Genomic DNA, 72,089 nt, shown 5'->3' with positions numbered 1-72,089 from the left:
GCATACGTATAAGTAGAGTTATAGCTTTTTGAAGCAATACAAAATCAGTGCAAATTAATACAGTGAAACATTAGAATTGCGATCAATAGCAAAACGTTCTAGTGACAATCGGTCACTTGCAGGTCGAGTTGCACGGTGCACATGTAGGGAAAAGTTGATGTGGATCCCAAGACCAAGCAACAAAAGTCTGTTCAATTTTACCTGGCCCGTGGAGCTCGGGTGTAGAGTTGTCCTGGCTGTCCCTGGTGATGAATGGGGTCGCAGGAGAGCTGCTTTTACCACTGAAACTGCGCTGTGGGGGAAAAATTGGCAAAAACACAATAACTGACTTTGGTCGAAGGTGAGATGGAGTTCCCTCTAGGTGCAGCGTCCAGCGAAGGTGTTGGGTGCCGGATTGACGACCAATAAGACTTGGCAGCGCTAAGTGGAGCAGAAAGTTAATTCGATGTCTGGTGGTCCTGGGGAATGCAGTAGCTGCCTGTAACTTTGTGGATGGCAGGACTACAGTTCCTACAATGCACTAGACCATCTGGATTTGGGAGATCCCTCAAAGAGCCAGATGGCCTGAAATTCTTTGGATCTGGAGCATTATTTTACCTGCAGCTTGCAGGGGATGCATGCCACTAGGTCCAGGGGAGTCTAAGGGTGCACAGGTGTCCCTCTGTCTGGTGCAAGTGAGATATAGTCTAGGACAAGTCTTGATAAGGTAGATTCTGGAGCATTGTCACAGGTGCAGGTTATCCCTCTTTTATTTGTGCAAGTCTTGTTGTCGCAGGCACAGGTCTCTTCTTCTGGCCTTTTTGATGGAAATGGTTCAGAACTGAGGTTCTGATGTCAGGGTTGCCCCTTAAATACTAGATTTAAGGGAGTTAGGGGTGTAGGAGCCAGTTGTCAATGGGCTTCTAGTCCCTACAGCTAGTCCACGCCTGAGATGACCTTATCCAGGGGTATGGGTTACCTTTTCTACCCAGAAACCTCTATTCTGCCACTTTTAAAAATGTCAGAACCCATCTTCCAGCTTTACAGACTGAGCTGCCTACCCTGGAGTTGTGGCTTCCCTTCAGGGGTGTACACCTCCTTGACTATCCAATTTCCTTCCCAGGTGCAAATGTGCCTATGGCAAGGGGAGGGTTGTTTCCTCCTCCGGGAGTCAGCCTTGAAGCATATCAGAGATAGTGCAGCCTTTGAAGCTCACCGCATTGATGTGTCCATTCACTAGCTGGCCTGGGATGGAGGAGATGTGACCTTCTTCCTGTTCACTCCCTTATTTCTAACTCTGGAGGTGATCACACTGCCTAGCAGGAGGTTAGAATCCTGTCTTGGTTGCAGCACGCATGGAAAGCATACTATTGCCAACCAGAGCATAGAGAAGCTGGGGAAACTAGGTGGGACACCTCTAAGATAGCCAACTGAGTGCATGCCACATCACCCTCGACACAAGTTGTGGGTCACAGGTGAGAAGGCACATTGTTTGACACCACACATGACATATTTAGGAGGTATTATAATGGAGCTGCCAACCTTGGGTTTGCCCAGGTGGTAGCCCGCGTTATCCTATGGACCGTCTATCACTTAGTGTCCTTTAATGGTCAAAGCCTGTATAGTATCATATAAGTTTGCACTTACATGTCTACACCCCTTAGAGAGGCTTTAGGAAGCCTCTCTAAGGGGTGACTGGCCTATACATATATTGCCACACATGGTGAGGGTAAATTCAAGTTGAAGCAGTTTGCAGTGCACCTGCAGTCTGCAATGGCAGGCCTGCTGTCAGTAGTATTTTATGTCACAGAGGGTGGTGATGGAGCAGGGTTTTCTCTAAATAAAACCTGCTCGGATCGAACCCTTCTGTATGACAAATACTAATCAAGAAACATGTGAAACTAACAATATTAAGACTAAAAGGGGAAAATGAAAACTGTGCAAGCGCGTGCTGGGATATCAGGGTAGGCTGCAAAGCAGATGCACACAACTAGTGTAGAAAATAAGACAAAAGTCGAGAGTTTATTTTTCAATAATGAATAGAAAATAAATGTGCAGCACGTAGAGAAAGAGAGAATACATAAAAATGTTCAAAGTCTGTTTGGAAATAGAGTTTTATAAAGTGAAAATTAATGCATGTGTTTCTTTATCCTTGGAGCATAGTCTGCAGCCTTGCAGAAAAGGCCCGAGAGACATTTTAGAGTTAACATGGGATGTTTTAAAATGTTGAAAGGGAAAATTGAATGCTGTAAGCCATTCCTCGGGTGCCACTGATGATGGTCAAGATTATGTGGAGGAAGCAATGAAAACAACAAAAGCAGAACTGTTAGATTTGGGGGTCACTAGTTGGCACGAGTAGTTACTTGTGACAAATAGGGACCCTTGCCTCTAGTCAGGATAAGGGGACTACACTCCTAAAACAACCCCTGCTCACCCCCTTGGTAGCTTGGCATGAGCAGAATGGCTTATCTCAGAGGCAGTGTGTTAAGCATTTATGACCACATACAGTAACCCAGTGACAACACTACAGATGGACACCACACAAGGTTTTATATAAAAAAGGTATACTTTATAGAGAGTTACCACAAGACCATAAAAAAAAAACAATACTGTTAGTTTAAGATGGTAGATTTAGCTTACTTTAGTTCAGTTCTTAGGATGCGACACTTTGCGTCAATGTACCTTAGGTTGCGTTACGCTTCCACGACAAGAAATGACACAGCGAGGGAAATGCGTCAAAGTTCAGGTGCAAAGAAATAAAGACGTAAAGATCTTCCAGATGCGGCACGCTTTTCGGGGATGCGAGAAGTTCTCGGTTCGATGTGTGGACTGCAGCGGCGACACCCTTGTTCCGCGATGCGACGGCAGCAGATCCACTTGCGACACTCTTCTCCCACGATGCGTGAAGCTTTTGCATGACAACTACAGCAGCGGAATCCACGATGCAATAGCAGCAGCTCCAATGGCGGCGCGCTTCTCGGGATGTGAGGCGCTTTTCTTCAATGCGGTGCAGTGCGACAGTTTCAGCGGCGACACCCTCCCTTAGAGTTGCGACGGCAGGCACAGTGATAGTGAGACGCTCCGACCTCGTTGCGAGATTCTTCTCTTGATGCGGTGCAATGCGACAGCTACAGCGGCGACGCCCTCCTTCAGAGTTGCGACGGCGACACACTTCCTCTTCATTGCGGCACGCTCCTCTCCGATGCGGTACAGTGCAACAGTTTCAGCTGCAACACCCACCTTCCCAATATTTATACCCCAAAATCCTTTGTTCTCTGTGGGGAGAGGGGCCTTTAACCAGTCTAAAACCAGTTCTGAAGAACTCTGTTTATCAGACTTCTCCTTTCCTTTCACAATGCAGGGCAGGCACATCAGACGCCCCACAGGAGGTGGAGCAAGCATTGTGGAAGGCAAGTACAGTCCTGGAGCACTTTGTTTACAGAACTCCTTCTCTTCTTACAGTATGCAGGGCATTGACATCCGCCGCTCCCCAGGAAGTGGAGCCAACATTGTGGAAGGCAAGCACAGCCCTATTCAAGGTTCAGGTGCAATTCCTCCCTCCCATCTAGATGCAGATCTCTCTATTCACCATTGGGCTGACTCATCCTGTCTCTTGGAATCCCCCAGCCCTGTCACTCACAAAACCAGACAAAGGAATACACAACCTAGCAGAGGCAGGTTTCAATGGTTAGACAAGCAAATACCTACTTTCTAAAAGTGGTATTTGCAAACACAGAATGTTAAAACCAGCTTCACTAAAAGATGTATTTTATCATTATGAGTTCAGGCATACTAAACTCGAATTTCTACCAAGTTCTATGAGACAGTAAGGATTATAAACATGTAACAATAATCTAACAGACCATTCTGGCCTATGGAGAACAGATAGCCTTGCCATAGTGAAAAACAAAAATGGCTGTAATTCGCTAGTAGGACATGCCACACACATCAGGGCTTGTCCTACCTTATACTTACAATGCACCCTGCCCCTGGGCCTACCATAGGGGTGACTGATATGAAGAAAAGGGAAGGTTTAGGGACTGGCAAGTGGGTACACTTGCCCAGTCAGCATGACAGTACCAGACAACACACAGGCCCTGTAATGGCAGACCTTAGACACATTTTACAAGGCTGCTTCTGTGGGTGGCACGACCAGTGATGCAGGCCCATCAGCAGCATTTGAATTTACAAGCCCTGGGCACACTCAGTGCACTGTACTAGGGTCTGACAAGTAAACCAAATAGCCAAACATGGAACCACTGATTAATACACCAATTTACAATAGGGAGCACTTGCACTGTGGCACTGGACAGCAGTGGCACAGTGCCCAAAGCATCTAACACCAGCAAAAACAAATGAGGCAACAAGCAAAAATGGAAGGGAGACCCACACCAATGGTAAAAACAACAGGTGATGGACAGAATACAGAACAATGTCATACATGCAGCCCAGTACAGAAATCTGGGCCTAAATCCATCGTTTTATTGCACTCCACACCACCCCAGTTCAGTCATGGCCATATGCAAATCAGCCTTGACCCTGTGCCTTTTGGGAGCAGTCCAGCCTGAACTGGCAAGCCATGTCTTTCCTGGACCGGAATCAAGCATCCTAGGACCGGTTTCTGGCTATCAGCCGTCTTCAGCCAGGATAGCTTGGCTCCAGTGGTGTGAAGAGCATGGGACTCACGCCTGAGCATACCCATTCCATTCAGGGTGACAAATGCAAAAACAACAGTAGATGGACAGAATGCAGAACAATGTCATACATTCACCCCAGTACAGAGATCTGGGCCTAAATCGATAGTTTTTTTGCACTCCACACCACCCCAGTTCAGACATGGCCATATGCAAATCAGCCTTGACCCTGTGCCTCTTGGGAACAGTCCAGCCCAAACTGCCAAGCCATGTCTTTCCTGGACCGGAATCAAGCATCCTAGGACCGGTTTCTGGCTATCAGCCGTCTAGCCAGGATAGCTTGACTCCAGTGGTGTGGAGAGCATGGGACTCACGTCTGAGCATACCCATCCCACTCAGGGTGACAAATGCAAAAACAACAGTAGATGGACAGAATTCAGAACAATGTCATACATTCACCCCAGTAGAGAGATCTTGGCCTACATCCATCGTTTTTTTGCACTCCACACCACCCCAGTTCAGACATGGCCATATGCAAATCATCCTTGACCCTGTGCCTCATGGGAACAGTCCAGCCCAAACTGCTAAGCCATGTCTTTCCTGGATGGGAATAAAGCATCCTAGGACCGGATTCTGGCTATCAGCCGTCTTCAGGCAGGATAGGTTGACTCCAGTGGTGTGGAGAGCATGAGACTCACGTCTGAGCATACCCATCCCACTCGGGGTGACAAATGCAAAAATAACAGTTGATGGACAGAATGCAGAACAATATCATACATTCACCCCAGTACAGAGATCTGGGCCTAAATACATCATTTTTTTGCACTACACACCACCCCAGTTCAGGCATGGCCATATGCAAATCAGCCTTTACCCTATGCCTCATCGGAACAGTCCAGCCCGAACTGCCAAGCCATGTCTTTCCTGGACCGTAATCAAGCATCCTAGGACCAGTTTCTGGCTATCAGCCGTCTTCAGCCAGGATAGGTTGACTCCAGTGGTGTTGAGAGCATGGGACTCACGTCTGAGCATACCCATCCCACTCGGGGTGACAAATGCAAAAACAACAGTTGATGGACAGAATGCAGAACAATGTCAAACATTCACCCCAGTACAGCGATCTGGGCCTAACTGCATCATTTTTTTGCACTCCACACCACCCCACTTCAGAGATGGCCATATGTAGATCAGCCTTGACCCTGTGCCTCATGGGAACAGTCCAGCCCGAACTGTCAAGCCATGTTTTTCCTGGACCAGAATCAAGCATCCTAGGACCGGTTTCTGGCTATCAGCCGTCTTCAGCCAGGATAGCTTGACTCCAGTGGTGTGGAGAGCATGGGACTCACGTCTGAGCATACCCATCCCACTCGGGGTGACAAATGCAAAAACAACAGTTGATGGACAGAATTCAGAACAATGTCATACATTCACCCCAGTACAGAGATCTGGGCCTAAATTCATAATTTTTTTCACTCCACACCACCCCAGTTCAGACATGGCCATATGCAAATCAGCCTTGACCTTGTGCCTCATGGGAACAGTCCAGTCCGAACTGCCAAGCCATGTCTTACCTGGACCGGAATCAAGCATCCTAGGACCGGTTTCTGGCTATCAGCCGTCTTCAGCCAGGATAGCTTGACTCCAGTCGTGTGGAGAGCATGGGACTCATGTCTGAGCATACCCATCCCACTCGGGGTGACAAATGCAAAAACAACAGTTGATGGACAGAATGCAGAACAATGTCATACATTCACCCCAGTACAGAGATCTAGGCCTAAATCCATTGTTTTTTTGCACTCCACACCACCCCAGTTCAGACATGGCCTTATGCAAATCAGCCTCAGACCCTGTGCCTCATGGGAACAGTCTAGACCGAACTGCCAAGCCATGTCTTTCCTGGACCAGAATCAAGCATCCTAGGACCGGTTTCTGGCTATCAGCCGTCTTCAGCCAGGATAGCTTGACTCCAGTCGTGTGGAGAGCATGAGACTCACGTCTGAGCATACCCATCCCACTCAGGGTGACAAATGCAAAAGCAACAGTTGATGGACAGAATGCAGAACAAATTCATACATTCACCATAGTTAAGAGATCTGGGCCTAAATTGATCGATTTTTTGCACTCCACACCACCCCAGTTCAGACATGGCCTTATGCAAATCAGCCTCAGACCCTGTGCCTCATGGGAACAGTCCAGACCGAACTGCCAAGCCATGTCTTTCCTGGACTGGAATCAAGCATCCTAGCACCGGTTTCTGGCTATCAGCCATCTTCAGCCAGGATGGCTTGACTCCAGTGGTGTGGAGAGCATTGGACTCACGTCTGAGCATACCCATCCCACTCGGGGTGACAAATGCAAAAGCAACAGTTGATGGACAGAATCCAGAAAAATTTCATACATTCACCCCAGTACAGAGATCTGAGCCTAAAGTCATAATTTTTTTGCACTCCACACCACCCCAGTTCAGACATGGCCATATGGAAACCAGCCTTGACCCTCTTTGTTGGACATTTGTCTTTTCCCCCCAAAATGTTTGCTTTTGACCCCCTTGTCTAGGATGGCTCCCCCATGGGATTAAACCTGTATAAGCCATGAGTGGTGTGAGACACCTTGTTAACATAGTAATGCTATGTAATGGTGTGAGCACTTGTAAATTTCCCCATTTTAAAAATACACCTGACTGAAATGTCCTATGTTTAAAATGGATGCCATGGCCATGGGTTTTGCCACTGGACTGCCATAGGTCAGCGGTCTAGATATTATTACCCAGCTACCCCTAGCTTTTGGAGGGAAAGCCTGGCACCCAGGGTGCTCAACCCCTCCCAAAGAGCCAGTTTAGGCCAGCTTCGCCAACATTCTAGAAGGTTCTGGCACTGCCTGGGAGGAGGGTATAAGTAAGGGGGAAGTGCCACCAGAGAGTCAGTCAGAGCTGGGACAAGAAAGAGAGGGGACCTGCTGTGAGGTGCTACCGCCACATGGGCCTGTGAGCTGGGCCCTGCACCCCTAGAACCCACCTCTGCTGTCCCCACGGGCCCCTGACAAGGGAGGGCCCCTACCCAGGTCACTGATGCTGTTTGGACCGGGTACCACACCAGCACTGCGTGAAGATACGCCCAGGAGGTGAGGAGTGTACCCCTGAGGCTGACTGTGGAACTGTTCGCCCCCCTGTGAAGTGTGCTGCAATAGCACTGTTCTGGAGAGGTGGATGCCCCAAAGGAAGCTGTGACCCCTTTGGAAGCGCTGGGCTGTGAGGTGCCTATGGTGAAGGGCTGTGGACTGCTGACTGGCGTAAACTGCAGTATTGCCCCCTCAGCGCTGTGAGTCCAAAGACTGTTGCTGCCTGTGGAGCTGCCCGGGGAGGATTGTGCCCCCGAGGGACTGTGGCATGCTAAAGCACTGTGCCCTGCGACTGGTGTGGCCCCCGAAGTGCTGTTGGCCCTGAGAATTCTGTGGGCCAAGGGAGGAGCTGTGCTCCGTGGAAAGCGCCCTTTTTCTGAGAGGAATTTGCCATTTGGTGAGGAGAATAGCGCCATATAAATAATTAATTAAAAGGGAGCCTACCCCTTACTGCCGCTGAGGAGACGGTGGTGCTGCTGGAAGTTTGCGCCTTGCTGTCGCCGATCTTACCGACGCGGACCGGCATTTGAGGGACCCCCCACTGTGGTCGTTATCGTCGCGGCGGCCCCCGGAGCCAGGAGAGGGCCGCCGAAGTGAAGAGAGGGCCGCACTAGGCCCTGAGGCCTTCCTCAACCCCATCACGTGACGGGGGCCCGGCTGAGTCATCAGCCCGCCCCCGCCACAGCCGCGCACGGATTGGCCTGCGCGCCCGTGCCCCTGGAAGGCCGCGCAGGGATTGGCTGCCGGCCGGCGGCCAGAGAAGAGGAGCTGACGCGAAGCCCTGGGCCCCGTGAGGGAGGGGGACCCAGGTGAAGTACCGGTGCGGGGCCCCCGTGGTCGAGCGGGAGCCCAAATTGAGAGCGACCGGAGCGGGAGCCTACCCCGCCGGTCTGTGCCCCTGAGTGAGGGGCCGAATGGATCGGCGGGGCCGATGCACACTGTTGGTGCCAGCCCCGCCTCCCCAAACGAAGCCTGAGGGAGGAGCAGAGTGCCGGTGGGGCTCCCGTGAGGACGAGGGAGCCCGAGTGTGCTGCGGGAGCCATGTGAGGTGGGAGGAAAGCCAGGCAGGCTTCCCCCCACAAGTGCCTAGACACCGCGTGTGTCCCCGGAGGCCTTCCTGAGGCCGTGTTGAAACCCCGGGCCCTTGTGAAAAAAGGAGGCCCGGGTGAGGCGAGTGTGGCCCCCCATAGGCCGTTTTGAACCCCGCGCCCCCGTGAGGAGGAGGGGCCCGGGCGACACCACGGAAAGGGGAGCCCCGAGGCACATTGCCGGTGCCTGCCCCCCTCTGCCTCGAAACTGCTGAGGGCCCCGTTCGAGCGGCATAGGCCTGAGTGAGGCCTTGCGGGCCCCGAGTGACCGGTGCAGGTCTAAGGAGAGCCCCGCGACTTGAGTGCTGTGCGGCAGGGGCCTCTAGGCACATTGTCGGTGCCTGGTCCCCACTGCAGAGGAGACCCCAGAGGACGCCTGCAGACCCTACTGAGCCCCGCACAAGACATTTGTCTTTTCCCCCCAAAATTTTTGCTTTTGACCCCCTTGTCTAGGATGGCTCCCCCATGGGATTAAACGTGTATAGGCCATGAGTGGTGTGAGACACCTTGTTAACATAGTAATGCTATGTAATGGTGTGAGCACTTGTAAATTTCCCCATTTTAAAAATACACCTGACTGAAATGTCCTATGTTTAAAATGGATGCCATGGCCATGAGTTTTGCCACTGGACTGCCATAGGTCAGCGGTCTAGATAATATTACCTAGCTACCCCTAGCTTTTGGAGGGAAAGCCTGGCACCCAGGGTGCTCACCCCCTCCCAAAGAGCCAGTTTAGGCCAGCTTCGCCAACATTCTAGAAGGTTCTGGCACTGCCTGGGAGGAGGGTATAAGTAAGGGGGAAGTGCCACCAGAGAGTCAGTCAGAGCTGGGACAAGAAAGAGAGGGGACCTGCTGTGAGGTGCTACCTCCACATGGGCCTGTGAGCTGGGCCCTGCACCCCTAGAACCCCCCTCTGCTGTCCCCACAGGCCCCTGACAAGGGAGGGCCCCTACCCAGGTCACTGATGCTGTTTGGACCGGGTACCACACCAGCACTGCGTGAAGATGCGCCCAGGAGGTGAGGAGTGTACCCCTGAGGCTGACTGTGGAACTGTTCGCCCCCCTGTGAAGTGTGCTGCAATAGCGCTGTTCTGGGGAGGTGGATGCCCCCAAGGAAGCTGTGGCCCCTTTGGAAGCGCTGAGCTGTGAGGTGCCTATGGTGAAGGGCTGTGGACTGCTGACGGGCGTAAACTGCAGTATTGCCCCCTCAGCGCTGTGAGTCCAAAGACTGTTGCTGCCTGTGGAGCTGCCCGGGGAGAATTGTGCCCCCGAGGGACTGTGGCATGCTAAAGCACTGTGCCCTGCGACTGGTGTGGCCCCCGAAGTGCTGTTGGCCCTGAGAATTGTGTGGGCCAAGGGAGGAGCTGTGCTCCGTGGAAAGCGCCCTTTTTCTGAGAGGAATTTGCCGTTTGGTGAGGAGAATAGCGCCATATAAATAATTAATTAAAAGGGAGCCTACCCCTAACTGCCGCTGAGGAGACGGTGGCGCTGCTGGAAGTTTGCACCTTGCTGTTGCCGATCTTACCGACGCGGACCGGCATTTGAGTGACCCCCCACTGTGGTCGTTATCGTCGCTGCGGCCCCCGGTGCCAGAAGAGGGCCGCCGAAGTGAAGAGACGGCCGCGCTAGGCCCTGAGGCCTTCCTCAACCCCATCACGTGACGGGGGCCCGGCTGCGTCATCAGCCCGCCCCCGCCACCGCCGCGCACGGTTTGGCCTGCGCGCCCGTGCCCCTGGAAGGCCGCGCAGGGATTGGCTGCCGGCCTGCGGCCAGAGAAGAGGAGCTGACGCGAAGCCCTGGGCCCCGTGAGGGAGGGGGACCCAGGTGAAGTACCTGTGCGGGGACCCCGTTGTCGAGCGGGAGCCCCGATTGAGAGCGACCGGAGCGGGAGCCTACCCCGCCGGTCTGTGCCCCTGAGTGAGGGGCCAGTAGGATCGGCGGGTCCGGGGCACACTGTTGGTGACAGCCCCGCCTCCCCAAACGAAGCCGGAGGGAGGAGCAGAGTGCTGGCAGGGCTCCCGTGAGGACGAGGGAGCCCTGAGTGTGCTGCGGGAGCCGTGTGAGGTGGGAGGAAAGCCAGGCAGGCTTCCCCCCATGAGTGCCTAGACACCGCGTGTGTCCCCGGAGGCCTTCCTGAGGCAGTCTTGAAACCCCGGGCCTCTGTGAAAAAAGGAGGCCCGGGTGAGGCGAGTGTGGCCGCCCAGAGGCCGTTTTGAACCCCCGCGCCCCCGTGAGGAGCAGGGGCCCAGGCGACACTGCGGAAAGGGGAGCCTCGAGGCACATTGCCGGTGCCTGCCCCCCTCTGCCTCGAAACTGCTGAGGGCCCCGTTCGAGCGGCATAGGCCTGAGTGAGGCCTTGCGGGCCCCGAGTGACCGGTGCAGGTCTAAGGAGAGCCCCGCGACTTGAGTGCTGTGCGGCAGGGGCCTCGAGGCACATTGTCGGTGCCTGGTCCCCACTGCAGAGGAGACCCCAGAGGACGCCTGCAGAACCTACTGAGCCCCGCACGAGCCATCGAGGGGAGTCCGGTGAATGGGGTCTACGTTTAACTGTGTGGGAGACAGAGAGGGCAACGGGGTACATTGCTGGTGCCCACCCCGGGGACTGTGTTACCCTGTCAGGCGACCCGTCTGGTGGAGGGCACCTGCAACTTGGGCTCGAAGTATTGAACTGCCCTAAATCGCCTGCACCTAACTGTCCTACCAGGCTACTCGGGAGCAAGCTGGTTGCCCTTATTGAATATTTTGGGGTAGACAGCCTCATTCCCCCTCATTGCAAATATGGGTTCCTACTGTATGGGTTGCCCTGAAGTCCCCAGTTATTAAGGAAGCCTGAGGAAGGAAATGTCTAAGGGAACCTAGAAGTATAGGGGTGCCCCTAGGTTTATAATAGAGTAAGCCTTGCTGTTTTATTACAGGTGTTCCTGGTCCAGAAGTATGGCCCCTACCTGATGTTACTACTGGGTGTTCTGCCTAAGATTGGTCTATAGGTTGGCCTGACGTGTCATTCCAGGCCCCTGGTTATATCCGACTGCTTATTTAATACAGGTGTTCCTGTTTGTTGGGATTTATGGTGATGCCCTGAAGTTTTCTTTTACAGGGGTGGGTTGGCGTTAAACTATCAAGGATGAGAGCCTGAGTTGGCCCCGCCATTGTGACCCCAGGTTTATTCAATAACAATGTAAACATTCTTCTTTATTTTCAGCTTTGGACTTACAGACTCAGCCCTTACTTCCCATGTAAATAATCCCCCCTAAATACACTTGGCTCTGGTGCCAGTTGGCGCCGTGTTCTGATACCACTGTTGATGCAATTTTGCCTTGCAGGTTGGAAACACTACTAAACTACTTATTTTTTCCAACTCAAACTGGTGTCCTGCCTCTTTTGTGGTGTGCCTGGTGTGTTGTCTGTGGGTACTGCGTGAGTGCTTCACATGTCCTCCGAAGATTGGCCTGCCCGCTTGGTTCCATGCTACTCCCTTGGAGATTTGGGTAACCCCATTTCTTACACTGTGCCTCATGGGAACAGTCCAGCCCGAACTGCCAAGCCATGTCTTTCCTGGACCGGAATCAAGCTTCCTAGGACCGGTTTCTGTCTATCGGCCGTCTTCAGCCAGGATAGCTTGACTCCAGTCGTGTGGAGAGCATGGGACTCATGTTGGAGCATACCCATCCCACTCGGGGTGACAAATGCAAAAACAACAGTTGATGGACAGAATGCAGAACAATGTCATACATTCACCCTAGTACAGAGATCCAGGCCTAAATCCATTGTTTTTTGCACTCCACACCACCCCAGTTCATAATGGCCATATGCAAATCAGTCTTTACCCTGTGCCTCAAGGGAACAGTCCAGCCCGAACTGCCAAGCTCAAGCATCCTAGAACCGTTTCTGGATATCAGCCGTCTTCAGCCAGGATAGCTTGACTCCAGTGGTGTGAAGAGCATGGGACTCATGTCTGAGGATACCCATCCCACTCGGGGTGACAAATGCAAAAACAACAGTTGATGAACAGAATGCAGGACAATATCATACATTCACCCCAGTACAGAGATCTGGCCCTGGTGCCAGGTCTAACAAGAACTTCCTCCACAAGCGGGTATGAGAAGGTTTTCTTCCACGGTTCAATACTTTTACCTGAATGAGGATTATGTGCAAGTCACGGAAGAAAGATATGGGAGTTCTAGTGCTGAAGGCTGAATGACATATATAGTTCATAACAAAGGTGCATTGAAATTGAAGTCATGACAAAAGTGGTTTGATTCAAACACCCCTTGTTTCAGCCAATAAGATGTTTTTCTCTATCTGGGGTGGATGGACTAGGGGTTGGACTTTTGTGAGTTTAGAGTATAATTATTTGTAGAAAGAGATTGGGTTGAGGCGCATTTTCTGTTTATCCTAAATCTGTGGGCTGGCTGGTGTTCTGCTGATCCTGACCTTTTTAACGTTGCTCCTTAACTCTTATAAAGAGTCTTGTTACTCTCATGGTCAGAGGGTAGGGTTCCTGATTTCTTGAACCTTTGTTAATATGGTATTCAGAATTTGCATAACTGATTTGCAAATGACTTAGTTCCTTATCCTTTCTTCTCTACGCCTATCCACTCACTCATTGCGCTGATATATGAGATGTAAAGCAGCTATTATATTTATTGGATGATTTGTTCTTTTGTGTGGTGACGTATGATTTGAGCTGTATTGTACTTGATGAGTAATCACATTATTTAAACAAAGCATTACAACTCATTATTGAGTTTGTCCTATTAGAGTCATTTATTAGTTATGTGAGATGATTAGTCGTGAGTGACATTTTTGAGATTCGAATATTATTTTGCCAAACCCTGATTAACTTATAAAGATTTCATCACCAAAGAAAGGTATGAACAGTGATAAATGAATTGATAAGTTTGGCTTAAACACACCCAGCGTGGAAAGGACAATAGGGTATTGAATTAGGGTCCAGATGTTAAATTTGAGTGGCACAAACCGTGCTGCAAGCACTGAGGATCCCTTTACTGCCCATGCCCTGGGCACCACTAGTACCAAATACTAGGCAATTATAAGTGGAGTAAAGTCCTTGTCAATTTCGGATTGCAAATGTACGCATAACAGTTTTAGGGAAAGATCAGCAGGCACCAGTGCACTACCAGAGTCAAGGCCATCAGCATTGGAGGCAAAGGTGGGGGTAAGGGGGCACCATACAAAAAGGACACTTTCCTACAGAGTAGAGGTGAGCCACTGATTTTTTCACTTAACCATTCCTCTCTCTTTATGTCTGTGTTATATCAGAAGGACTTGATCCAGAAATTCAGCAATGATGAGGCTCAAGGAACTCTTGCCAGCTCATCGTTTCACTCCTCCTATCAACATCTTTAGAATAAGATCATCTGAGTACATTCCACCTGAATGGTTTCAGCAGCAAGCTCACAAAACTAAGTAAAATAGGATTGTAATTCTGAGTATCCCTGAGATATTTCATGCAAAGCATCCTCAGCAGAAACTTCACAATCTAGTCTCTTAAACATCTTCTTGAAGTTTGATCAAAATTGCCATAATTTTTCAGGAAAGGGTTTTTGGTGACAACCAGCGGACTTACTCAGGCCAAAACTGCCCTTTCGTTGAACCAGATACCTCAACTTGGATCTGTCAGAGGAAAATTGACCAGGCCGATAGGCAAAATAAACCTCCACTTTAACCTTACGGGATCTCCAGAATACTTAGGAGATGGTGAAAGGAAGGCACAAAGGTGGACAGACCTGGAGTGGTTTGCTTGGTGAAGGGCAACATTTGAAGTCCTTAAGTGGGTCCAGTTCCAGGATCAGCAAGTGAAGGGAGCAAGGAAACGAATAAAGGAACACAGCTTTGTTTCTGCATCCTGTAACCAGACTGAAGACCTTATATTACGAAAGAAAAGGAAATAGAATTAAAAACACATGACAAGATCCTTAACCCCTTGCCCGCGGCCGAAATTCCGCTCCTGTGCGGCACATTCCGATCGCAGGCGTGGTCATGACGGCCGGGAACTGTCATCAGCACACGAGCACTGTGTGCCATGACGGCTCCCGGCCGTCATCAGCATGGAAGGGGTTAAAGGATTAGGAACATCATAAAGAAACAAAGGAAGGGACAGCCATGATAGAAAAAGAAAAGATAATTAAAAAATGATCTGCACTAGCTAAAGAGTAACTTGAATAGGCAGCTGCATTTTTTGAGCTAGAGGGTCAAGGAGAGGTAACCAGAAGAGCACGAGCTCTAGAGACGGTAGACCTAGGTGAGTGAGACTCATGGCCCGCTGCTGCTGGCATCTTGCGACATTAAATGACACCCAGTGTTAGACCTGTCAGGCTGGTCTTCCCCCAACTTTTTACTTTCCTTCTCTACTTTTTCTGACCTCATGTTTCCTGGCCATACGACTCTGAGCACTTTAGCGCTGCTAACCAGCGCAAAGGGCAGGTGCTCTTTCTTCTAAATATGGTAATATTGGCTGATACCCATTTGGCATATTAAATTTAGTTATATGTCCCTAAACATGTGAACAACATATGCCCAGGGCTTGCAAATTAAATGCTAGTGAGCCTACACCACTGATTGTGCCATCAACGTAGGTAACCCTTTAAACATGGCTCATGCCCGCCATTGTAGAGCCTGTGGGTACAGTTTAAACTGCCATTGCAAACTGGCAAAATACATCTGTTAATAATTATCGCATACACTTATTTACATCCAATTGTAAAACTATATTAGCTGTTTTAATGCTAACACCCAATGTATGCGTTTATTATGTGCTGTGCCCTACCTTACTATGGTATTCGCATAAACCTGTATGCCTGATTGAAAAACTGAAAACAACCAAAAATCAATGCCACAGTACTTTCAGAATAAGCTAGGATTGTAATTTCCATAATGGCTGTGTCTCAAAAGCTTACCTCAACATCCACTTTCAGAAACCAGAATCTGAAAAATAATTGCCAACCGCATACCTTGTGCCACGAAAATGTTAATGAATCTCTAAACCAGAGCGTCAGTCGATCAGCATTCTGACCACCAAAAACACCGCAAAGTCTTACCTAGATCTACTTCTCCGGGGACTCGGTATCTGTAACAAAATCAAACCAATAGGATATCTTTTAGTCTACGCATACAACTCCCTTGTAACATAAACAATGAAAAACCATAGTGATGACGGATCATAATCGGACCGGAATCATACCTTATGCGTTCAATTAAGCGCCTCTAACCGACTTCGGTGTTCTCCTGTAGAGACCCTGCTGGTGTTGCGGGAGTAATAAAGGCTATGACTTCTAGGTGCTAAACACTGAAAACGGACTACTGTGGAAGTGAAGATCTCTTCCTTACTTTAGGCAGCTGCCATATTATAAATGTTCACAAAATACGGAACCGAGCTAAAAAAGCGGAAACCCAACATAAAAAAAACCTCTCCTACAAAGCATGACCTTGTTAACGCTGCTCATTAGCAGTATATAAGTGACATACTCAAATACCGCAAATGTGTAAAAATATTTCTAATAAAATATTGCTGCGAGACAAGTTTCCTGCACACGTCAGTAAACAATTTGTTGACTACGAGGATGCTTCTTTAAGAGAACCCTTTGTTTGACAAGTCCTTAATGACAACATATACTGCCCTGCACCAATAGTGTACACATATGATATGGGGAACTGTCAGCTAACACTGAATGTATAACAATTAGACAATTCAAAGACTGTGAAAGCTCAACGTGTAAAGTAACCTTTTAAATGCTATATTTGGAAACCTGCGCCAAGGATGTGATCCTACGGCGTACCTGCTGAAGAGATGCTTCTAATCACTAGATATTAGAAATGTGCTGTGTATGTGGAACCTGTGCAGATCGTCTGTTTGTCCTAACTGAAACATGACATATCCAATCTGTCATTTAATCCTTTTGGAATCATCGATTCTAAGGTTTTTATCCAGTATACTTCACTTTGGAGCAGTTTCTTGTAGTTGTCTGTTGTTAACCCAGATCTTTTGACTGTGGGAGAATGTTTGTATTGTCAGCATTTCATTCATCATTTGTTTGCTGTAACACTTTTCGCCTAAAGTGGGATGGGTATGCCCAGACGTGGGTTCCATACCCTGAAACCGGCCCCAGGATAATTGTTTCCGTTCTAGGGAGTACCTTGCCTGGCAGTTCGGTCTGGACTGTTCCAAAGGGGCAGTGGGTCAAGACTGATTTGCATATGGCTGGGTCCAAACTCGGGTGGCGTAGTGGGCAAAAGAACAATGGATTTAAGCCAGATCTTTTGACTGGGGGAGAATGTTTGCATTGTCAGAAATCCATTCATCATTTGTTTTCTGTAACACTTCACACTCTAAGTGGGATTGGTATGCCCAGACGTGGGTCCCTTGCTCACTGTGCCACTGGATTCAAGCTAGCCTGGCTGATGAAGGGTGACATACCCTGAAACCAGTCCCAGGATGCTTGTTTCTGGTCCAGGGAAGACCTGACCTGGCAGTTCGCGGTGAACTGTTTCCATTGGGCGCAGGGTCAAGACTGATTTGCATATGGCTGGGTCCAAACTTGAATGGTATGGTGAGCAAAAACACGATTGATTTAGGCCCAGATCTCTGTACTGGGGTGATTGTATGACAATGTTCTGTATTCTGTTCATCAATTGTTCTTTTTGCACTTTTAGAAAGTTGGCACTTTTTTGCCTCAGCCATTTGGTGCCTGCAGCCTCTCTATGGTCACATGTCTGGGTGTAATTGACAGTTGTGCTTTGTGTATTCTTCCTAGACAACCCCACACAATGGGAACTTAGGTGTGACTGAGTGGGCACTCCCTGGCAGTGTGAAAGGGAGGAGCTGGCCACGGCCTCACTTAAACCTGAATAGGCTGTGTCCTGTCCCCACAGAAAGGGTAGCATACCCCCTGTAGTTAGGATGGAAGCAGGGCAGGGAAGGCAGGGCATCTGTTAACTTCAAAAACATGCCTAGGAGCTCCTCCCCACTTCATAGGCAGAACTGTGTATAAAGGAAGGACCTCAGACACCACAACTTCAGGAAACATCTAGATCCGTGGAGACTCGGCCAGGAAGAAGGACTGCTGTGCAGCTGAAGTACCGTCACTCTGCTGGACTGTACTCTGCTGGACAATTGCTGTGATGATCTGCCACCTGCTGCCCTTTTACCTGGGTGAGAAGGATTGGACCTGCACCTTTTGAACCCAGAGTGGCTAGTTGACTGACCTCAAGATATGAAGCCTCAGGGACATAACAGGGTTATAGCCCCTGTACCCGGACTCTGCCATCTCTGAGTCTACCCTGCCATGTGGTGTAGTCCTGGACCGTAAGAATTGCTGAGTGTGCATCCCAAAGCAGACCCCATGCATCTTCTTGGCTGAGCAGTGCATCCCTGAGCCAAACTGACACATCACTGCTGCTGCATGGGATTGGACCCGTTGCAAAAGACTTGCATCGCCATTGCAATCTATATCTTGGGGCCAACACATCGCATTGCACAATGATTTACTCCGCGCACGTCCTCATACTTCTCATTGACAGTAGCCTCAACGCCTAAACTCCACAATGCATCTTTACTGCTCATTGTAATTGATGCATCGCCCCAGCTGTACTTCTCATTCCCAATACCGGACTTTGCATCATAGCTCCGGTGCATCTCGGAACTGACGCATCGCCTCGGCTGTGCGATGTATTTGCAACGCTGATCCACACAATGCTCTGCAACCAGAATTTAAGGGACTTTGTTCATGGGGCCTAACTGGGTCCCTGTGGACGACACATGCTCCTTTGTGGTTGGCCTGAACTTGTGACTTTCTCCTGGTCCGATTCAAACAGATATCCCCAATAGCACTTTGTGCTTCTTGTTGCTACTTCCCACTATACATAAAAAAAATTGAATAACTCTAGTTGTACTCATTAGATTATTATCGTTTTTGTCTTGTTGTCATTATTAAACCAAGCTCTTATGTTCTAATCTGGTGTGGGATGCTTTTTGTGTCGAGATTTCACTATGTTACTGTTTGAAATGTTGCACAAATACTTTACACATTGCCTCTAAGTTCAGCCTAATTGCTCTCTGTCAAGCTACCAGAGGGTGAGTACAGATTCATTTAGGGATTGCCTATACCTACCCTGACTAGTATTGTGGTTGCTGCTTGACCAGGGCTCTAACCTAGTGAACCAGTAACTTAATTTTTAATGTCCGGACAGTGTGGAGCAATGCAAGATGCTACGGATCTCAGTTGCTCAGATTGCTGAGATACCTTGACAGCAAAAAACAGACGGACAAGAAGGTAAAAGAAGTACTGAATGCAGAAAAGGAGGGCTAGAAACAACACAGACCGCTGCATGTGGGCATCACAAAATCATTGTGATGAATGAGCAAAGGAGTTCTACACAAAAATGTCACATGCAAGAAACTTTCATAAGAGGAATAAAGCATGTTACAGATTGTTACAGATTAAACCCAGAATGGGCTACAAATGTAGCAACTTAGACATCAGCATTTGTCATTTTTCCAGTGTCTACTTGAAAAAGTTAAAATCGTATCCTCATTCGGGTTAACAAAAATAATAATTTGAAGGCATTAGAAGTTTTTTTGTAATATTCCACTCATGGTATGATAGGTGTTTGGAGTAGGAGTGGGTAAAACTGTATAAACTTCCCACACATAGTTAACATCATTTTCATGAAAATGATTTATGTGATGCAAGATTGTGCTTGCTTGTAGACTGTGTGAAAAGTCATGCAAGATACCTTCACAGTGATTTTTTTTTAGAGAATATAAAGTCACGTGGTGAGTAGGGTTAACATAGCACATGCATCCATGAAAGACATCTAGTTTCATAGGTTCCTGTCGGATGTTTTCTGCTTGAGTCTCTCTTAAGCAAAACATACAAATATGCGAACATGGGAAAAAACCTAAATATTCTGTCAAATAAATGCACTCCAATAATTGGTAACTATGCAAACCTGTGGGCCTAGTCTCGATCCAGAATTAGAAAGGAGATATTTATGATGTGAAGAAAGCATGAAAAAGTTATTTTGCTTTAGTGGCGGACAGTTACTAGATCAGTCCAAGCTGAAAATCAAGTTAGCATCTGAAATTACTATGTACCCCATTTCTGGGGAATTCCACCATGTAGGGTTGAGAATCCAGAAATATAGAAATGGCGGCTGGGAAGGCAGCCTGCTGAATCTACAACTAAAGACCCATTACACCTGGAAAGCCCATCCACAACTGTGCTAACCAAGGAGGATGTAATCTCCTCATGCACTGCTCATTAAGTGGGCTACCAGGCAAAACAACAGGACTGGGAGTGTGCTCAGAGGGCTTTACAGAGGAATTTAAGATTCCAAAGCATGGCCTGCGATGAGGAGTGGTGGGTGAGGGGATTGAGATCCTTTTAAAGAATTATGGAGGTGATGAGGTAGAAGCTCAAGATATAACTGGTGAACGAGTGAACGGGAGAATGCAGATCAATTCTTATGTAAAGCAGTAACAAGTTTGATGACTTTGTAGTTAGACATTGTGCCTTAGAAGAGCAAAAAAAAATTACTCTGAATATCACATTTGGTTGCCTGAAGGAGAAAGGTGAAAAATGGTATAGACAAGATTAAATCACCAATGGATTATTCAAAGGTAGATATAATAAGTATAACTTTATTTAGATATAAAATATCTATAAAAGTACAGGTCAGAAGATACCAACAACAGTACAAATTATTAAAATAGCAGCGCATAAAAACAGTAAGTACATTAAAACTTTCGAATTCCATTTGCTGACTTCAGTAACGTTATAAAAAAAGGCAAAATATACACAGCAACTGTAACCACAATGGCATTTGGGCAAAAAAGAAGTTTGAGGACTTAACAGTAGCAGTGTTATGCTGATGGGTACCGTCAAAAAACAACTACTAGCAGCAGGTTGTAGGAAAATTCAGTCACATATAACCAATTATAGCAGCATTTAATAAAAATGCGGTTTAGAATAGACTGTATACCTTTAAAATAGAAACGTTGACCAGCACTGCCCGTTATTGAGTAAAATTACGGTATGCGTAGCGTATAAGAGTTATGAGGCCTATATTTAAAACTGTGTTCTCTGGATTCAGAGCTGCAATTACTGCCTAGCTGCAGGTCCGGGTTCCCAGCCTATTCCACTCGGCTTTCAATTTTTGTCTGCGCTGTAGCGCATTTGCAGGACAAAGACAGACCAAATGCTCTAAAGTCCCAGCCACCTTACCACACCCCCTGCACGTTACATCCTCTTACGTACGACGCCAGTGAGGTAAATCCTTTAGAAATTGCCAGCCACCCAGTCTAAGAGTCAAAAAGGTAAGCTTTAAATACAAGGGATAAGTGCAAGACAGATAGGGGAGTGGAGTGGCCAGCCCATAAGAATTCATTATTGCCCAGGCATGCTTGTGTTTAGCAAAATGAACTTTGTCAGCCATTCGGGACCTCAGTCGGGTACGTTTCTTGATACTGGTTTTAAAAAGGGCCTTACTAGGGTTGAGATCCCATAATTCGCCCACAGATAATTGGTTAACTGCATCCCTGAAAAAACAGCCATATAACCCCCCTGGTCTTTTCTGAGAAATGTCTGACCAGAGTAGTGACTCCAGGGTACCTGGCTCTGCTTGTCTTAGTTCACCCCCTTTTCTGAATCATTTTTGTCCACCATAAGCGTGGAAGGGTATACTCAGATGTGAGTCCCTAGCTCATTGCACCATCAGGATTCAAGCAAGCCGGGCCGAAGACGGCTGAAATGCCAGAAACCGGTCCCCGGTAGTTTGTTTCCTTCCCAGTATAAGAATTGGCTTGGTAGTTTGGTCTGCCCTGTTCCCATGATGCACTGGGCCAGGGTCAGACTCATTTGCATATAGCCAAGTTCTGAGCTGGGATGGTGCAGTGAGCTAAAAAACGGTGATGGATCAAGCCCTGATCTTTGAACTGGGTTAGAGTGGTCTGCCTAATTCAGACACTCTGTTCATCACCACCCCCTTTTCCGAATCATTGTCTTAGTTTGTGGCACAGATTCAAATAGGAGCCAGTATTCAAAAATTCGTAGTTTAAAAGACCCAGTGCTAATCTGATCTGTGCTGCAGAAGCAGATTTAGGCATGTGGAGAGTTTTTTTATAGAATTTGGTCACATGTTGGTTTAGGTTAGTATTAATGGTGGTCTGTCAGCTACGCTCCGTGCACGGAGTGTGCGTAGTGCCGTCGACTCCGCATTTTGCGTAGCGGGTGTAGCCAAGCCTCACTACGCACGCTCCGCAGACGGAGCGTAGCTGGCCGCCACCCGCCTCCCTCCCGCCCTCCCTAAATACTTTAAATCAAAAGTGTAAAATAATTAAAAGGCACTTACCTTGCCCGCCGCTGCCCGCCGCGTCCCCGGTGCTCGCTATCTTCATTCTGCCGTCTTGTGTACTAATGCGCATGCGCGGGCAGCCGCGCATGCGCATTTCTCACGAAAAAATGCGCATGCGCGGCCGACCCGCGCATGCGCATTAGTAAACAAGACGGCAGCAATGAAGATAGCGAGCCACGGGGACGCGGCGGGCAGCGGCGGGCAAGGTAAGTGCCTTTTAATTATTTAACACTTTTAATTTAAAGTATTTAGGGAGGGCGGGAGGGAGGCCTGCGGTGTGTAGTGGGGCTACGCGGAGCGCGGAGGTGGGCGTAGTTTCTCGCCCACTTCACGTAGCTCCGCGAAGCCCCACTACGCCCACTACGCCCAGGGCTAGTTAGCATTGAGTTTTCCTCTAAATATTTCAATGCCATACGACAGAGTTGGCCAATTTTTGCTCGCATGACTTCCAGTAATAGTGATAAACTTGGACCGTATAGTTTTTTTGAGAACCTAGAAAAAGTCATGGCTCATGGCTTTTAGTGATATTTCACTGCGTTGTTTAGCAAAAGAACCCCCGGAGTCAAAATGGACCCCTAAGTATTTGTATGTTTTTCCAAATATAAGGTTCATCTTATTATATAGCCATCCGCCTCCCTGGTAGCGTTTTCTACCGAGGATTACCACTTGGGTTTTCTTTAGGTTTACCTCTAAGGAATTCATAGTGGTGTAGCTGTGTAATTTGTTTAGTAGCCTTTGCAGACCTACCCGGGTGAGACTGAATAGAACCAAGTCGTCTGCATATAGGAGATTACTAATTAACTCGGCACCAATCTTGGGTGGGTGGCTGTTTATTTCCTCAAGAGTGGCTGGTAAATCTGCTATAAACAATTTAAAAAGTAGTGGGGCCAGCACACATCCAGAAGTTTAGCCGGGATCCCCCATTTCTTTACCTTTACCCATAGAGCAGCCCTGGGGACCCGGTCAAAGGCGGCTTTAAAAACTACAAAGCAGCTGAAAACAGTCCTAGATGTAGTAAATGCTTTCTCGATGATTATAGACAGTGTCAATAAGTTGGTCGTGGTGCCCGCTTTTGCAGTAAAGCCTGTCTGGTTCTTTGGAATCAGGTTATTCAGCTCTGCCCAAGATCTCAGTTCCTCCAGTAGAATACATGCATAGTGTTTTGCCTCAATGTCTAAAAGAGAGATTAATCGGTAGTTGTTTGGAGAGGCATGCGACCCTGACTTGTAGATAGGATGGATTATCACACCCTGCCAAGAGTCCGGTATGGTTGAATTGCTTAGTGCACAGTTAAACAGATTGGTTAGGTACCCCGAACAAAGGGTTATATTTGATTTAAATAAGATTTGTGGTAGGCCATTTGGGCCAGGTGCTATATCAGATCTTGCTTTTAGTAGCACTTTGATCACCGTTTCTTCCGGTATCATCAAATCTACCCTCGGAAATTCCGAAGATTCAGTGGGGGTACTCCATCTGTTAATCTGACTTACCATTGTCGCATCGGGAACGCCTATGTCAGTGGAGGTCGTTCCCTCTGTAGCCCTAAAATGGTTGGTCAAGAAAGCAGCCCAGTCCGCTTCTGAAATATTTGCGCTCCCGTAGGTACGTGAACCCGAGTTTTGACGATGGATTAAGGCCAAAGATTTTCTTGAATTGCGGTTTTTGCTCTCCCATAGTAATTGGCACCAAAATTGATCCAAGTGGAGGCATTGGTCTTTTTGTTGAGCCAGCCTAAATGACTTTTGGACTGCTTTATACGTATTCAGGAGCTCAATGTTCTCTGTGAATTTCTTGGATGAGCGCAGTGCTTTGTTTCTCATTTTCTTTAATGCCATAGTTTGAATAGAGATCGAAAACTGAGGGCCTATGTAAGCCTAATGGGAGTGCTGTTTAGACGGAAAAAGGCTTATAAAATTGGAGCAGAAAGTGGGCCATGTTTCGGTGGGGGTGCCACCAAGTCAGGGCAACCTGCTGTAAAGATCACAGATTCCTTCATTACATTTACGGAAATGACTTCGCTCCATCTGAGTCGTTTTAGATTTTCGGTGTAGATTCCTGTGCATGTTGATGAGGCAGTATTGTGATACGTTGGCTTCACATTAAGAGTAACGACTTGTGGGCGATGGTCACTTTGAATTCTGTAATTGCCCAAGTGTTGCAACAGGGCTGCATTGCAAATGGTGTAACCAAGATAAGATTGTTTGCGAACATTTTTCCAGGTCCACTTTGGTGGGGTGTCTTCCAAAGATCTCCCATTCATTACTAAAAAAAACAGCACTATAAAGGTAGAAGAAGTGATTGTACTGGTAAAAGAAAATTGTACCAAAAAAACAAGTTGTGAAGCCACTTTTGGATTTGCACTAGTGCGTCTAGATGTAATTTATAAATTGGGTAGTCTATTGGAGCATAAGAGCTTGTCAGCAAAACGGTGCACATGGAGTGCTCTTTTAGGTGTCTACTGTGTAGTTGATTCTATGAACAGAGACTGAAGCAGAAATTGGAGTTTGAGTACTCACAGTACCACTTTAATAGCTTCCTATCTATGGGCACAGTAAGTAAAAGGGAGGGTGTGGAAGATTACTAAGGCATTTTTAAGAAATGCCATTGAATTTTAGGATGCTTCTATGCCATACTACACAAGGGCTTTGAAATTGTTGGGAACAGAGATGGATAGGTAGTCTAAATCTAGGTGACTACTAGAGAAACGTAAGACAGTGGACAAATTATTATGCAGGTTTCAGGGATAATACAAAATCAGCATGAGGATCATAAAGGCACACATTTAAAGAAATGAGGTATTGGGAATACTAAGGAAGTGCTTTAAAACATCAGGCATCCCACCAAAGAAAGATGGCTGTCATTGTTTGCACTGCGCTGTAGCTACTATTGGAGACATGATAGGCATGGTAGAGAAAGCCATTAAGAGGGTAGGTTGATGGAGGTCAGGTCAGTTGTACGGGGCTATGGGCGATTATAATGAAGCATAAAGGAGTAAACAGCAGTAGTTTACCAGTATCTTACACAGTGTTTTCCAGGGCAACCAAACACAGTCAGTGGCAAACGGGAAACTGTTACTTTAGATGTTTTAGTTGTTAAGTGGTTATGGTGTGCATTCTAGAAATAATGAACATGAAAGACAGCTGGGGTTTTCCTCTGAGTTTGGAGAATTTAAATATTTAGATCAGAGACAGGCTGAGTTGGGTAGGAATGTCCTGGCATGTATCACTAACAGAATTAAATAAAGAATTAACTTGCGACTGTGGTACAAATTATATGGCCCAAGGCAGAAAGTGTTTGGTCCAAGTTTCAGCCAAAATGTCTTGGAGAAGGTGCAGGAGGGCAAACCCATTAACAGGTCATGCAAATGCGAAGAGTGAAATACCACTTTGATGTAAAAGGAATGGAATTGGGTAGAACAAAAAAGATAACAATGAGGAGTTAGAGCCAATAACGCGGGAGGGATGATTTGTTTAGTGGTGGAAGTAGGTGTAGAAGAGTACATTTATTAGTATGAGAGGAGGCAAGAAACTTGAACTACCCATGCCGTGAGGGGAACAGCTGCCTCATACCCCCTAAACATCACCTCATCTTGCTCACCTTGTTCCTTCATCATTGCTGTGAGGGAAACGGTGGGTTGATCTGCAGCAGCACTGCCGTGAGGCGAACTGCCAGGCTGAGAAACATCATCTCCCAGGGGGCAGCGCTCGGTGCCAGCGAAGGGCGTCAGCAGAGGGTGCCAAAGGCCATTAAAGCCAGCAAGGCCCTCCCGCAGTGGGGGAGACACTGCCCATCAAAAACCAAAGAAGGCCGGGCTGGGCCATACCCCTTGGTCTTTCTTTTTCTTGCCATTTTTCCACCACAGTGGTAAGACTAAACAGACTATATATACACCGAAGTGGGTCATGAATTTACTGTCCATTAACTTTCAATATTACCTGTTGGATATTTGTTATCCTGAATTTATCATAAGCATCTTTGTCTTTTAGTAAATTATTTGTTGACGCTTGCATGTTATATTTATCTGGAAATATCTCAATTGAGAACAATTAACGAATATAGGTATCCAGTTGTGCTATTGTTAGGTGCCAGTTATTATATCGATACACAGATTGCACTGCTGGGTACAGGAGTATTCTGCCTTGCAATCCCAACTTAACGTAAGGCTACTGTAAGCCACTATATCAATTACACAATTAATATAATAGCTTAGTAATAAACCATTAAGGTTGTAACGGGGAAAAGGAAAGCAGCCGAAACAATGACAGGGAGGAAAAGATAGCAAGGACGCAAAAACTGGCCAAATCAGCAGGTGAGAACTGCACCTTGGCCGCTATCGATGATCTAATAGAATAAGTGGAAAACATGCTGTCTAGTGGAAAAGATACTAGTTCCAAGGGAAAAGGGAAGATCCCATCTTACTATAGTAGGAGGGAAAAGACGCTTCTGGTAAAACCAAATAGCCCAACTATTATTGTCCACCAAGCACACAACAAAACACTGTCATGATTACCAACTGCATCACCTTTAAAGCTAGGACTGGGTATTGGTATGATGCCCTCTCCTAGTTTGAACATATCTGATAATATAGATAGGAATCAAAGCAATTTGATATGTGGAGAGATCATAAATGTAGAATGCTCGAATAGATATCTACCCCATGTTGACAATTTGGAGGAAGTCAGAGAAGAGCAAACATTAGGGAAGGACGGAATCAACCAGACTAATTTGAGTTTAATTGGGGAACATACAAAGGGAAAGGCACATGATATTCATAAACTTGTGCTGGACCTTCACACAAAACTAAACATAGTCCAAGAAGAGGTTCTGACAATCAAAAGAATGATAGAGGCACTAACAACTCCCTTATATAGTGATTCAGGAGTTGTAATTAATGCACCAGGGGACCAACAACAAATAGGAAAGAAACCCCATTATTCCAATATGGAGAACCAGGTCATTAAATCACCGACTAGAACTACTTTAAATTACTCCCCTAACCCGATATCAAATCAGAGTAAGAACCTGATCCCAAAGCCCCACCCTAAATCTACCATGGAGAAACACGCGATTAATAAGCACGATTACTGGAGACCACCCATGCTAAAATAGCAAATGCAATGCGTAAATCTAAACCTAGAAATTTTACACCCAAATAGGTTATCGCAGGGTGTCCAAGGTTTTGGAAGGGGGCATAGGGGATTCGAGGGGAGAAATGGCGAGAGCAGGCATTTTCCCTTCCAATGAGGAAGGAACATAACATGTAAAATGTGTTTCTCACCAATGTTCCGAGATTGAAACCGGGTGGTAGAGAAGACAGGGATTACCTTGTAAATAAAGCTATACATTGGATTAGGAAGGAAGAACAGTGTCTCGCCATAATAAGATCAGATATAATAAATGCAGAACAGATCCAACAGGATAAGGTAGAATTGGACGATATTAGGTTAACATTTTACTCCAAATCTATTCCTGAGAATTTAATAACTATGAACCTAAGAAATCATTCCCTTTTTAATTCCAAAATCAGCATTAGGCAAAATAAAACTGGCACAGCCAGCTGTAATCTTGCCATACAAACCTCTGGGGGCAAAGTGACCTTGAAGCTATAGAATGACTTTATTATGAGCAGAATCTGTACCTCCAAGGAAGGGGGATCCTGTCCCCAATAGTTCAGGCTGGAGGGGTAACTGATTTTGATGACCAATCAAATGTGGAGTATGATATTAGAATTATGTTCATTGTATATATAAAAATGCATGATTTTTACTAATTAAATATGCATCCCTATACTTTTAAACTCCCAAAAGAATGCTCTTGCAGAGAAAAAGCAGAGGGGCACATGCATCAATATTGCATTTTGCGATTCCTTAATTGCAAAAAATAAGGAATCGCAATTATGGAATTGCAAAATGCAATGCATCAAGAAATCGCAAAAAAAATAGAGATTTCTTAAAATTCCTTAATTGCGATTCTCTAATTGAGAATCACAATTAAGGAATACCTCCCCATCCATTCCTATGGGCCTAGAGGCCCATAGGAATGAATGGGAAGACATTCTTAATTTGCAATTCACCATTAGAATTCACCATGAGAATGCAATTTCAAAGGTGCAGGGGTGTCCAAAGGACATCCTGTTGCACCCCTGAAATCTGCCTATGAGTACATTTTGCACACACACATGCCCCAAGGGCATGTGTGTGTGTAAAATGGAACTTTGAAAAATGCACTTTAGTGCATTTTTCAAAGTTTTCGCAAATTACCATGAAGGTCAACTTCATGGTAATTTGCTCCCCTTATTTGCGAATTCGCACATTTTGAAAGTTTGATGCATTGCATTTAAGGAATCTCAATTTGAGATTCCTTAAATGCAATCGCAATTTAAGAAATCGCAATTTAAGAAATCGCAATTTTGCGATTTCTTAAATTGAGAAATTACAAAAGTGATAATGCATCCCAAAAATTGAAATTGCATTCGCAAACGGCCGAATTTTGTGATTCGCACCATTTGCGCATGCAGTTTCCATTGATGCATGTGCCCCAGACGTCCTTGCCAAATGGAGGCTTTGGGAGGTGGAGTATGACCAGCAAGGTTCATTGGCACTGACACAAGCTGCTCGGCCACCATGAGTGACATAGGTCCAGATGTATCAATATTTAGAATAGCGATTACCTAACCAAAAGTCTCTGTGAATCGCAATTAGGAAATCGCTATCTCTAATGTAAGAAACTCATAGAGTTCCATTTAGCGATTCCTAGTGAGTCTCAACTCGGCCTACCTCATGAATATTAATGAGGGAGGTTGCAATTTGCGACCCTTAAGGAATTGCTAAAATCACTGGGATGGTGGCCTCCTGGGGTCAGCAGACCATCATGTCTGTGAATGCTTCTAAATAAAGCTAATATTTGTTTTTATTGTGATTTTGAAAAAACCTTTAAAACTGCCCATTATTCCTGTAATTCCAACCGGAGTGAGCCGCTTCCTCGTGCAGACTAATTGCACGACCTGAAGCAGTTTTAGGGCTCCCGGTCTGCCTTGTTAACTCTCCCCGAGGCACTCTATCCACGGCCGCCATCTTAGATAGGGGCCTGGACAGCGCTCTAGTGGCTGGGCGATTTCGGCCCATGCCCCATAAAATGAAGCCCTCTTCTCGTCCGCGCAGCGGGTGGGCGCAGCGGGCGCGCCAGAGGCAAGCCCGTCTGGGCCCGTCCGGGCCAGGCCGGGCACAGGGCCACTCACTATGCCCAAATCTGGAGAAAAGCGACTACAATACTCGAGGGATCTTCTCCTTCAATACCGCTCGACCGCATCTACCCTCACCCCCATACCGCTACTTTCTGACGAAACTAGAGGGAAACACCATGCAACTAAACCGGTCATCCTAGCATTATTGAATTGTAGATCTGCATTTTAACATTCCGTAGAAATTAATCAGCTTATCCAGGATATGACATTAGATGTCCTTTTTCTTACGGAAACGTGGCTAACGCCCCATTCCGAAGCCGACATCGTCAACATGCTACCCACAGGCTACCTCATACTATACCAAAATAGAACTAAGGGTAAAGGAGGAGGGTTAGCGATTGTTTATAAAAACACTCTTACCTGCAGGATACAAGATGGAGGAATAGAGGACTGTGAAAATATCCACTTTTCTCTCCAAATAAACCCCAATAAAACCCTTTCGGGATTTCTCATTTATCGTCCTCCCGCTAGCTTAGGAAATTTCGTCAGTTCACTGCTAGAGGCCACTATCTCCACTGGCACATCGACCTCCAGCTTTCTCCTTCTAGGAGACTTAAATCTCCACTTTGAGGATAATAAATATAAAGCTGCCGGAGATATAATTTCGGAATTAAAAGCATTCGACCTCCAACTCAAAAACTTTGAAGCAACTCATGCCAAAGGACATCTTTTAGATCCACTCTTCACCTATCTCCACAATCTAGAAGTCTCTCACCCACACCCCCTCCCATGGTCAGATCATTTCCTTATCCCTTTTATTTGGCAGATCACTCCTGATACCCCCCAGATCCCAATTCCCAGACAACAGGAAAGAATTTGGTCCAAATTATCATTCGAAAATTGGACGCAAAAATTAACCCATTCTGCCCCCTCCGCAGATCCCGACCCAGAAAAAGCAGACAAAAAATTTAACAACTGGCTCACCTCAACTTTAGACCAAGTCGCTCCCAAGAAAAATGCACTTCTTTTAAATCCCCCTGGTATTCCCAAGAACTCAGGATTCTACGAAAAAATTGCAAAGTCCAAGAACGCAAATGGAGAAAAAACTGGGACCCACTTATCAAAGAAGAATATAAAAAATCAATGAATATCTATAAATTGGTCCGAAAGTCAGCACAGGCCTCCTTCTATGAGGAAAAAATTAAATCTGCCTCTAACTCGTCCCGCGAGACCTACAAAATTTTTAAAAACTTATTAAAAATTCCTAACCCCCACCCAGGTACCCTCTGTTGCTAGATGCAATCAAATAGCAACTTTTTTTCAGAATAAAATAACAACCATCCTTCAAACCCTCCCCCCAAATCTGACAAAATCCCCGCAGAAACCTCAGCACTTCCAACGAATGGCCCTATCCTTGACAGTTTTGATCAGATGACCAATGAAGAGTTTCTTAAAACTCTCTCAGGCATGAAAAGTGGCTCTCCTAATGATCCAGCCCCCATGCATATTCTCAAACAAGTGGGACCCACTATCTCACACCTGGCCACCAATCTCATTAACGCCTCCCTCAGCCAAGGAGTGGTCCCCCATAGCTGGAAGCACGCAGTAGTGAAAGCCCTACAGAAAAAAACAGGTCTTGACCCACTTGACTTCTCCAACCTCCGCCCAATCTCCCTATTGCCAGGGTTAAGTAAGATCACAGAGAAGGTTGTCAATCAGCAACTATTGGCTTTCCTAGAAGCCAACAACCTTCTTCGCCCCTCTCAAACTGGGTTCCGTCCTGGGCAGGGGACCGAGACCGCCCTTCTTCAAGTGGTGGAGGAAGCCAGATGCATCTTGGATTCAGGGGGATCGGTGCTACTGATCCTCCTGGATCTAAGCGCTGCATTTGACACGGTTGACCACGAGATCCTGATACAGCGACTGTCTAATTTAGGAATAAGAAACACGGCACTTCGCTGGCTCACATCCTTTCTTAAAGACAGAACCTTTCAGGTCTGTGAAGGTAACGAGCTATCTGACTTCTTCCCCCTCCAGTGTGGGGTCCCTCAGGGCTCTTCATTGAGCCCCACACTATTTAATACTTACATGGCCCCCCTGGAGGAAGTGGTTACCCCATTCGGGATAAAAACCATCACATACGCTGATGACACCCAAATGGTGGTTTCATTTTCGCTAGAAAGTGCCCTAATCAAAAACCTTCATGACTGCCTTGAAGGGATTTATCAGTGGATGTGTGATTCTAGGCTGAAATTGAACGGCTCCAAAACCGAGCTTATGCTACTGGGACCCCAAACATCACCCCTCCCCAGCGCAATGGGGCCATCCTGCCTAGGTACCCTTCCTCAACCTAAGATGGAGCTCAAAAGTCTGGGTTTCTGGCTAGAACAGGACCTTTCACTTAAAACCCAGGCCAAAAAAACAGCAGGTACCTGCGTAGGCCTACTCCGCATAGCCAGGAAAATTCTCCCTCTGCTCCCTGCACCTTCTCAAAAACTCCTAACACAAGGGCTGATATCATCTAGGCTAGATTATGGCAATGCCCTCTTCCTGGCAGCCCCTGAAACAACTTTGAACATCCTGTAGAGATCTCAAAATGCCGCTGCTAGGTTCCTTACAGGCACCCCCCGTAGAACATCAGCCAAACCTGCATTGAAGGCACTTCACTGGCTGCCAATCCGTGAAAGGGTCAAATTTAAGGCCCTATGCATTACGCACAAAGCTCTACAAGACCAGGGCCCCCCGTTGCATAAAATCAGGCTCTTCCCATACAAACCCAACAGGTCTCTGCGTTCCTCCCATGGCAACTTGGCCACAGTACACAAAATTAAGAAAGCCCGTACTGGAGGACGCCGTTTCTCAGTTGCAGCCGCAATACTGTGGAACGCCCTACCAACCCATCTACGCGCGGAAATGAATCACAACAAATTTCGAAGGCTACTCAAAACCCACCTTTTCCCACAATAATCTGCGCTCACCCTTCCCGTTTCTGCTTCCCCCCCTCAGTTGCTAGTACAATCCCAGCGCTGGGACGCCCCCGGGCAGCCATGCGCTCTAGAAATCCCGCTTTCATTTCATTCATTCATTTCATTTCATAAATGCAGCCCGTTTTCCTTAAAGGAAAATGTGATGCGTTTAAAAAAGAAAAATGAAAAGTTTTCTTTTCATTTTTTAAGAGTAGGCAGTGGGCCGTGGAAACACTGCCTGCTTTAAAAAAACATGTTTGCAACCATTCACAAATCTGAAGGTGCCCCTTTGCGAATGGGTTACCACCTACTTGAAGTAGGGAGTAAAATGCAAATGTTTAGCAACCGCATTTCGGTCGCGAATCATTCTGACATACCACTGCAATTCGGTATAAGGAAGAGACGCGCTAAACACACCCCTTCCTAATACCGAATCGGTCTGTATTTGCAATTCCAAATTGCGATTCGGAAACATTACCGAATCGCAATTTAGGAATGATACATACCAAAATGATTTTTTCCGGGCGCAAATGGCCAGATTCCGGAAAAGTGCTTTGTGCATCCAGCCCATAGTTATCATTTCTACCCAGCACCAGGGGAGTGATTTATCTCATGGATGGTGTTCACGTCCCTAACCTACAACTAATTTGTAACTTTGATAGTGGCATAGGGGCTGTCAAGGAGTAATTTTGTAAGAAATGTGTAATGTAGTTGATGTGGAAAGGACACTGGTCGCTGAATATCACAAATACAAGGAAAAGGTACATTAATGCTGTATACTGAGTTGAAATTGCCCAGGGAGTTTAGGCAGAGGATAACGTTCTTTGACAATATTCAGCGATTCGGTGCAGGTGAGATTTAGCCGGTGACAAGTGGCACATCTAGAATTAAAATGACTGGAAGGTCAAGTGCACGCAAAGGGCACTGGCAGTTGTGAAAGGGATGGGGTGGGTCCCCAAGGGTCTAAGAGGGAGGTGTGTCAATTGTTATGGAGACAATAGGAGATGTAGAAAAATAATGTACTAGTTTGAGATTACGATTATTTTTAGTGTGTGTGCCACAGGGGTGGGAATATGATTTATAAGCCTCACCCAGCCTCTTCATTACTGCAGTCTTTTTATGATTTCGCAAGGTCTGTAAGCTTCACCAGATTCCAACTCTTGTGCAGCAGAAATTACATGTATTACAGTTCTACTGAATGTGCTTTCTTGTTAAATGTTAAAATGTCGTATACTTGTAAAGCGCACAGCTGCCCCAGCAAAGGGGCGTCCCGGCGCTGTATACCGCTGGAGAACCCATCCTGGCTTTCCCTGTGAGATGGTCCCTCCTGGGCATCTCCAAGGTGAAGACAAGCATCCCCGGCGCTGATGGGGGCGTTAGTAGAGATTAAGCAAGCTACTGCCCAGAGTTGCTGAGTGGAACCCATGGTTAGAGTAGGCACCGAGGTGAGAATTATCAAGTCCGCTGACCATGGCCCAAGACCCTGCCGTGTCAGAGCTGAGCTCGTCATGAGCATGGAAGGGGTTAAAGCAAAACTTATCATTTAATGTTCATATTTTCCTGTGATAAATCCCCAGCCAAAACAATCACTCTAATCTTAAAATTACAACCTCCTACGGTCGTCGCCCATGTAAAAAAGCACTGGTTTTGTCCACAACAGATGTAAAATCACAAGCGTTCATTATTGTGCTGCAGCTACATGGACTTTACTTAGCTTGTGAATTAAAAAATGAGGTTTCTGGAACCACAAGCTCATTAAAGAGCGCTAATTTAGAACCGATGGCAAATTGTTCAGCAATTTAAGCAAAGAAGACAATGAAGGTTCTCAACTCTGCTACAAAGAGTGACGTACAGGAACTGGTGAAATGAGTAATTACAGCTAATCTCCATTTCAGTTTCTATTAGAACGTCCAATAAAAAGAGGTCAGTTCAGGAGCCAAGGATCACATCCCTGCAAGCACTGCAGGGACCAGAGCCCCCCCACCCCACCCCCCTCGGCTCACGGAAATGTTTCACTTAGTGGAGATCCTCTGTGAATAAGAATTTAGGGCTAGATGAATGTAGACTTTTTGAGGTCACTAACAGCCAGATTCACAGAATCGGGCTGTTTGCGAATGTATAAAGGCATTTCCAAATGTACAAATCCCAAATTATGATTCAGTAACCTGTTACCGAATCGCAATTCAGGTTAGCGAATCAGTATTTGGAAGGGGTGTGTTTGAGGCGCCCCATCCAAACACCAATTCACATTGGTTTTATACAAATGCTTTGCGACTGAAATGCAGTCACAGAACATTCACACTTTAACACCAACTTAAATTGGGTGGTAACCCATTCGCAAATGGGAAGGGGTCCTCGAGCGACCCCTTTCCCCTTTGAGAATGGTGGGAAAATATTTTTTGAGAGTAGGCAGTGGTGCAAGGGAGTAATGCCAACTCTTAAAAAATGAAACTTAAATGTTTTCTTTTTTCTTTTTAAGTGAATCCCATTTTCTTTTATGGAAAACGGATTAAAGAATGCTTTATTTAAAAGCAATCACAGACATGGTGGACTACTGACCCCAGCAGGCCACCATCCCTGTGATAGCAGTGAATAGCAGTAGGTCACGAATTGCGACCTACCTCATTAAGATTCTGAGGTAGGTCTATTTGCGACCCACTACGAATCACTAATCAAACTGAAAAGAGTTTCATACCTTAGGAATAGCGATTTCCTAATTGCAATTCACAAAAAAACACGATTTAGAAATTGCTATTCTAAATTTTCGCACATTTAGCTCCAAGTTAGCTCCTGCACAGAGGTCTGGCATGAGTGCCATGGACCCACGTGTAAGCAAGAAAACGTCAACCCTAAATGATGGTCTGGATTGAAAAACACCATTATTCAGTGTTCAGTGGGCTCTTCAGGCATTAGGGCTCTGGTACCACAGCACCTGCTTCAAAATGATAGCTACACCTCTGGGCACTCAATTGCCTCAGAAGGCTGTTGTTAAGATAGCGAGCCAGTAGTCTTTTCACAAGAGTTTATTGTATGATACAAAGCATCAACAATGTCAGCCTCTCGGCACAACTCTAACTGACTCTCATGGAACTCCCCATCCAGGAGACTATAAGCATTCCTAGCATCTGCTTCTTGCTTACAAATAAAAAGAACCTTTAACACATTTCAATCCACACCACACCTCCCGTCCTCCCCCTTCTACCAGGTTGGAGGGAGCGGTGAAATATTTTGAGGGTTGGATTTCACAGGCAGTGGAACAGCTAGCTCCGTCCGGTTCTGCAAAGCGGATTAGAATCTCTCCATCCAAACCCTGGTCTTCAAAGGAGCTTAAAGAGCAAAAAAGATATTGCAAAAAACTAGGACAGAATTGGAGAGTGGCCTTCTGCCCTCTTGCTAAAATAGCACTTAGAAAGGCCAAGAAAGGATATTACACTTCCATAAACCTAGCCAAGTCAAGTCAAAAAACTTTATTCGGAAACATGTAAATCATGTCCATAAAAGTACACACATACAATACATATTAAAAGAAGAAATACACATAACAATCGCAATCCGCTGAGAATACAGTAAAATACATATAACGTGTCAAATAATGCTCTTTTTAAAAGGTTTCCAATAAATAAGTTACTTTAAAATTAATAACTTAAAAAATCATGCTTTTCCTAGAGCTGATGGCCCTGAGTATATAACTAGCCGTATAAAAACAGATGTCAGGGTGTTGCAAATTAAAAAGTAACTTCATTGCCGCTTTAATACTTCTTGCTCCAAATTTAATAAATAAAGGTTTTAAAAAGAGTTTACGATATTCACCGTAGAGGTTACATACAAGTAGAAAGTGCTCTGTGCTTTGTTCTGAAAAATTGTCGCACCGACATGGACCTATAGGGCGCATCTTAATCTCAGGAAATGCAACCAATAAGTGGACCGTACCCATCCTCATCCTGGTGAGGACAAACCGATGTTGCCCTTTAGTCACCTGGGGGAGGTAGGGGTGTAGGCCCTCAAATTCGTTCAGTTGGTTATAACGTATACAGGTGGAAAGTTTAAGATCATCCGTGGCTCGTCTTTCTGCACAATGATTTAAAAAAGTTAATTTCAGACTCTCTTTAGAGAAATCCGAGGCAGAACAGTGATCTAATGTAACGTTTAATCCAAACACACTAGAAAAGGATTCAGTTATGTATTTAATCCATGGGATTTTGAGAAAATAGTCTAGACGTTGACAATCCTCAATAATAGCCCTATTAAATGAGGTTTCGTCTTTCATCCAGACCGAACGCCATAACATCAAAGGTCTCAACAATAACAGATCATTTAGATGTTGTAGTCCTAATTCTTTGTGAACCAGACTATTAGCAGTGGATGTCGGGAGGCACAATAATTTTTTCAGAAATGTGTTCTCTTCTACCTGTAAGGGTTCTACCCTGGATACCCCCCAAACCCCCGCTCCATAGAGAGCAGCCGAGAGACACCTGGCTTCAAAGATCTTAAGCATTAACTTAGGCCTTCTACTACCTAGTTTACTTGCAAAAGCAAATATTCCATTGGCACTCCTGATCATTTTGTCGCGCACCACCTTGTGCTCGACATCCCAGCGGCCGCTTTTGGAAAAGGTAACCCCCAGGTAGCAGAAGTTTTCCACACACTGCACCACTTGGCCATCAATGTGATACCTATAGGGCTTTTTAGTTTTGACATTACTAGCTCCACACTCCATCACATATGTCTTGCTCTTATTAATGACCAGCTTTCTTTTTTCTATAAAGGCCACAAATTTGTCCATCAAGAGCTGTAGACCCCGAGGAGTCCTGGAGAGCAACACAGCGTCGTCCGCATAGAGCAACACGGGGATTGTACTTGCGTTTACTCTAGGAGCGTCCGCTGGTGCCTTCTTAAGGATCGAGTCTACTTCATTAATAAATAGAGTGAAAAGCAGGGGTGCCAAAACGCACCCTTGTCTAATACCTCTCCTGACCCAGAATTTATCTGTACATTCGCCCGAAGGCCCATACCGGACACTCGAGCTGAGTCTCTCGTACAGGCGGGCCAGAAAATATATAATTTCCCTAGGTGCTCCCATTTCTAGCAGGGTAGTCCATAGTATGGCGTGGTCCACCAGGTCAAAAGCGCTGCTCAGGTCAGCGAAGCAAAGGTAGAGTGACCCATTTTTTGCTCGGGTATATTTCCCAATCAGGAGTTCCAGGTTTAGACATTGTTCAATGCAACCTCTTCCTTTCCTAAACCCGTATTGGCAGTCTGTCATTATCTGATTAGACTCTGCCCACTCTTCTAATCGGACGAGGAGTACACGGCTCATAATCTTGACGGACGAATCCAACAATGAGATTGGCCGGTAGTTTTTGGCGTTTCCTCGGTCCCCTTTCTTGTGAATCGGAACGATTATTGATTCAGACCAAGTGCACGGGATAGTACAGTGAACAGCGGCGTTAAAAACTTTGACCAGTACTGGCCCCCAAATGTCAGGTGCAAATTTGTATACATCAACTGGGACACCATCGGGTCCCTGGGCCTTTCCGCCCTTACTGGCCCTGATACTACTTAGGACCTCCTGTAAGGTGATATCCAGGCTAAGTACTGGCCAAGAGCAATTTATCGGCAACAATACCGTTTTGGGATTAAAAATGCCAGAAAAATGCTGTACCCATGATTCCTTACCTACGTTTGAGGTCAACACTGGGAGTTTGTCATCTTTTAAAAAGGGACTGTTAACTGCTGCCCAAAAAAGAGTACAGTTATTCGAGACAGCCGCTTGATCAAAACGTTCCCAAGCTTCCTCACGTAGTTCAGCTTTCCTTTGCTTAAGAGCTGAATTATAGTCAAATCTAAGTTTAGATATAACTGTTTTATCTCTAGGTTTAATGGTTAATGCATTTTTTAGAGTCTTCAGTGCCACAGTACATGCATTATTGAACCATCCCCTTGCTTTGTTATTAGAATTTCCAGCAACCCTGGTAAACTTATCACTAATAAAAACGTTAATTTTTGAAAAGTGAAAAATACAGGCCTCCATATTTGAATTCTCATCAATTATTGATGTGATGTCATTTAAGCAGCCTGAGATAATGCAATTTGAGGTTACTTCAGCCTTATCCCCGGTCCACCTTATTCTGAATCCATTCGGCCTATGTACCTCAATGTTTGTGATAGGGCTACTATCTGGTGTTATGCAAGCTTCCCAAAACCTAGTTTCAATAACAAGACAGTTATGATCACTAACCATGTGGTCTACAACCTTGACACCAGAACTAAAAATAGCTAGTTCGGAAGACATGCAGATAAAATCAATTACAGTGTTCGCCCCTCTCCCCACAAAAGTTGGCAGGCTATCACCCTTATCGTCCTGCTCAATCTCCATGATCTCCATATCGTGGGCCAATAGGAAAGAGTTCAGGGTTTCTCCATATATGTTGTGTTGGAAATGTGTGGCTGGCTCTCCAACACGGTTCAATGTGCCACACAACTTTTGATTAGAGAGTGGGCAAACAGAAATGTTAAAATCTCCAACGTATATGAACTCAAAAACTGTATTAGAAGCTTTCATCAGTTGTTTGATTGCGACGTCTAATTCTGAGATAACCAGATATCTACTAGCATCAAAAACATTATTATACATATTTATTAACAAGATATTTTTGTCTGCCTCATCAGCTAACCACAGCAGTTGGGAGTTATTGCCCACGGTGATATGCTCCTTCACCCTAATTCGCATTTTCACAGAAATCAGAGTCAGCAAGCCACCTTTGGCCCTCCCAGAGGTAGTTGCTACTGCTGGTAATTCATATGCTACAAAACCATCAAGGCCCTTAAAATTTAAACACCAGGTCTCTTGTAGACAGAGGATATCAAATGTTCTAATAAGTTCTAGCCACCCTAATACTTCAAATTTGGAAACTAGTCCTGCTATATTCCAACTAGCAATGCGGCAAGATGTTGATGTCCCCATAACGGTATTACAAAAAGTACCCACAGATTTAGGCAATATACCATCTATAGAATTTGGGGAATGATTTAAGTCTGCTCCTGCGTACACTTCGGCAATCTCATGACTAACCTCTTGTCAATCGCAGTTATTAAGACCAGACAGGGCATCAAATCTGTTATGTAATAGCAGGCTTGGTACTAGAGGAGTTTAAACCTAGCCAAAAGTCAGCATTATGCAGAATGCAAAGCCCAGTCCCATAATAATGCGAAGGACATTTTATCAATAACGCAAAGCTTTGTGACCCCTAGGGCAGAGGAGATACCACTACCTCCATCGGCCACCTGGTGTGAGAAACTTTCAAGTTTCGTCATTGATAAAATCCAGTTTATATAAGCCAGCTTTGATGTCTCCAACTCTGAACAGGAACTGTTTATTCCACTGATAATGGCCAGCCCTATCCATGATGTTTCTAATTCATCCTTCTCCTTGTCTGAATTTTCTGCTGTTGCTCACTAAAACTCACTGACTATTTTGAAATCACTGAAATCTGGTTCGCCAACTGACCCTTGTCAGGCCACCGCTTGCTGGCCGCTGTGGCAGAAGCTGTTAATCCAGAAGTAAATTCCCTCATCAATCTGTCCATCCAATCTGCAACAGTTCCACCTGAATGGAAGCAGACCAAACTTCTCCCTATGCTTAAAAAACCTTTTCTTGACCCGGCCAACCCTGCCAACTATCGCCCCATTTCCCTCCTACCAGCCGTAGCCACGGAATGCGAAAAGGCGGTCTTTAAGCAGCTGGCCAATTTTGTAGAGACTTCAGGATCATTGCATCCTGCTCAGTCAGGGTTTAGAGCTACATACAGCATGGAGACGGAGCTCGTGGAAATATCAAAAGCCATTAGAGAATGCTTGGATGGGGGCGGGAGAGCATCTCTGATTTTATTGGACCTCTCTGCCACCTGCGACACTGTGCCACACTCACTGTTACTAGCGCGCCTCGTGAACATTGGTGTCATCGGCCCAGCGTGGGACTGGATTAATTCATTTTTGGCAGACAGATCACAACAAGTGTGGCTACCTCCTTTTTCATTAACCCCACAAAAGGTGACTACTGGAGTACCTCAGGGTTCCACCCTGGGCCCCCTCCTTTTTAATGTATATGTCACCCCTCTAGTCTATTTGGCTGCGGAGCTCGGAGCAAAAATCATTGCCTATGCAGATGATACCCAGCTCCTCTTCACTTGAAAGGACTTATATATTTCTCCTACAAGAGCAAAAAACTGTCTAACAGCAGTTTTCAAATGGCTTGCAGCCACCCAAATAAAGTGCAATGAGGACAAGTCCAAAATCCTCTTATTCAGATCCTTTCCCCACAGTTCAGGGAAGCCCTTTGGCCGCCAGAATACCCCCTCCCCAGTTCCACAGGACAGGCAGTTAGGAACTAGGGCATTTGGTTCGAGGACAAACTCAGGTTCTCTACACAAGTAAAGAAACTGGCTGGCCAATGCATTGGCACATTGAAGGCTCTTAGGAAGATTCTTCCTCTATTACCCAGGTCTGCAAAGGAGATGGTCACGCGAGCTTTGATCCTTAGCTGCCTTGACTATGCCAATGCACTTTATATTGGCCTATCAGGATCCCAGCTTAAGAAACTCCAAGTAATACAGAACGCTGTGGCCAGAGCTCTGATGGGTATCCCGGGCAGGTCTAGCTTAAAACATCATTTGTGGGCTTTGCACTGGCGGCCAGTGGCCCAAAGAGTCAGATTTAAGGCTCTCACCAGGGCCCACTCTGCCCTTTATGGATTAGGGCCCCTCTACTCTCTTAGTATACATAAGGATGTCAATCTGGAAATACAGATTGGTAGATATCTCTCCAAGGACCATTTTTATGATCCTCTGAAACCAGCTACTGCCAAGGCTGGGCCAAAAGGCATCCTCACAGAATCAATTTGCTGTTAGCGGTGTTAAAAATAAAGTTAAATGTCTTGAATCTTGGTGTAATTGTACCTGGTAATATGCTTACGAGAGGTATACAACACTGAAAATGTTTTCACCCTCCAACATTGCAATGGTTTCAGAAATGTTGGGAAGTGGTTGGTACTTCACCCACATCCGTTTAGTACGATCCTACAGCTCTACACACATTCTTTTGGACTTTGGGTGCCAACCATACAGTTGATTCACTCTCTTAAACAATCTTCATATCCAGCAACATGTCAAGCTCCTTCTTTAGATGATCAAGCATCATGTTGGGTACACAAGGCTTCCCAGCCTTCTTAAGCACAATGTGGTGTTCAAAATGTTTAAGCAATCCTAACTAATTTTTTAATACCGCTTAGAATTCCTAGTAAAATTTCCCCCTCCCTCACAATTATCAACCAACATGACCTTGTCACATGCATTTTGAAAATTGCGATTTCGAATTATCCCCATATCTCTTTGATGCCACCAACCCATGCAGTTGTCTCCCCTTTTCGGCCACATACTCTTTCCCAATAGTCTCCCTATCCCTGAATCCAATTCTCTTGATGCCATATCCCAGCACATCAATGTGTGATGGCACCATAACTGACGATGTCTGGGGGAAGTAACTCCACATTCTCGTTGGCAAACATGTAACCCCATATCTTATTCCCAATCATAGTAAAGAGGGAACCAGAGTCCGCTAGAACCACAAACTTCTTCCCATTAATATCAAGCTCACACGCAGGCATGATCACCACACATGCATCCACCTCACTATTGCTGTTCTCTACTCCTTCCACAATAATGCTGGCTTGCACCCAACTACTGTTGGTGCATCTTGTTAGTTGCTCCCTCACCAGAGAGTCATTTAGTTCTCCAAATTCACAGGTTCGAGTGAAGGCCTTAAGCCTACTTTCCCATTAGGCTCCTGTGACCTAGTAAAGAATGTGTGTCTTTCTAACACAATGTTTATTTGTGGTTCAAAATATTGTTCCAAATTTTGATTGACTTTTCAAAAACATCAGAGGTTTCTCCCTCTCCATTGGTAGTTTGTCAATGCTCTCAATAATATTGCGACCTTCCATACCTATATTATGCAATAACATTGCTTGCTTCCTGATTGCAAAAGAATTATCCCCACCAATGGATACCAGATAAGAGTCAAAGAGTTTCTTCCATCGTTTCCATGGAAGCATGGGCTCTCCTTTCCCAGAAAGAAAAGCTGGGGCTGAGAGATATTGCTGACAGACATGTTTATGAAAATATATCACTAAATTATTTTACCTTTATTACATTGCCACTGTAATTAAATTGCTGCTGACATGTTGTTTCCATTGTCACTGTAATGTAATTAATGCTGAAACGTTGTTTTATTTGTTGCTCTTTCTTTTCTCTTTTCAAATATTTTAGAAACCCATAATCATCTTCTTTTCAATTCTGATTTTCTTTCCTTTATAATTCAACACATGCGCAAAAATGCATGATGTTCGAATTCAAAATGGTGGTCGCAGGTCATGCACAATGACATAAGAAAATTACAAGAGTCGCGTTGTGCGTCCGTTGCTAATCTCGTACACAGGCTAGTGAGTTGGACTTTGCTTGCTCTAGCTGCTTGATGAGCGATTGAGCGGCATGCCAAATTCCGTTCACTCAAGCTGGCAAGCGCTCACTCCTCCAAATTATGGTGATATAATGATACATTTAATCCTGTCACACACCTGGTGCCAAATCCTTTAACTTGAATGTCTCCTTTAGCTCTTGGTGTGCCAAAACTCACAATTTGTTTTCCATTTCCAGTGACTCCCTTAGGAGTTTCCAGGAAAATCAAAAACAGTAATGCAATCATGCATGAGTCTTCAGAGGAGTTGGTGGTGTGAGCTTGCCCCCAATCAAGTGTCGCTGATTGTCAGTGTTAGTATGGATAGACGGTAGTCTTTTCACAAATGTCTAGTGTATGATATGCATCAGTACCAACAATGTCAGCCTCTCAGAACAGCTCCCAGTTACCAACTGACTCCCTTGGGACTCCCCACCCTGGAGCATGTGAACATTCCTAGCATGCACTGCTTACTTACAAATAAAGGAACCCTTCACACATTTAAAACCTCAACTGCTGTCTTTCCATCCTATTGCCCTTAAACACAAAGGGGCAGATTTATGAAGGCCTTGGGCCGCCGGTGCGTCATTTTTAACATGGGAAAAAGTGACGCACCGGCGGCGCAAGTCCTTCATAAATCTGCCCCAAAATGTCTCCATGGCTTGAATTCTACCGGTGGTAATCTCAGTACATGATACCTCAGTAGGACCAATTCTATCATTCACGTACACCTCTTTGGCCTGATTCTCAAATGTATGGGAAATAATAGGATAAAACATATGATTTACACAGCATCACTCATTACGACAGTGTTTCCCTTATAAGCATGGGTGAGGTGTCTTCTAATCTAAAATATTTCACTGAAGCTATAGGGGATTCCATAACTAGGTGATCCCCGATTAGGAGCCAACATGATCTTATGTGTTACAGCATAATTGTTGCGTGGAATGTGTGTAGGCTGAAGTCTCTCACTAACTTGTCTAGTGTGCAAACGTTCTTCAAATTTGTGTGATACGTTAAGTTACACTTTGCTGGAGTGAGAAGCTGCACGCATCATCTCAGCAGTGGCTTTACCTCTGCACATTATCTATCACCGTTGTGTGGCACTTCCTGATAAAAGAAGACTTTGCATCTTTTCTTTTACTGCACTTTACTCTCCCTCTTGCTTATGATGCTGTGAAAAAGAGATTAACAGAACAAATGACATGTTGCCATACTCTGTTACCTGCTTCTGCTGTGTATGAAATGCTGTTTCTGCATTACACAGAGTCAAGCAGTTTGTAAGGGTCCTGCAGGAGCTGTGCCTCTGCAGGCGGAAAGCTGACTTTTCACTCACAGACGGTGTTGAAAGATGGTATTTAATAAGCCATCCAGCTAATGAAGAATTTAGGAATTGGATGATTGTGCAAACAATCTCCGTGCTGATAGGGAAAGGTGGGAAGAGGTGGTGTGCAGTGAACTACAGGAAGACATCAGCCTTAGCTGTCATTCTTGCAGCTGTGAAAAGCTCATGTTATTGGAGCTCATAGCACTTTAAAATAAACCAAGTATTCATGTTTTGCCATTGCGCTCCAGTTCATAGTACATTTGTATTTTGCACTGGTTCAACATTGCGTGAAAAGAGAAAATGAATTAGGAAACAAGTATTAAAGCGGTACTACATATAACACGAAATGCACAAAGCGATTTTGTGGCATATTTAATAAGTCTGGGCGGAGACACGCAGTTCCGCAAGCAGGGGGAGTGCGCTTGGTCTCGCCTGTTCACGTTGCTTTTTAGTATCAGGTGTTTGTCCTGCACTGGAAAATCAAAGCAAACGGCACGATGTGCAGCGCAAGAAGGCGCTGCTTTTTTTCTACCGCTCGAGTAGGTTTTGCACTTGAGCAGCAAATTTCTCGACGCGAACGGAAGGTTTCTAAATGTGAGCCATCGCGATCACTCTTAACCACGCGCATTGAAAAATCCGACCGCCTACGTTGTGAAATCTCACCAGGAGGTGTATTTTTCTCGCTCACCAACTCCTCGTGCTCCGCGGAGTGAGGAAAACTCTGCGAACGCCACGAACGGAGCAGAGTTCACTGCCCAGGCTTGATATTTAGGGCCCGATGTAGGTACATCTCATTTACCGACTCTAGAATACCGAATTTTACCGATTCGGTATTCTAGATTCGGTAAATGAGATGTAGGAAATAATTCAGTAATTTTTACCAAATCGGTATTTACCGATTCGGTAATTGCCATTGATTCCTATAGGCCTTGAGGCCCATAGGAATCAATGTCAATTACCGAATCGGTAAATACCGATTCGGTAAAATTACCGTATTGTCAAGAGGGACAGGGTGCTACTTTGACACCCTGTTGCACCCCTGATTCTGGCTTGTGTGCCATGTGACACACATACATGCCCTTAGGGCATGTATGTGTGACACATGGCACAGGTGTACATGCACAGATGTGCATGTACACTGGAATTCGTTATTTACCACAAAATATCATCATCATATCATCATAGATCATACATCTAGATTTACTGAATCTGTAAATTTACCGATTCGGTATTTTACTGAATCGGTAAATTTACCGATTCGGTTTTTTACCGAATCGGTAAATTTACCGATTCGGTAAATTTACTGATTCTGTAAAATTTAAGGCCCCTACATATCAAAAACCTTACCAACCGGTATTTGGTGTCCTACATGGGGCCCTTAGTTCCAACTGTGAAATTTATAAAAGTTCCGAAAATATACTTTTTGATTCCTTATCATTGAAACACATTATGTGAACATAGTCCAAAACAGATAAAACCTGTGCAGAATAGAATTTACTTTATTTAAGCGCTTGAGTGAAACCTATGTAGTCTGGCCCCTGTTTATGATGGAGAACTGCATCATCTGTGGTCTGTGGGCAGAGGAGGAGTGTTTTCCTATGCAGCTGAAAAGAACTATGACGATTCAAACAGCAACTGAGCAGTGGCAGTGCTGAATATGTGGCATAGGGAGGACAACATTGGTGCAGGGCCAAGTTTAGAAGTTGTGTGTGAAAACATGCAATCTGTTTAGAGCTCCTACTACAATTGTAATAGTGGAAATATATCTGTTACTAAACTGAGGGGAAATGATTTCACATTTTATGATGCCCAGATTTTAACTACATAAAAATTAATCTCAGCTTCTTATCAGGTATACTTGCCAGAGAAGTTAATGGGTTTGACAGCTTTCATTACACCCAAGGGGGTGTACAGATTCTTTAGAATACCTTTTCTTTTCTAATATTGTCCCTGATTTTTCAAAGGGCAAAGAGGATTATTTTCAGATTGGTGTGTTAGGTTATGCAAGTGGTTGGGAACAATACAATGAAGGTCCGCAAAGCTTTTGTAGATAGAAAAGTAAAATTGTTGGATATTATGGATTGTGATGTGTAAGGTTGGATCAATGTCAAGAGACTATACAGGCCATAAACTGAAGGGAGTTTACGCAAACATGTATTAGTCAAAAATATTGCTGGCCTGTCATTAACGAAAAGAAAACTATGCGTGCCATTTCTGAAATGACAGAAATGTACATAAAATGTGTGAATGATTTTGCCAGTAAAAGATTTACATTAGGAAATCTGTTGAACCAAAATATAAGTGGTGTGATATTTGTAAATGAGAGCTGATGAGAATAAAATATAATCTATGCACTATGCCCAGATGGTAGTGTTTGGATCCCAAACTAGGCAAGAGTGTTCAGCATGCTTTTACTGCAGAGAATCAGCAGTGAGTAGAGAAATATCAATTTTGCCGACATCGTACAAGACCCCCCTGTAGACAGATTCCAAATTTAGACTGATCAGAGCTTCCCACCAGTAGATGCATATGAAATAATGTTTGATAAACCTGACATCCTTAGGGTGGTCTCCCCCCCAACTTTTTGCCTTCCTCTTCCACTGTCCTGACTTTGTTTTTGCTGGTATGAGGACTCTGCACACCTTACCACTCCTAACCGTAGACGTCATTTAGGGGTTGTGAGGGGTCGTAGCAGTAACCCCTGGTTTGCTCCTTGCGACCCCTGGCACTTCCTCTGTGACCCCTGGCCTCAGAGGTGGCAAAATGAGTGCCAGGAACTCAAGGGCAGCTCCTCTTATGGACATCAGTAGGAAATTCACTTTCCTTATTTTCTGTAATTGTTTTAATACACTAATAGTGAGCAATAGTTGATTATTTATTATTAGTGCACTAAAGAATGGATTACAATTAGCTGATATGGCTCTCCCTGGCTGCAGTAAGAAATGCTTTTAAATGTATGTTGTGTGTGTGAATGAGGTCCGGAGCATATTTTGTGAGAGCGAGTGTGTGAATGTGTATGTATAAGCATGCATGTGTGAGTAAAAGTAAACTTTACATGGGGTGTGATGTCACTTCCGCTACCCCTGGCATTTTGTTGAATTGTTGTTCATGCTGCTAACCAATGCTAAAGTGCTTTTGCTCTCTCGCCTAAACATGGTAATGCTCGCTCATCCTCAAAGGGCATATTTAATTTAATTTTATGTCCCTAGTAAAGTGCAATACATGTATCCAGGGCATGTAAATTAACTGCTACTAGAGGGCCTGCAGCACTGATTGTGCCACCTTCTTAAGTAGCCCCTCAAACCATGTCTCAGGCCATTTTAAGAATTTCAATTTTAAATCCGACTTCACAATAAGTTTGGTCTTTAAATTGTGATCCCAGAGACACCAAACGTGAATTAGTTATTTCTTCCTAGTTAGAAATTAGTCCTATAAAATGTAATAATGTAATCCCAAAGGTATCCTATGGGAAATATAGGCCTTGCAGTGGCGAAAAACGAATTTAAGAGGTTTTATCCACCTGGATATGTAAAACCTAAAAGTGCATGACTTGCTTTTTAGATACATTGCACCTTGCCCTCTGTAAACTGCACACATAGGCTATGTGTGCAGTTTACACTGCCAAGTCAACCTGGCAAACTAAACCTTTTTCCAGGTCCAAACCTTCCCTTTTTATGCATACAAGTTACCCCTAAAGTAGGCCCTCAACAATCCAGAGGACAAGGTGCCATGTATCTAAAAAGCAAGTCATGCACTTTTAGGTTTTACATATCCAGGTAGATAAAATCTCTTTAAATCGTTTTTCACTACTGCAAGGCCTATATTTCCCATAGGATAACTTTGGGATTACATTATTCCATTTTATATGACTAATTTCTAACTGGGAAGAAATACCTAATTCAGGTTTGGTGTCTCTGGAATCACAATTTAAAGACCAAACTTATGGTGAAGTAGAATTTAAAATTGCAATTCTTAAAATGGCACTTTTAGAAAGTTGCCATTTTCTTACTTTTGCCATTTGGTGCCTGCTATTTGTCTCTGATCACATGTTTGAGGTGGGTGACAGCCGGGCTTGGTGTACTCCCTTTAGAGTAGCCATACACAATGGGAGCTTAGGTGTGACTAGATTGGCCATCCCGGCAGGATGGGAGGGAGGAGCTGGACCCACTCTGCCATTACACCTAAATAGGCTGCATCCTGTCCCCACACCAAGGGCTGCATCCCCCTGTGAGTCTGGAGCCAGGACAGGAAAGGAGGACCTCTGTGAATTTTAAAGGTCAGTCTTTGAAGTTTCCCCCACTTCAAATACACCACTGTGTATATGTACTAGACCACAGACACCACCACTTCAGGTCCCTTCTGGACCTGTGAAGACTCTGTCAGGAAGAAGGACTACTGTGCGGCTAAATGACTACCAATCTGCTGGACTGCTGCTTTACTGGATTCCTATCTTTCTTTGCTACCCTGTTGCCTGCTGTTCCCCTGCCTGGGTGAGAGGGACTCGACCTGCATCACATGAACCCAGAGTGAATCACTTCAGGGGCTTGCCAGCTTGCTTCCTGATACAAAATCTCAGGAACATAAAAGACGTCTATCCATCCTGCTCCTACACTTGGACTCTGCAGTCTGTGAGTATGCCCTGCCAAGTGTTGCCAACTCAGTCCTAGACCCTTGGAAGTGGGTCTAAGGTATTTGCTTCAGGGCAGCCAATGTATTGTCTGCTGCGTGAGCAGAATCAACATATCCCCGCTATTGTGGGAACAGAGCCAACATGGCGCCCTCTGAACCAGTGCATCGCTTTTGGAACTGCCGCTTCAGAATCAATGTGTTGCTGCCACTGCGTGGAAAAGATGCGACTCATTGCCTCTACTGTGTGGAGAAACCCGGCCCCTTACCTTCGGAACTGTTGTATCTCAGAACCAGCGCATTGCCTTCGGTAGTAACGCTTTGCTGCTTTTGCACAGAGATATTAGACAAATTACCGTTACTGTGTGGGAACATCAATGCATCACTCGACTGCGCCACGGATCTACGTTGACGCAGCCAGGATCAAGGTACAGTTCTTTTGTTCTGCGGGCCTAACTGGGTCCCTGAATCCAGCCACGCTCCATCCCAGTTGGCCTGAACTTTTGACTTTGTCTCGGTCCTGGCGCAACTAGATAATCCAAGTAATCAATTATTGCCTCCAAGCATTATTTTACAGTTTATTCTTTAAAAATTAATATCTCAAGTTAGACTTATTGGATTCTTGTCGTTTTGGTCTTGTTTCATTTATTAAATTAAGGTCTATTTTTCTAATCTAGTGAGTTATCCTTTTGTGTGGTGTTTTTACTGTTTTACTGTTTGAAGTGTTGCACAAATACTTTACACATTGCCTCTATGTTAAGCCTGACTGCTCTGTGTTAAGCTACCAGAGGGTGTTCTCAAGGTAATCTAGGGTTTGCCTGCATCTTACCCTGACTAGGATTGTGGTTGCTGCCTAACATGGGCTCATACCCTGGTCAACCAACAACCCAATTCCTAACAGAGCTTTTTTCTTCTCTGCGCTATTTTACTGTAACACTTTGAAATTCAATATCTCCAGTTCTACTAATTGCCATTTCGGTCTTGTTTTATTTACTAAAATCATGGATAATTCCCTAAGTTGGTGTGAAATCTTTTTCCGTGGAGTTTTCACTGATTTCCATGTGGAAGTGGTGCACAAATACTTTACATACAGCCGCTAAAATTAAGCTGGATTGCTCTGTGCCAAGCTACCAGAGGGTGAACATAGGTTACTTTAGGGTTTGCCTGCCTCTTACCCTGACTAGGAATGTGGTTACTGCTTGATCAGGGTTTAGACCCCAGTCAACCAACAACCCAATTTCTAACAATGTTAAATTAAATACATTATTTCAAAAATGTAAAATATTAAAAATAATGTATAATTATAGTGCACATTGGTTTGATTATAAAATATTTAAATGATCTATATTGAATTCAAAATGTAATATAACAAAAAGTTTCATCTATACATGATCAAATTCATTTTCGTGAATTCTATAAATCACTTCTTATAATAATACACATTATTAGTTTTTTCTTTAGGTCAGAATGTTTTTTTAATCTAAACTTCTGAAAAATTATTTTAATGTATTTAACAGAGTTAAGTTACATTTTAAAATAAAAATGTTTTAATCTTTATTTTTTAGTAAAATAAACATTTTATTTTCCCTATACTTTACCATAAAGAGATCTCATCTTAAATTTTCGTGAAGATTCTTCAAGCAGTGCCAAAGTTATTTAAAAAACACAGAATGCTCTTCCTATGGAAACTATGACCTAAATATATCTACTCATTGGTGGACCCAGATGACGTTTGATTCCATCACAAGATGACTTCCAGTGTCACAGTTGTCATAAATTCAGAACATAAGCACTCTAGTTATTCATTAGATGATTGTATGGAGCGAGGAGGAACATGCCATGCACAGGGACAGCAAAGGGTGGGGTTCTTCATTGGGTAGAGCAACCAACCAAAGAACGAAGAGGAAGCAGGAGGGCAGTGGCTGCAGAAAAGACAATGCTAGGCACATGGGAGGGAACAGAAAACAGTCTTGTCCAACGGGGAGCTGTGAGTTGATTTCAGAGAAAAGGCCTGCATGGGCCAGGGGCAGCACAATGGACCATGGAGGATAGGAGAGAGAGAGAGAGTAGGGGCAAGTTCAGAGAGAACGAAGGGTAGGAGAGAAAGGGTAAGGAGCAGAGGCAGCAAGCTGATCACATAAGCCAAGCCGCAGGGGCAGTAAGCTGTTCACAGAGGTCTACTGGTGTGGGGTGGGGGCATGAAGATGGTGAATGGATGGCAGGGGCAGCAACCTATGGATGGCAAATAAGGCTAGATGGGTATCGTCAGCATAATGGACCATGATAGCCAGGAGGAAGGGGTATGCAATTGGATAATGGCGGCAGAGTGTGGAGGCCTTTGACAAAGGTAGCAAGCTGACCACGAAGGGCAGGTCAGCATTGCTAAGGGAGGTAAATGGACTACAGAGGGCAGGTGAGAGAGGGCAGGGGTATGCACACCAAAAACGGAGGGTGGGGGCAGGATAGCAGGGGCAGTAAGCTGACTACGGATGGCAGCAAGTGGGGCATGAGTACTCAGATGGACAATGGAGGACAAGTAGGAGGAGAGCAAAGGCTGGGCCAGCAGGCTGACCACTGAGGGCAGGATGCAGTTGGTTGGCCACAGGATGCAGTGGGTTGGTCTGTGCTTGCTCCCTGTTGCAAATGACTAAAGGATGTGCACTGTGGAGGTGTTGACTGAAAATGTTCAAACATAACTAGAAATGTATGAAAAAATAGATTAAGTAGGCGTTATAGTGAGGTGTAGTAATATGATTTACCGCAACATAAAAGAAAATCACATAAAAAATGGTTAAGGATTCATTATATTTAGGTGGGGTAAAACGAACTTAGTTTTGGTAAAAAAAAATAGAGATATTCACTGAAAACACAGAGGTTAAAGTAATGTTATAGTTAGATGTTGAATTGAGTCAAAAACGAACCCCTTTAAACCAAACAAAACTCTGACATTACACATCTATCATTCAGTCAGAAAACTAAAACTTGAACCCCTGCATATGCTCTGCTTGATAGCCTCATATATTACACCACTCATGACATATTCAATGACATCATTGATGACGTCACTGGTGACATCTCAAATTACATAATTGTTGATATCAGTGATTGATAGATTTATATGACTGTAAAGCGCAAGGAAATACCTTGAGGCATCGTTGCGCTATGTGACAGGATTAGGGAGCAGATTGCAGTTTCTATTGGTGGACAAGCCAGGAAATTAAACCTTTCAGAGCAGACTGAAAACCTATTGGCTAAAGAGCCAGGTTGTTTAAGATTTTCAGAACAAGAGCAAGATGGAGATGTTTTCAGTCCCAAAGGGAGCGAGTTCCAGTTGTGTGCAGTGCAAATAACAAAACTCCTGCCTCCCCTGGAGGAAAGCACATGGGAGAGAATGGCCAAATTATTGGCAGAGTTTGAATTAGGAGTTCGGATTGGCTCAAACCATCTGACGTTTTCCTTCAAATCTGCTGGACCTGAGCCATGAAGAGCCTTACATGTGATGCACAGGCCCTTAAAAACTGATACTGAGTGGCCAATTCACAAAGGTAACACTACCCTTTAGATTTATTGTTACACATTTTAGTAACTTTGCTACTTTTGGTTATTCACCATTTATGTGTATACATTTACCAACATTGTAAACTTATGTTTCCTCATCCCTTGAAGTAGAGAGTAGAGTCTGTACAAACATTAAATATCACCATAAAGTTACTATTAGTAGTGACTTTATGACCGAATTTGACATTCCACACACTGGGCAGGCATCTCCTCAATAGGGGCAGAGATCTTTCTGAAGTAAAGTACAGGTAAAAGTTTAAAGTATATTAAACTTTTTTTTAATTGAAAAAATATGTTTAAGTGAAATAATAATGTTAATTAATTTGATATATTTATGTGAAATGTAGAACCATATAAAACATTTACTGCATCATTATCTTAAGTTTAAATTAAACATTTAACATGTAATTATTGTAAATACATTAAATATAAAAAAAATATTTATTACTGTGTTTTTATTTTTTTTAAGCAATTTATATAATTAATTAAAGGTGATTTATTTGTAATAACTATTAATTTGACATTAATGTTTACATTAAAAAAAAAATTAAATTTTAAATTTAAATAATATTTTTTGTATTCATCGACTTTTTAAACATTACATAACATGCATTCATATTTTTAAATAGTATAAATCGTTAAGTTTATTTTAACATTAGTTGCTATGGGTTTTTTTTAAGTCCCTACTCCCATAACCCTTTTAGTAGGGTGCTGCAGCACCAATGTTTGGCCATGTATGGTGCTGGATTTACTTCAGTTGTGAGCTGGAGCACATTTACAACTATTTTCTATCCTTTTTGGCTGAGTAATTATAGAGGGAGAGTTTGTGAATAGTAATGGAATTACTCTTGTGGATGGGTGCATGTTTCCTTCTAAATCCCTGCCTAACCCTCCCTTAAACCCTCATTACTCCTCCCTCAACCCACTCCTTTAGTAGTAAATATTTCTCTTTTTCCATCCACCGTCACACTTTTACACCTAAAGCATATACATATGTGTGTAAAGATCCCCGCAGTCGAAGTGTAGATCTCTTCTCCAAAAAAAGAGGAAATGTGGAGGCAGAGACGTCCTCAAGTAGGTTTGGGAATAGCGGGGCATATCATCAAGGGGGTTTATCTCCGCTTTTTTGGCTTTAAAAGCCAAGAAAGCGGAGATAAAATTATCTCCTATTACCTAGCTGTCGCTAACACCAGTTAGCGACAGCTAGTAGGAGATACCGACCATCTTGGGCCCCACTTTGCATGTCAGTGATATTTATCACTAATGACATGCAAAGTGGGCGTGCCAAGATGTTAGCGACTGGAAACAGTCCCTAACATCGCTATCTCCTATTACCAACTTTTGGAGATATTCGCGTTAAGCGCGAATATCTCCAAAAGCTAACACCTGCCCTGAGCAGTTCTTAGCCATGTTATCCAATGGGAGGTGGATAACATGGCTAAGAGCATTAGCTCGATAATGCATGAATATCGCTGACTTTTCAGCGATATTCATGCATTGCGGTGATTTTTATCGCATTTGCGATAAACCTTGGTAATACCAAGGTTTATTTGCGGTAAAAATCGCCGCAGCTCAGCGGTAAATTTTTGTCTCTAACCAAGCAATAGCGATAATCGCTATTGCTTGGTAATATGCCCCAGCATTTTGTAGTATGTTGCAAGTATTAATGAACGTACTGTAAAAAGCAGTTTCCACTACACAATAGCAGTAGTGGAGTGATTTACAAACGCCTTAGTTCCTTTGCAATTCAATGACAAATTGAGAACAATTCAGCCATAAAGGGCATTTTTAGGTGACATAAACCGTGTTCACTCTCTTCAGCGCACATGAACGCTAACTCAGAGCAACACACATTAATGCAAACATGCTGCAACAAACACCTCCTGCTTTAAGACGTTAATGGAACATGATGTTAATAAGATAGGAATACCATTCCTATTAGCTTCCCCAGTGGGTAAAGTAACATAGCATTCTGCTGAAGTTTATGATGTTGGTTAATGCCACATGAAAATTGTCTTGCAGTCTCTGGTGGCAAATGTAACACTGAATTCCGTTCACTAATGCCAATTTAAAAAATATTTGCATCATATTAGCATCTAATTAAAAATACAGCAGTCATTCAAAGTGCCAGCTTGAATAATAGAATGCAATGTCTGCAGGACAGTATAGGGTGAGATTTTTAAAGTAACACAAATTAACTCAGCAGTCCGGGGAAATTAACTTTGGATCGTGGTTGACAAGGATTAGATGCAATGCATATTTCTCCGTATCATGTTTATTTTGCTTATGATTGTATTAGACGCCTATTAAAATACAGTGCTACTGTTCCCAAGCTGTGCATATTTAAAAAGCGAAATCAAACAGCAGGCTCTGGATGAAGATGAGGGCAGGTTATTCTATAATGTGCAGTCTTTGCAGAAGTACGATGTCTGGGACTAAATCACTACCATGGCTGTATTTATTATATTGCAGAGGCCTATTTTTTCATATAAAACTTATCACATATGTGTGGTATAAATATAATCCAAGCACTAGAGGCAGTGTGGTTATGTCAGGCGTGTGTATTCATGCCACTTGGGCAATAAGATCATATTTTTAGGGAGACATTGAATCTTGTAAGCCCAATTGAAAATTATAAGGCTATAGGCCGTTTTCTCCCTTTTAGGTGGAGAGGCGCTTTCCTTACCTGGCTGTATTATGGAAGTAACACTGTACAAAGAGTAAGGTCATTGATATTCACAAACTGCCCCTCTATAATTACTCAGTCAAACAGGACCCAAAATATTTGCAAATGTAGAGGTCGTGGTCAAACAACAGAACTCCAGAGAGCACAACGGACTGTAGTGATAATGAGCCGCCAGTGTAAAGACATCCTTCAATGCGGCCCAATGAGAGAAATAGGGGATTCTCAAAGGATAAGTATACATTTTCATTGTAGCCCACATGATCATTATAGCATACTTAATGTTGACGCCTGGCAAACTGTTTTCATACTGTTTTAAAGAAATGCCTAGTTGCGAACAAAGGGGCATATCATCAAGGGCATTCTCGCCGCTTTAGCGGCACGTTTTGCTGCTAAAGCAGAGATAATGTTAACGCCCTATCAGCATGGACACACTGACGCGTGTTTCCATGCCTCAACGCCATTTACCTCAACGCAAAGCTTTGCATCTCTAATGAGATGCAAAGTGGGCGTTCCTCCCCAAAATAACGAGAGAAAATAGTGAGAAAAGTCGCTAACCGACATTTCTCCAATTATCAATCGGCACGCTAACAAGCATAGCGATAAGAAAAGTAGCACTAACCGCGGGTATCGCTACATTCCTTACGTCTGCTTTTAGTCTGACCTAGCCATGATATCCAATGGAAGGTGGATATCATGGTTAAGTCTGGCCTGCATTATCAACAATGTAGCGCCAAACGTTGTGCGATTATTGCTGGAATCCCAGCGATAATTGCACATTTGGCAGCTAACTCTGGAATTTTTATCGCTCTGGAGATAAGCGTCGCTGATAGTGCGCTGACTCTGCGATAAAAACAAGCAATAGCCGGCGATAATCATCCTAGCGCTAAGTGCGCCTAGCGATGATTATCGCCGGTTGTTGATGATATTCCCCTAAATGCAGTGCAGCATAAAGGTCTGGCTCTAGCTCGAGATAAAAGAAAGGAAGTCAGCACTCTGTAGATCCAGTTGACTGCTGTGTAAACATACCATAAAATAATATATTCTCTTTATGGAAACAATAACCAAGTACATCCGCTTTGAAGAATCTCAGGGTTGCGATGCACGGTGTGTATTACAACGTGCAGGGTTTCTTTTGGGAAATTTGATAACGTATTGCCACACCCTATTAGATGGTGCAATGAGTAGAGCCTTCAAGCAACCTAGTATCTGGACTTCAGCCATCATCCCTACACTCCAGCACTCATCTATAGATCCACGCCCAAGCATTCGTTCATCCATCCATCAATCCTTCCAACCATACACATTTCAGAAAGATCCAGCTGTCCACCCGTCGATGTAGCCAGCCACAGCCATACAAGCATCAGTTCATTCAGGTATACACTCATACAGCCATCACTCCACCTAGGCACACACACAAGCCTGTATGTATGTTACTGTTATGCGTAGCTGTCAGTTGTGTAGTGCGCAATCTGCAATTAGTATGACATCATAACACTTTTGACAATCCAGGGATGTCTTACTATGATATTTCGCGGTTTCCATACAGAGCAGAGTGTCAAACAGTTGAGTCTCAAACAGTTGCAATTACTGTGTATTCTAAATGAAAATGCTCACTTGTTCCCATATGTATGTAGTATAGCTGCACCTATGTATGACAGTGAGTTGTTTGCTTGTTCTTGTAAGTGGTGTCTTGAAGTGTTTTGATTATGTGGGAGCCTGTATGCATGGTGTAGTACATTGTAAGTTGCCTTTCTAGTCTATATAGAATTCCTGTACTTGATGTTCCACATTCTGTATCCTTTGTATGTTTGTACTGTGGATTCTGTACTGTGGCAGTTGACTAGTTGCTGCTGCAGTGGAGAGTCTGCTCTTACTCTACAGCTTATCCTACATTAAAGGATCTTACTATTTACCTCTACTTGGCCATTGGATTCATTTACTACAATATTTTGGCGACTTGAACTCGAACCCATCATCTTCATGCCGTTCTAAGAGCCAAGAGCAGACCAATTTGAGGAGAAACCTGTTCCGACGACGCATTGTTATGCGCAACCCTTTCACTCATCAAAAGACGTCTATGGAGGACTTGTGCAGAGACTTTCCGATTACTCCACCAACTGGCAAGTAAAAAGCTCAGTCTGACGCTGTCCTTCTTCTCCGTTCACCTACCTCACTCCGCCGTTTCTGTATCTTGCCGTCTTCTACTCTCGTCTCCTTTTGACTAATGATGACATGCTAGAATGTTCACGGGGAGTTGGTGAATGCTTGGATGACGTCTGCCTGCTCGTCGAGCCTTGAGTATCAGCCTTACGCTATGTGAGAAGCGTCTACGCCACGCTACGAGTAGAGCTACAGTTTTGCAACGTCAACACGTATTTGGGAAGCCATTTTGGGTTACCTTAGTAACCAGTTCACCTCCAGCGATGCAACGACGATGCGCACGTCTTTTGCGCATTCATATGAAGTAAATCATATTTAAATGTTTTTTTTTTTACATTTACGAATTTGTAATACGCTGTACCGCTTTCAGTACTTTGTTGATCTTCACGTCTCTTCACCCAAGTTTTTCTTCTGACTTTTAACTGCTTTGAACTAGACGAGTTCATTATTCTACAAGTATTTTATGAATCTAACAATGAGTGTGTTTACTCCTTTAACGACTTTGATACTAATTTAACAATGTCTGACCAAGTTGCTTTGCAAAGTGGCACTGTAGTTTTACCGCCTAGCTTCCTTCCCATTCCAGGTCAACCTAGCATATCATGGGAAGATTGGTTTCCCATGTTCGAGAACTATCTGGATGCTTTAGATGCTCAGGAGTACTCTGCTAAACGTAAAACAGCTCTTCTTTTAAGCTCACTAGGTAAAGAGGGTCAACGCGTTTTTAAATTCTTACCACAGGTTCTTCAAGCTGGTGCGCAAGCCCCTTTAGACGAATATAAGGAAGCTGTTTCTCGTTTAGAAGTAAGATATGCCAAGGAAGAAAACCTTGTTATGAATAGATACAAGTTTTACACTAAAAGTCAGAAAATGAGTGAAACTATAGATGATTTTGTTTCCAGATTACGTGAAATGTCTGTTAAGTACAAATTTGGTAACATGACCGATGAGTTCATTAGAGATCAACTCATAGTACAATGTAACAATAAGAAAATTCAAGAGCGTTTATGGGCAGCAAAGAATCCCAACCTTCAAACGGCAATTGATTTAGCCAAGATTGTCGAGCAATCTGAGGGATGTGTGAAGGAACTGGAAAAGAGAGCAACTACAAGTGATGTTAGTGAAGTGTCTTGTCATTCTCACATGCTTTGTCCACAGGAGGACGATGATCAAGATGATATTGCTCTCATTAAGCACAAGAAGTTCTTTAACAGGAAAATGGTGGGGGCGTGGCCAAGATGGCGGGCTGAGAGGTCGCACTTGCCGAGAGCTCCCGCACCCCTGAAACCCTGCAGCGCTCGCAGCCGCTGATTCCCCCCCGGATCGAGCGGTGACTGAGCCTGGTGACCCCCGTGGTGGTGTGGAGCACTCGTTGAGCCCTGGGTGCCCCGCCAGAGGTGCGATTCTGACCGAGATAGCCTGGGGCGGAGCCCGCTGGTCGGCTTGTGTGCGGCCCGGAAGCCGCGAGACCTTCAGGCTTGGGGTCTCGACGGTGGACTCTGCCGACTGTGAGTGGCCTGCCGGAGTGCCTGCAGCGCGGTGTTCGAGTAGGTGCCGAGGAGGACTTCGCCGGCGGAGCGGAGCCGAACGGAGGAAGGCGACGGAAGCGGAGCCGGCCTCCGGCTACTACGCAAGTCCGGGGCTTGAGAACGCTCGCCTCGCGCGGTCGCTCCGGCCCAACCCTGGTCGTGGCGGAGTGGTGTCGCGCCTCCGGAGCATTTCTTCATTCAGACGTGCCGACCCCGGCTGCCTTTGCCCCGCTAGCCTGCCCTCCGGCTGTGTTTATCGCCACTGGACTCACGGAGGAGGTAGGCCTCATTCCCTGGGCGTTGGCCCATCGACTGTAACGGGCGGCCATTTTGGGAACCACGGACCGGCCGCCTGGCCTTGGTCGGGCCTCTGTGTGGCGGTGCTTCCTGGCTGGCGAATAACAGTCCTGACCCTAGTGGCCTCTTCGCCGAGCGACGGCCTTCGGTGGCTCCCGCGCAGCCAGGATGTCGAATGCCAGGGGTCAGAGGAGAGGCGACCGGACTTTGTCGGACATGTTGGGATGTGGTGCCCTGCGCAGCGGAGGGAGCCAGGCCGCCCCGAACTCCCCCGCCCCTTCTAGAGGCGCTGAGGGCGGGGAGCCCCCGGTGACACGATCGTTCCTGGAGTCGCTGTTTAGCTCCTTAAGGGAGGATTTTCAGACTTTGAAGCAGGAGGTGGCCGGGGAGGTCCGCGAGGTACGGAGAGAGGTGGACTCCCTGGGGGAGCGAGTCAACACCGTGGAGGAAGCTGGTCATTCCAGGGACGAAGAGATCACCCACCTGCAGCAGGAGGTCCTGCGGCTGCGGGAGCAACAGATTGAGCTGCAGGCCCACGCCGAGGACCTCGAAAACCGGTCCAGGCGGAACAACATCAGGGTCCGGGGCGTCCCGTCCGGCGAAGAGGGTGAAGACGTGACCGCCTACCTAGAGGCCCTCTTCCATGCAATTTTGGGGGAGTCAGAGGATTTTCAAGTCCGCATCGACAGGGCGCACCGGGTGGGCCGCCCTCGCAGAGCTACGGCGCCCCCCCCCGGACATTCTGGCCTTCCTACCGGACTTCCCCCTGAAGGAGCGGATCCTCCGCGAGGCGCGGCGGCAGCAGCCTTTCCGCTTCAGAGATCACCCGGTGTCCCTCTATCAAGATTTGTCTACGGTCACGCTGCAGAAGAGAAAATCCTTTAAAATCGCTACGGACTTTCTCCGGGAGCTGGGAACGCAGTACTCTTGGGGACACCCCTTCCGCCTGATTTTCAGATGGAACGGGATATTGCACCAGCTCCGGTCCCTCCAGGATGTGTGCGCAGTATTGGGCATCACGGCATCGGATGCGGACACTCCGGCATCGCGCCGCCGACGAAGCACTCGAGATGGTTGGCAGCAGGCTGGGGAGAGGCGCTCCCCGCCACCGGAGCGGCCTGACTCGCCCACGATTAGGGCGGACATGTCGGCCGCCATTCAGGAGGCCTCCAGAGCAACAGCGGTTGGCGAAGTGGCCTTGACGGCCTGAACTTACTCCGGGGGGAGTCTACACTAGCTTTTCCTTATTGCAGGTGCGGGGGTTCTGTGGGTGGGGAGGGGCGGGATGGCGAGTGCAGGTGGTTGTGGCTGGACGTCCACTAGACTGACTTTCTACGGCCTTGTCCGATAAGGACCGGGCTGGGACAATGGCTTTTTTGAAAGACTTGAGAAGCGGGGATGGGAAATGGGAATTGCAGGGGAGTGTTTTGAGTTTGAGGGTTTGCAGGGGGGCTGGGAGTTTGGAGCGGTATGGGGTTGGGTGTGTGAAGTTCCAGGGGGGGGTCCACTTAGTTGGGGGGTTTTGGGGTTTGGGGACTGCACTGAGCCGTAAGGATGTCTGCGTTTGCTGTGCGCTGAGGCTTCGTGAGGTGGCCTCTATGTTCGCCCGCTGGGCCTTGCCCACCTTCATACGCGTTTTAAGGGTTCCCCTCCTTGATGGCCCTTAAGGTTGTCACTCTGAATGTGAAAGGGCTGAATAACCCGGTTAAAAGGCGGGCAGTGTTGTCTCTGTTAGAGAACTCCCAAGCTGACATCTGCCTGCTACAGGAGACCCATCTGCTGGCCAAAGATTGTCCCAGAATGCGTACCCCCAAGTACCCTACGCAGCTTTTTTCCTCCAGCGCTTCTAAAACGGCAGGGGTGGCACTTCTGTTCTCCAAGGGGTTCAGGGGGGAGATCTTACAAAAGGTAGCGGAACAGAAAGGGAGGCTCTTGGCATACAGGATTATGGTGGGGGGCCTGGTGATGACTGTGGGCTCTATCTACGGTCCCAACGACCATCAAGATCAATTTTTGCACAAGGCATTGGAGGACGTGGCGTCCACCTCTGATAGGCACATAGTGTTGGGAGGAGATCTGAATCTAGTCTTCGACGCGGCTCTGGACAGGTCTGTGCAACGGCGCCACCAGTTGGGAGAGCTTTCGGGCTCGGTTCGCACCCGACTTGAGGAGCTGGACTTGCATGACATGTGGCGCCGCCTCCACCCTGCGACCCGCGCGTACTCCTACTTCTCACACGCACACAAGTCCTACGCACGACTGGACCATCTACTTGTGACTGGCCCGATGCTCGCTCTGGCCTCGAATGCCGATATGGGGGTCCTCTCTCTTTCCGACCATGCGCCGGTGGAGGGTACCTTTAATTTACCCCCGGTTGCTCGACCAAGAGGGGTCTGGCGACTCCGGGACACCCTATTGCACAGACGGTCGACGGTGCAGCAGATTCGCGCGGCCATTGCGGACTTCCAGCGCGTAAACGATAATGACGACACCTCCCGCGCGACGCAATGGGCCGCCCTGAAGGCTGTGCTCCGGGGTGAATTTATCGCTATCTCCTCGGCGGAGAACAAGGATCGCCAGCTCAAGAGGGATGAGCTTACCCGACAGGTGCGGGAGCTGGAGCAGGTCCATCTTAGGACGGGAGCCCCCAGGGTCTGGAGACAACTGAAAGCCGCCAGGAAACTCTTGTCTGCCCTCGACATGGACCGGGCTGAGTACGCGATGCTTCGTCTGAAGCACAAGTATTACACCGGTGGCGACAGGTGCGGACGGCTCTTGGCCAACAAGCTTAGGGTGCAACACCAACAGCACCGGGTGAAGGAGCTGGTTACCCCTGCCGGAGGTTCAGTCACGGACGACGAGCAAATTGCAGACGTTTTCCGTAGTTTTTACGCTGACCTCTACACTGGCGAGGCCCCCTCTGCCCGAGCGGAGGCGGACTATCTGGAGTCGGTGCCGCTCCCGTCGTTGACGCCGGATCAGGCCCAGTATCTGGAGCGGGAGATCCGTATCGAGGAGGTGGTCACGGCGATCTCCCGGCTTAAACCGGGTAAGGCCCCCGGCCCGGATGGCTTCATCCCTCTTTTTTATAAGACCTTCTGTCAGGAGCTGGCGCCTCTGTTGACACGCCTCTTCAACACGTTCTCGGAGCCGGGCGCCATCCCCCCCGAATTTCTCCAGGCCACGGTCTCCGTGATCCCGAAACCGGGCAAGGACCGGACTGCCTGTGGATCCTACCGTCCTATCTCGCTATTGAACGTGGACCTGAAAGTGTTAACTAGCATACTGGTGGCACGTTTGGCACTTCATCTTCCGGGCATGGTCGACTCGGATCAAGCCGGCTTCGTGCCTGGCAGGCAGACGGTGGACAACACAAAGAGGGTGACTCATATTCTTGAGAAGGCCTCCAGGATCCCCGGGGAAAGAATGCTCCTTTCCATCGACGCGGAGAAGGCTTTTGACAGAGTGCACTGGCCCTACCTAGAGAAGGTCCTGGGCAAGTTCGGGGTAGGCGAGAAGTTCCAGCACGTGATGTTTAACTGCTACCGGTTTCCGTCCGCGGTGGTCCGAGTGAACGGAGGCAGCTCCCGACCCTTTCCTATAGAACGGGGAACACGACAGGGATGTCCACTGTCCCCTTTGCTTTTTGCTCTTTATATGGAGCCGTTTGCTCAACGGGTTCGACAGAACCCCGATATTATCGGGGTCAAGATGGGAGAATTTCACCACGCAATTAGCCTCTATGCGGACGACGTCATTTTGACGCTCGATGACCCACGGAGGACGCTGCCGGCTTGTATCGCGGAATTGGACCTTTTCGCCGCGGTGGCGGGCTTTCGGGTGAACCTCGGGAAATCTGCTGCCCTCGATATTTCGCTAACTGGCACCACCAGGGCGCAACTACAGAGGCTTTTCCCTTTGAGCTGGTCTGGTGACCGGATTCCGTACCTGGGGATCCTGTTAGCACCCTCACTCCCAGTGATGGTCACGGCCAATTATGCGGCTTTGAGCACGAAAATTAGGGAGGAACTGGCTCGGTGGGATAAGGGCACGTTGTCGCTGCTGGGTAGGGTGGCCGCAGTGAAGATGACCCTTCTGCCCCAGGTGCTGTACTTGTTCAGGGCGCTGCCGCTGCAACCCCCAGTGGGGTGGCTCGCAGAGACTCAGTCGGCCATTGCACGTTTTGTGTGGCAGGGCCGTAGACCGCGGATTAAAAGGAACATTGCTACGCTGGCGCCTGAATCTGGAGGGCTAGGGATACCAGACTTACCGAAATATTTCCAGGCCGCCCAACTTCGCTATCTGGTGGAGTGGAGCCGGTGGGAGTCAGACAAACACTGGCTGTTTCAGGACCAGGCGGTAGCAGGCAGAGCGCTACAGGAGGTGCCATTCTTGAGACGGGCCCATCGACCCCCTAACCTTTACGCCTCTTTTGTGACGCGTATCCCACTCCGGGTGTGGGACTCAGTGGCCACTAGGCATGAACTCACTACCTTTCCCTCTCCCTTCACGCCGCTAATTGGCAATCCGGACTTTGGTCCGGGAACTGAACCTGGTGCTTACGACTGCTGGCGGGCGGCCCGCTGTTGCACTTTGTATCACCTGTATGGCCCAGAGGGTGTCATCCCCTTCCAGGACTTGCGGCGGGTTTATGGCCTCCCTGAGACGGAGCGCATGCGATATATGCAGGCGCGCCACTGGGCGCTACAGTCCCACGTGCGCGAAAGGGCTGATCGGGAGATCACGGTGTACGAGCGCTGGCTAGTCACTCGCACATCGGACGCTAAGCTTATCTCCGACTTGTACAAGATGCTGCAGCCCCCCCCTTTCACATTCACAACCTGGGTCGGGAGCACTGGGACCGGGAGCTCGGACGAGTGTTGAGTCATACAGAATGGGACCACATCTCCTACCGCTCACGCCACTCTGCCTATCACACGGGGCTCACGGAGACCTTCACCAAAATTTCGACCTATTGGTATCGCACTCCTGAGAAATTACATGAGATGGATAGGTCAATACCAGGGACGTGCTGGCGTAACTGTGGCCAAACTGGCACGCTTACACATATTTTGTGGGATTGTCCCCTTTTGGAGGAGGTCCTTAGCGAGGTTGACAAATGTTTCGAGATAGAGCTGCCACGGTTCCCTGCCTATGTCCTATTGGGATTGCCGAATGGGTTGATGTACCCCCTCAGGTCTAGAAGGGGTAGACAGATTGCGATAGCTCTGGGGTCAGCGGTGCAAAACATTCTCATACACTGGCGCTCCACCACGCTTCCCTCCGTTGTCGGCTGGCTGCATAGATTGTGGCATGTTCTTGGCATGGAGAAAATGTCCTTAGTGGCAGTGGGGGATGTAGATGCTTTTGAGGAGCTGTGGGCGCCTTTCCATGGTCTGTTGTGTTCTGAGTTCAGGGAGATCACCTGCCCGAGGTATCTCAGGCTGTTACGGCTGACACCGCCGTCGGATCCGCCTGTTTGATTGGTTGGAGTCGGCGTCTAGTAGCGGAGTCCACCGGAGGGTCGCTATGAGGGGAGAGTAGATGGTCATTGGCACCGTGCAGGGGGTGGGTTTGGGTGCTGTAGTTGGGGGGTTTGTTGGTTGGGTAGGATATGGAGCAGGGTTGTTTCCCCACCCTTTCTCCCCCCCTTTTTTCCTTTTTCCCCTCCCCCCTTCCCTCTCCCCTTCCTCCCCCCCCCTTTTTTTTCCTTTTTGTCTTTAACCACAGGCGCGCAAGCTGTATTTCCATGCTGGATGGTGCCCATTGAGGAGACAGAAATGCTTTGATGTATTTGATGTACCGTACATTGATTGTGATGCACCTGTGGTTTTTCTTTTCCATGTCCTTGTTGTTTCCTTCTTTACCTTGCTTCAATAAAATACTTTAAACCTAACAGGAAAATGGTGAATGTCAAAAGTCAGAACGCATTTAAACCTGTGACTTCTAAACAATGCTTAAGATGTGGTAGTTATGGTCATGCTTCCGACTCCAAGTTTTGTTTCGCGGCCAAACAGGAATGTATGAAGTGTGGCAAGTTAGGGCACTATGCTAGGGTGTGTAAAAGCAAAGTTTGTTCATCTGTTTTGTGTGTAAGTGACATTCCAGAGATCACAGATGACACTAATAAGATTTTAGTTGTTGGGAATGATGATTGTCTGCAACACGAAGAGCACAAACGGAAAAACAGACCTAAAGCGTTGTTTACTATAAATGATAAAAATGTTCATTTAATGGTGGACACTGGTTCACGCTACACCATCATTCCCAACTGTGTTTTTGTAGAAGTGTGGGGCATGGGTCCACTTCTCCCAAAAGATCTTTCTCCTGGTGGGTATCAGGGTGAACCTTTAGACATTCTTGGTTATTTTGAAGCTAACATCAAGTTTTCTACGAGACAAATTCATGGGAAGGTCTATGTTTCTGAGTCTGGTCCTGCTATCCTGGGGTGGGTTCACCAGTACGACCTTTCTATTATTGTCAATCCCCGTGCTGATCCGCAAGTCATGGTTGTTGAGGACATAGAGTTATATTCTATACTTTCCAATTTTAAAACTGTCTTTGGGGAGAACTTAGGCCGTCTTAAGGGTTACTCCCATAAAATTATACTGAAGAAAGACTCGATTCCTGTCCAGCACAAAGTGAAACGTATTCCCATTGTCATCAGGGATGAAGTGAAACGTCTTCTTGATGACATGCTAACTTCTGGGGTAATTGAACCTGTCGAAGCCTCTCCTTGGGTTTCGCCTATTGTCGTCACGAAGAAATCGGGCGGCAAACTCCGTTTTTGTGTGGACCTCAGGTCTCTTAATCAGTGTGTTGTGGCTGATACCTTCCCTTTGCCTAACATAGCTGGACTTGTTACTACCCTAATGGTGCAATTTTTTTTTCCAAACTAGATCTCAGGAGTGCATATCACCAAATTGATTTACATAAGGATTCTAAAAGTCTAACAGCCTTTATCACTCCGTGGGGCACCTATCAATTCACTCGACTCCCTTTTGGTCTCAATTCAGCAGCGAGTGTTTTTCAATGAATGGTTTCTAGCATTTTTGAAGGTGTACCAAAGGTTGTCTATTTTCAGGATGACATTCTGATTTATGGTCTAACTGAAGATCAACATAATTCCACACTCAAAGTTGTTTTGGAAAAATTATCCACTGCTGGTCTTACCTTGCACAAGGATAAATGTTTGTTTGGGGTGGATCAGGTGGATTATTTGGGTTATACCATTACTTCCTCTGGCATCAAACCCAAAAAAGACTTGTGTGAAGCTATCCATTCTGCACCGCGACCTTGTGATAAGGATCAGGTATGTTCCTTTATGGGACTGATCGAATATTATTCGAAATTTGTCAAAAAAATTCTGATAAGACTGTTAGTATCAGGGCTTTGCTTAAACGTGGAGTGAGTTTCATCTGGGGAGCCCAACAGCAAGAGTGTTTTGAAAATATCAAGAAAGAGATTTGTGATGCTAAGGTGTTGTCTTCATTTGATATCCATAACAAGTCAATAGTCACTGTGGATGCCAGCGCGCATGGTTTGGGGGCTATGCTTTCAGAATTGAAGGGATCATCTGAAGTTACTATTGCTTTCGCATCAAGGACTCTCACGGACACTGAGAAAAACTATTCAGTCATTGAAAGGGAGGCGCTAGCCGCTTCTTGGGCAGTTAAATACTTCCGTACGTATCTTTGGGGCATGAAATTCATTTTAAGGTCTGATCACAAGCCCCTTATCAAAGTCCTTTCACCAGGAGGGGTGCGTAAGGGTTCTGCCCGGCTTATGAAGCTTGCAGCCAGGCTACAAGAATTTCAGTACTCTGTAGAGTACATTCAAGGTTGGAGGAATGTTCAGGCGATTGCCTTTCGAGGTTGCCATTAGACTGGCGTTCCTCTCATAATTCGGAGGTGTCCTTAGACATGGATGATGTTGCTGTTGCTTCAGTTGAAGACGCTGTCTTTGTTGGTGAAGGAGTTTTTTCTTCTAGTGATTGGTTGAAGGAAATGGCTGTTGATGTAACTCTTCAGGAGGTGATCAAACTTATCAAGTTGGGTTCTAGGTGTGAAAGTTCTGTCTCTGTTTCTGTCAGACCCTATATCAAGGTTTTAGATGAACTTTCAATAGTGAACGATATTCTACTTAAAGGCGAGAAATGTATTCCCCCTTTTGGGTTGAGAAACAAATTACTGGCCTTGGCACATGAGGGGCACATGGGTCAGACAATCACTCAAAGATGCATTAGGGATCACTTTTGGTGGCCAGGCATCGATTCACAAGTGGTAGAATGGATTGAGAATTGTCCTATGTGCAGGGAGGGCGAGAAACGCTTGAAAACTGGTCCAAGGGTTGTTCCTGATGCACACATACAAAGTCCTGATCTGCCATGGCACACCATTTGCCTTGACTTCATTGGCCCGATGGGTGAGTTAAATGAAAGGGACAGATTCGCCATAGTGGTAGTTGATGTTTTCACTAAGTGGTTGGTTGTGCATTTCACTAATGATATCACTACATCGAATACCATCAGGTTTTTAGGTAATCTTTTTAAAGAAGAGGGTTTACCATCTATCATTATCACCGATAATGGTCCTCAGCTCACATCTAGAGATATGCAAATATATTTAAAAGAATGTGGCATCTCTCATCATCGTATGTCTTTATATAATCCCCAGGGTAATGCCATATGTGAGAGAGCAAGCAAGGTAGTGAAGGGGATTATTCAGATGGCTTCTAGTAGTGGGTGTATTGGTTGAAAGATGGTCAACGAAATGTTGTGGGCATACCACACTACTCCTTTAGCTGTTGGAGATTTGTCGCCTTTTCAATTGATGAGAGGCCGTGATCCTGGCCTGAAGTTATTTCCTTCTTGGATGAGGGATGTCGTTACTTTACAGGATCAGTGTGGTGCTTTTGAACGGAAACAGGTTGATGTTTCTTCATCTTCCTTGCTTCCTGAATCCTCTTCCTTTGTCCCCGGTTCTTCTTTTTTTTCTGTGGGAGATTTGGTCAAAGTTAAGTTGGGAAGGCTACAAAAGGGTTTGTCCAAATTCAAGGGGCCTTTCAAGGTTAAGAAGGTACTCAATCATTGTGTCATTCTTAACAATGGAGAGTGTTGGAAATTTAGAAGAGTTGCCCTCTATAAGAGAACAAAATCTGCTTCGTCTCTTATTTCTCTTCCCTCACTGCTTAGTGGTAGTTCCACTTCCCTTGTGCCTGATTCCAGTGTTCCTTCTACGAGTGGCTACTTGTTAGCCGATCACACACCCATAGAGCCTCCAGTTCACAATGAAGTTACTAGCTCTGGTGGTGGTGATGCTCCTGCTCCTTTGCAAGCTCCTCCTCCCATTCACAATGATTTTGTCTGTACACGTTCTCTTAGGTCTCGGCGACCTCCTGTTTATTTGCAAGATTTTGTCTCTTAAGTTTTTTTGTTGTTGTTTTTTTTTACAACAGAAAGGGAGAAGATGTGTAGTGCATTGTAAGTTGCCTTTCTAGTCTATATAGAATTCCTGTACTTGATGTTCCACATTCTGTATCCTTTGTATGTTTGTACTGTGGATTCTGTACTGTGGCAGTTGACTAGTTGCTGCTGCAGCGGAGAGTCTGCTCTTACTCTACAGCTTATCCTACATTAAAGGATCTTACTATTTACCTCTACTTGGCCATTGGATTCATTTACTACACATGGTATACCTTCGTGCAACAAAAGTTTCACATAATGTATTGTCATTATTAAAAAAAAAAAGAAAACAATGAAGAAAACCTATGAGAGACCGATAGTAAAATGTAATGGGATTGAGCAGTTCTGCTTCAAAAGACAAGGCTCACTACACAATTTAATTTATTATTAAATGGAAACACAATACTAAAAAATTATTACATTGTAAAACATTGGATCATACAATTCATTTGTCAATAGTATTTAGAAAACACAAAGCTATGTAAATAGGCACATATATTCTTTTAATCTGCTGCATCTATTGCATGCGTGGATCTCAACTCCTAGCAAGATGTCTCTTTGGATTGTCCATGGCCACTACGCAAATCCCCATATCAGTGTAATCCCTAAAAACAGTTCACCACAGCTGTTAGATGGGAGGTTCACCTCCCAGGCTGTTCTTAGAAATACAAAAGGCCAGTCTAGTGTTTGGCGGATGAAGTAGTGATTGTGGGGACAGCTAAGGATATGACATCTATCATCCTGAAGGTGCTTCACTCACCAAATTTAGTGACGTCACCAGCCCAGCTGACAACTCTTTACATAGAAAGGAACCATCATCATGGCAGTTCATTTCAATGCACAACAAGTTTAGTGTAGTTCCTCCGTCGGTTTTGATGGACATACACCAAACTATTGATTTTTTTTTTGCTTTTCAAAAACATACTCCCAAAGGGGGGGTTCGCTATGAAAAACTAAAAACTAATGACTGCCGCACCCTAAGAGTTTTCTCCCAGGGCTTGGGTCTCATTATTGGGTTTTTTCTGTCCATCAACACCAGTTTTTGCTGGTGGTGGCATTGTTTTTTGTGTGTCACTCGCCACAAGTTTTTGCTGGTGGTCACAGACATGAAAAAGCTGGCTTTAAGACCCTCTGCCCTAAACAGAGCAGATGGTGTAACATCCTTCCTCTAATACTTTCTACTCCATCAGGCCATTGTAGGAACTGTTCCTTCAATGGAGCTAAAAAGATAATCCTCTAATGGAATACTTAAGGTCTTTCAGGCTGCAATTGAGGCGGATGGACTGAGGGTTTGGCGGGCAGGATATTCCTTTATATTTATAACAGAGTACCTTGTCCACCAAACTCTAAATTAGGCCCAATTTCTTCTTAATTAATTTGCAGTGAAGACAACCTCCTTGTGCTCCAGTTGAATTTCAGGTAAATGCCCAAGCACTATTAGTTTTGGAAGCTACCTTTAATCTTTATCCCAAAAGATTAACTATTTCATTAAACATGCAACCTAAATTTTCCTAAAAGATTTACATTGAGCAAACAGATATATCATGTCTGCTTTAGCCTTACGGCATCTAAAACAATTTGGGGCTTATTTATGAGAGGCTTTCACCACAGGATTGTCGCATTGTTTAATGCTCTGGTGGCACAAGCCTCTCAATCATATCTATGAGGGGACGCACAGCCACTCCGCACGCTTTTGCATGGCCCCATAGTTATCGCGTAAGTCAAAGCAGAGCAAGTCGCTGCCTTGTCTTACTCCTCGTCAAGAAGGCGTTCCATGGGTGCTGCAGTCGGTTTTGTCATGCAACGCCCATACATTTTGACGCTTCTCCAGATTACCTAATCACGTATACCTGGGGCAGCACAAAAACGATACCCCTCCCCAGAGCAGGCGTAACGAGGAGAAATATTTGTATTTCTCCTTGTTTTGTCCTCTTGCCATGTGTTCTGCATTCTGCAGTACGCATAGAAAGAGGAACATCTCTCTCTGGATTGTTTTTGTGAAGGAAGGTGCCCCTTACTGCTCAAAACTTAGTACCTGAAATGGAGGCACTCTTGCACCATGGTGCAAGAGTGCCTACATTAGAGCTAGGCAGCAAATTGTGTGCCAGAGCAGGGGGAAAATATGGTGAATTCCTGCGTTTCCATGTTGGAGTAGGTCAGCGCAGCAAGATGACTTGCAACTCTGGTCTGCGCCAAATCCTCATATATTAGGCCCTTAGAATCTCTTATTCTAACCTTATGTTTCAAATATTATGTGTATTTGTATTTTAATAATATTACATTTTTCTAACACCAACCTTGACTCTAAATGCAAAGAAATTAAAGTACATCAAATAAATATAGGATAATGAGTGTATTCTAATTCTAGCTATTAACTAATTTTAATTTAATTTTCAATTCATTACAATAGTTCTATCTCTAAAGATAACCTTACACAAATGAAAAATATGTTTTTGCGCATTATTTACTACTAGCCATAATAAATAGATTCAGTAATATTAAAAGTTCTTGACAAATACTCCAAGCATCACACTTCAAAATAAGTGTACTTTAGAATTAATTGCAGATAAGTAAATGTTATGCATCGTATTGGGGCAATTTGAAATCTCATTGTTCATGCCATTTTTAAGAGGTTGTGATACATATCTACAATGGGGCTAGAAAACTATTTCAGAGTAATCACCCCTAGAAATGGTTCTAATGAATATTTAGGGATGCAAGGTGGGACGATTTAGCATTTGCCTTAAAGTTCTAATACCCAAAGAGCTAAATGGAATATATTTATATATTCATATTCACAGTGCAACTTTCATGTAGCGGATTGTAGGGCTGTGAATATTACCAGTTCTTCATCTTACTAGAAACCTATCACATGATTATCTGAAATGGATATAGAGAACAACAAACACTGACATTGTTTTGCAATGTGGCTACCTACCCAATTTCTGACCTACCATTAATATACAGCAGTGTTTTTCATATTTCTCGATTTTGAACACTATTTTTTGTTACTTTGTGTGAAGTTTTATATATTGCGTACTAAACACAAAGGTATCAAATCGCTTTACATGAGCACTAGTTACATTTCAGATGGAAACATTAATTTTTGTTAGGCACGGGGAAATTAAGTGATTGGCCCAGAATAACAGAATGTTTAGCGTCCCTACCGAGACTCAAACCTGGTTCCCCAGCTCCGAGGTTGACCGCCCTAGCCGTTTAAGCACATTCTCTCCCCATATACTATAGACCTGATTACGAGTTTGGCTGTCTTACCGCCATACCACGGCAGTCACAAGAAGACTGCTGTGGTTGCAGCGTCCCTCCCACCATATTTCAAACACCATTGGGCAAGCAGCAGTGTTTCTGATGGAGGGGAATATTTTTCTATATGTGTGAATGCAGGTGCGTATATTTAGACTGCACAAGTGTTACACATATATAATATACATGAAAAAACCCTACTAAGAGTACTTTCCAATTGCTGGAGTCCAGAACATATTTGCCCAGTTGGGTCAATGGGTAAATGTTGCAAAGGTGACTTACCTGGATTTTGGTGCCAATAGGGTCGTTTTCTGCGGAATCAAGATTTTGCCT

Source organism: Lissotriton vulgaris, chromosome 12, assembly GCF_964263255.1.
Source record: "Lissotriton vulgaris chromosome 12, aLisVul1.2, whole genome shotgun sequence".
In the NCBI taxonomy this organism is placed as follows: Eukaryota; Metazoa; Chordata; class Amphibia; order Caudata; family Salamandridae; genus Lissotriton; species Lissotriton vulgaris.
This window is presented reverse-complemented; position numbering follows the sequence as displayed.